We start from the raw sequence: 72089 nt of genomic DNA, 5'->3' as shown, positions 1-72089 counted from the left end.
TCCCCCACTTACCCGATCCGCACACTTTAGTTTTCCGGATTTAATTTTTCTAAACCATTTACTATTTTAAGGATCTCTAAACACTTCCTTTCCCAGCGAGAAAGCCCAGGTTTCTGCTGTGTTTGCTCATAATTCAGTCCCTTTCCCCAGGGATCAGTCTCGTGCAGTGCATCATGGTACTGAAAATCTCCCTTGTTGTCTTGGTGACCAGAACAGGGCCCAGTGCTCAAGGTATGACGTGGCCCCAGCACGGAAACAGTGTAGCACCACATCCTCCGATTTACTGTATTGTTTTGGCCAAATATTCAGCATTCTATATAAGAACATAAGAACATCAGAAATAGGAGCAGGAGTAGACCACCTGGCCCCTCGAGACTGCTCCACCATTTAATAAGATCATGGCTGATCTGATCATGGACTCAGCTCCACTTCCCTGCCCGCTTCCCATCACCCTTTATTCCCTTATTGCCCAAAAATCTGACTATCTCCACCTTAAATATATTCAATGACCCAACCTCCACAGCTCTCTGGGGCAGAGAATTCCACAGATTTACAACCCTCTGAGAGAAGAAATTCCTCCTCATCTCAGTTTTAAATGGGTGGCTCCTTATTGTGAGACTATATTCCCTAGTTTTAGTTTCCCCTATGAGTGGAAATATCCTCTCTGCGTCCACCTTGTCGAGCCCCCTTATTATCTTATACGTTTCGATAAGATCACCTCTCATTCTTCTGAAGTCCAATGTGTATAGGCCCAAACTACTCAACCTATCTTCATAAGTCAACCCCCTCATCTCCAGAATCAACCGAGTGAACCTTTTATGAAGCTATGTGTGAGCTGACCCATTGACAATGACATTTAGCATCGATCCTGTCATGTGGGAATGTTTGAGAATGTAATGTCACCGGGGCTTGCAGGCCCCAATGACAACACGCACTTTTTAACAATATTTTATTGTTATTATTACTGTTGGTATTGATTGGGTGAAACGCACCATCAAACTTCTCAGGCTTGTGCTCTTAACTTATTCATGGTTAACACACGAATAGACTTGCTGTATATCGGGGTTTCTGGTTTCTGAGTATGATTATCATCATCATCATCTTCATAGGCGGTCCCTCAAAACGAGGATGACTTGCTTCCACGCCAAAAAGGGATGAGTTCCCAGGAGTTTCAATGAAGAACCTAATATTCCAGGTACCGAACTACATCTTGAAGGGTGGAAGATGCCTGTGCGTGGATTTTTTTAACGTGTGGTGGCCATTGCACACCAGCCACCACACGGGCTTGACAGAGCTAGGTCTTGGTCCAGTGGCAAGGATTAACCAAGACGACTGGAGACCAGTTCTGCTGCATGGACCTAGTGTGCACACATATCGCAGTGTGGGCTGGTCCGTGCTGCCCCTGGGCCCTTGCTTCTTCTGGACCCCGAACTCTCGCCTCTCCTGGGCCACGATCATGTCCCTCTACGATCTCTTATCGCTCCTTCCCCCCGACCTCACCCCGACCTCGCCGCTCCTTCGCCCCGACCTCGCCGCTCCTTCGCCCCGACCTCGCCCGACCTCGCCGCTCCTTCGCCCCGACCTCGCCGCTCCTTCGCCCCGACCTCGCCCCGACCTCGCCGCTCCTTCGCCCCGACCGCTCCTTCGCCCCGACCTTGCCGTTCCTTCGCCCCGACCTCGCCGCTCCTTCGCCCCGACCTTCGCCCCGACCTTGCCGTTCCTTCGCCCCGACCTCGCTCCTCTTCTGCTGTCATCTGAAAGATGCTTAGTTTTCCTCCAGCAGATGGGATATAATCAGTATATAAGCAGACAGCTCTTTGCATATTATATTGCTAGTAAATGGATTTGTATGTGGTCAGGGACTACCTCCAAGTGTGAACAGATTATGAGAATTACCATACCTGTCAGATCAGAAGTAGGGACAAATTATTGGAAACCTAATGAACGGCTCTTGTACCCATTCTAATGGTTGGCTGCCCAGTAGTTTTGGTAGCATCTGCCACAAATCCATTCAGACATTTTTCATTTTCCAGATTGAGTAACGGGAGAATGTTATAATTGTCTCCAAATATGACTTTCATCACTATTTGAAGAAAGTTTCATTTTATGATTGTACATTCATTAATGCTTTTCTTCTTTCTTTAAATGGTCCCTCTCTCAATTATATCGCCACCTTCTCCATTTACAGAAAGGGATTTATTTCAATGGGGCATTCATTCACATGCCTTTTACACAGAAAAAACTGGGTAATGTTTCAACTTTTTTCCATGTGTGGCTTGCAAGTACATCAAAAGAATGATGTAACAATTGAAGATTCATTTATAGTTTGTTTGCCTTTATAGAATCAAAGAAATTGCAGCACAGGTAGAAGCCTTTCATTCCACCGTATTTAGCGATTAAACTGGAGTAATCTACTCTAATCCCAATTCCATGTCCTGTCTCTATATATAACTTTTTACATTCTTTTTCTGTGTAAAAAATTCTATCCTGTATATAAGCATAATACCTATATTTAAGGGGATAGAACATGTCCAGGGAACTTTAGACCAGTCACTTAACATCGGTGGTCGGAAAAGTAATGGAACCCCTATTAAAGGAGAAAATAGAAGAACATCTAGAAACCAAAAATATAATAATGAATAGTCAGCATGGATTTCAAAAGGGAAAGTCTTACTTGACCAACCTCATTGAATTTTTTGAAGAGGTAACAGAGAGAGTAGACAATGGTAATGAAATAGATGTAATTTATCTAGATTTTCAAAAGGCCTTCGATAAGGTATCTCATAATAGACTGATGAACAAGGCCAGAGAATGTGGAGTCAGGGCACAAGTAGCAGAATGATTAATACAAGCTGTGGTTAATGTCTGGTTATTGGATTGATTTTTATATTCAACAGTCCAACACTAGAGGGTGCCATTGCCTTGGGAACTATGGGAGTGCGGGTTCGATCCTCAGAGTGAGTATTTGCACTCGGTTTTTCAGTGTCCTTCTGAGCATGCGCATTGGACTCCGCCCGCTTTTTGAGCATGGGCCCTTGACTCGGTCGTGCATATGCACTGCGACATACAAGGAAGTCGGAAGTGGGGCACGAGACAAAGAGACAGCCGCTGGAGCTGCTTCTAGCTTTTGGATTATTTGGAACGTTTTCATGACCTTCTGTGGGAGAGAAAACGTCGGAGTTAGTGGGAGAGAGAGAGAGAGGGACTGGGGAGGGAGAGAAAGAGACTGGGGAGGGAGGGAGAGAGAGAGAGACTGGGGAGGGAGCGAGAGAGAGAGACTGGGGAGGGAGAGAGAGAGACTGAGAAGATAGAGACTGGGGAGGGAGAGAGAGAGAGAGAGACTGGGGAGGGAGAGAGAGAGAGACTGGGGAGGGAGCGAGAGAGAGAGACTGGGGAGGGAGTGAGAGAGAGAGACTGGGGAGGGAGCGAGAGAGAGAGACTGGGGAGGGAGAGAGAGAGAGAGAGACTGGGGAGGGAGGGAGAGAGAGAGAGAGACTGGGGAGGGAGGGAGAGAGAGAGAGAGACTGGGGAGGGAGCGAGAGAGAGAGAGAGACTGGGGAGGGAGAGAGAGAGACTGAGAAGATAGAGACTGGGGAGGGAGAGAGAGACTGGGGAGGGAGAGAGAGACTGGGGAGGGAGAGAGAGCGAGAGACTGGGGAGGGAGATGGGGAGAGAGAGAGAGAGAGACTGGGGAGGGAGAGGGAGAGAGAGAGAGATTGGGGAGGGAGAGGGAGAGAGAGAGAGACTGGAGAGGGAGAGGGAGAGAGAGAGAGAGACTGGAGAGGGAGAGAGAGAGAGACTGGGGAGGGAGAGGGAGAGAGAGAGAGAGAGACTGGGGAGGGAGAGGGAGAGAGAGAGAGACTGGGGAGGGAGAGGGAAAGGGAGAGACTGAGAAGATAGAGACTGGGGAGGGAGAGAGAGAGAGAGAGACTGGGGAGGGAGAGAGAGAGAGACTGGGGAGGGAGCGAGAGAGAGAGACTGGGGAGGGAGCGAGAGAGAGAGACTGGGGAGGGAGAGAGAGAGAGAGAGACTGGGGAGGGAGGGAGAGAGAGAGAGAGACTGGGGAGGGAGGGAGAGAGAGAGAGAGACTGGGGAGGGAGGGAGAGAGAGAGAGAGACTGGGGAGGGAGCGAGAGAGAGAGAGACTGGGGAGGGAGAGAGAGAGACTGAGAAGATAGAGACTGGGGAGGGAGAGAGAGACTGGGGAGGGAGAGAGAGACTGGGGAGGGAGAGAGAGCGAGAGACTGGGGAGGGAGATGGGGAGAGAGAGAGAGAGAGACTGGGGAGGGAGAGGGAGAGAGAGAGAGACTGGGGAGGGAGAGGGAGAGAGAGAGAGACTGGAGAGGGAGAGGGAGAGAGAGAGAGACTGGGGAGGGAGAGGGAAAGGGAGAGAGAGAGAGAGAGAGAGAGAGAGACTGGGGAGGGAGAGGGAGAGAGAGAGAGACTGGGGAGGGAGAGGGAAAGGGAGAGAGAGAGAGAGAGAGACTGGGGAGGGAGAGAGAGAGAGAGACGAGGGAGGGAGACTGGGGTGACCCACACACAATGCCCCATCTATGGTGGGGATGGGGCAGGAACTTGGGTTGGGATGGGGCAGGAACTTGGGCTGCGATGGGGAGATTTATCCTGTCTGGGCTCTGCAGTCAGAATGGTTCGAATTATATTTTTCAAAGTCACTCAGAACTTGGGCTGGGCAGTTCCAATTACACATTCCAGAGAAACGTCTGGGTGTGTCTTACCCTCCAAGGGGACCAATCAGCAATCAGATCATGTGATCAAGGAGAGCCAATCAGAGCATTTTGTAGTGCAAATAGCTGCGTCGCGGCTTAATTATACCCCTGAGGTAATAATTATACAGAGCTGTGAGATCCGATATATCAATGTGTTTACTCTGAGGTGGGGAGGGGGAGTGATATATCAATGTTTTTGCTATTCTATTCTAACAGTGAGCCGCTTGATATTAATTCGCGAGGCTGATTGACAGATTACTGGCCGCAAATGTGTCCTTGGTATCCTGGCCTGCACTGGGGTTAATCACATCGATTGATCACCAGAAATATCAGGCAGAAGGAGAAGGCCAGAAGGAAGCAGTAATAAGGGGTTGGATTTCTGTACAGTTGAATATTCTCTCAGATGTTCCCATTCACACACTGAGCTGTGTTTGAGGATCGGAGATATGGGCGAGTGTTGCATTAAATCCCATGGACTGTGGGACCCGGGTTAACATAATGAAACATTAATTAAAGCGATGAACAGATCACTATTAGTCAAATGTGGCCCAGAATCAGAACTGAGCATCAAAGCGAGAGAGCGGAGCCCCCGGATTATGGGCTGTTTGGGAGGTCAGCTTTCATTCGCTGCCAAAGGCAGAAATCTTTGTGAAAGATCGCACTTAAAGACAATGTTAAGATGTTCAGTGTTGTTGCGTTTAACCAGAATCTTTAAACAGATTATTGAGGCTCAGCGGGTCTCAGATGAAACAATCTAATAACATTGAAGTGTGTGGGAGCTGTGATATATCAGCTGGAGGGGCGGATACAGCGGGAGCAGTCGATCCCATCGTGAGCAGAAATGGTGGTGAATGGATTTAACTCCCGAACTCCCTGCATCCAGCTCCTCACTGCTGCTCTTCTCTACCTTAGTGTCTGCAGCAACTCGCCAAGGCTTCTTCAACAGCACCTCCCAACCCACCAACTCCACCATCTAGAAGGACAAGGGCAGCAGGCGCATGGGAACATCACCACCTGCAAGTTCTCCTTTGAGTCACATACACTATCCTGACTTGGAAATAGATCGGCCATTCCTTCATCGCCGCTGGTTCAAAATCCTGCAACACCATCCCTAACAGCTCCCTCAGTACTGCTCCTCCGACAGTGCAGCACTCCCTCAGTTCTGCCCCTCTGACAGTGCAGCACTCCCTCAATATTGCCCCTGTGACAGTGCAGCGCTCCCTCAATATTGCCCCTGTGACAGTGCAGCGCTCCCTCAGTACTGCCCATCCGATTGTATAGTGCTCCTTCAGTACTGCCCCTCTGACAGTGCAGCTCTCCCTCAGTACTGCTCCTCTGACAGTGCAGCACTCCCTCAGTACTGCCCCTCCGATTGTATAGCGCTCCTTCAGTACTGCCCCTCTGACAGTGCAGCACTCCCTCAGTACTGCTCCTCCGCCAGTGCAGCACTCCCTCAGTTCTGCTCCTCTGACAGTGTAGCGCTCCCTCAGTACTGCCACTCTGACAGTGCAGAGCTCCCTCAGTACTGCCCCTCCAATTGTGTGGCGCTCCCTCAGTACTGCTCCTCTGTCAGTGCAGCACTCCCTCAGTACTGCCCCTCTGACAGAACAGCACTCCCTCAGTACTGCCCCTCCGATTGTATAGCGCTCCCTCAGTACTGCTTCTCCGACAGTGCAGCGCTCCCTCAAATGTGCCGCTGTGACAGTGCAGCACTCCCTCAGTACTGCCCCTCCGACAGTGCAGCGCTCCCTCAAAAGTGCCGCTGTGACAGTGCAGCACTCCCTCAGTACTGCTCCTCCGACAGTGCAGCGCTCCCTCAAAAGTGCCGCTGTGACAGTGCAGCACTCCATCAGTACTGCCCCTCTGACAGTGCAGCACTCCCTTAGTACTGATCCTCTGACAGTGCAGCACTCCCTTAGTACTGCCCCTCTAATAGTACAGCGGTCCCTGATGACTGTTGATACGTCCTTACTACACAGTGTAAATGCACACGAGGCCCATGCTTGAGAGAAGGTCAGTCTGTGACCTGTCCTTTATTCCTAAGCACTCAAGTGATGAAGGTGGGTGGAGCTTCCCCTTTTATACCTGAAGGTCCAGGTTAGGAGTGTCTCCCACCTCGTGGTCAGTGTTCTCACGGTGTACAACTTCGGTCAGTTTATACATGGGTTACAACGCTGGTTGAATACATGACATCACCTCCCCCCCCCCAAAGTCTTATTGGGATCACAGGTTGAGTCTCTCTGGTGGTTTATGCTCCCTTGTAGAGCGCCTGAGTTGGGGCTCCGGTTGTTGGGCTCTGGCCTGAGTGTCTGCTGTTTGCGGTGCTTCAGGCCTGTCCGGACTGCCCACAGTGACTGGGCTCTCCTCCCTTTGGTTCCAGTGTTCGGTCACCTGTGGTGGAGTGAACTCTATATCGTGTTGTTCCTCTACTTCTTCTATGGTGTTGCTGAACCTCCTTTTTGTTTGATCCACATGTTTGCGGCAGATTTGTCCATTAGTAAGTTTAACTACCAGAATCCTATTTCCCTCTTTGGCAACCACAGTGCCTGCAAGCCATTTGGGCCCTGCAGCGTAGTTGAGGACAAAAACAGGATCATTTACATCAATACATCATGCCCTCGCATTCCTGTCATGGTCGTGATATTGTGACTGGCGCCTGCTCTCGACAATTTCTTTCATGGTGGGGTGTATAAGGGATAATCGGGTTTTGAGCGTCCTTTTCATTAGTAGCTCTGCGGGTGGAACCCCTGTGAGCGAGTGTGGTCGGGATCTATAGGCCAACAGGAGGCGTGATAAGCGGGTTTGTAGGGAACCCCCTTCGCTGACCAAGATGTCCGGTAGACCGTGGGCGGCGAACATTGCCCGTAGACTTTCTACCGTGGCAGAGGATGTGCTTGAATTTAAAATGTCACACTCGATCCATTTGGAGTAGGCGTCTACTGCAACCAAAAACATTTTTCCCATGAAAGGACATGCGTAGTCCACATGGATGCGTGACCAAGGCTTGGCGGGCCATGGCCAGGGGCTAAGGGGGGCTTCCCTGGGCGCATGGCCCAGCTGGGCACACGTGTTGCACCTGCGAACACAAAGTTCCAGATCTGCGTCTATCCCTGGCCACCAAACGTGTAACCTGGCAATTGCCTTCATCGTGACAATGCCTGGGTGCCCATTGTGGAGTTCTCTGATGAACACCTCTCTGCCCATCTGGGGCATGACTACGCAGTTTCCCCACAGTAGGCAATCGGCCTGAATCAAGAGTTCATCCTTGCGCCTGTGAAATGGTTTAAATTTCTCAGGACATGCCCTGTACGTGGCTGCCCAGTCCCCATTCAGGACACATTTCTTGACTAGAGACAATAGCGGGTCTCTATTTGTCCAGACTTTAATCTGACGGGCTGTCACGGGTGAGCCTTCGCTTCCGAAAGCTTCAACAGCCATGACCATCTCAGCACCATGCTCGGTAGCCCCCTCAGTGGTGGCTCGTGGGAGCCTGCTGAGTGCATCGGCGCAGTTTTCGGTTCCCGGTCTGTGCCAAATTGTGTAGTCATAGGCAGCTAACGTGAATGCCCACCTCTGTATGCGGGCCGATGCGTTTGCATTTATGGCCTTGTTGTCGGCCAAAAGGGACGTTAGGGGTTTGTGATCTGTCTCCAGCTCAAATTTCCTGCCAAACAGGTACTGGTGCATTTTCTTTACCGCATATATACATGCGAGTGCCTCCTTTTCTACCATCCCATAGCCCCTTTCTGCCTGGGACAGACTCCTGGAGGCATAAGCTATCGGCTGTAACTGACCCTTGGCACTGACATGCTGCAACACACACCCGACACCATAGGATGACGCATCGCACGTTAACACAAGTTTCGTACATGAGTCATATAGCGTTAACAGATTGTTGGAACATAACAAATTGCATGCTCTATTAAAAGCCCTTTCCTGGCTGTCCCCCCAGACCCATTCGCGACCTTTGTGTAGGAGCACGTGTAGCAGCTCTAGCAGTGTGCTCAATTTGGGAAGAAAGTTACCAAAATAGTTCAGGAGCCCCAGGAACGAACGCAGCTCCGTCGTGTTACGGGGTCTGGGTGCTCTCTGGATCGCTTCCGTCTTGGATGCAGTAGGGCTGATCCGGTCTGCTGCTACCCTCATCCCCAGGAATTCTACCTCTGGAGCTAGGAAGACGCACTTCGCCTTTTTCAGTCGCAGACCTACCCGGTCCAGTCTGCGTAGCACCTCCTCCAGGTTGTGGAGGCGTTCTTCAGTATCGTAACCCGTAATGAGGATGTCGTCCTGAAAAACCACCGTCTCTGGAATCGACTTGAGGAGGCTTTCCGTATTTCGTTGGAAGATCGCGGCGGCCGAGCGAATCCCGAACGGACATCTGTTGTACTCAAACAACCCCTTGTGTGTCGTGATGGTGGTCAGCTTCTTCGACTCACTCGCCAGCTCCTGGGTCATGTAAGCCGAGGTCAGGTCCAATTTTGAAAAAAGTTTGCCACCGGATAGCGTCGCAAAGAGGTCCTCTGCTCTCAGTAGCGGGTACTGGTCTTAGAGTGACACCCGATTGATGGTGGCCTTGTAATCGCCACATATCCTGACCGACCCATCCGCCTTGAGCACCGGCACAATCGGGCTCGCCCAGTCACTGAAGTCGACTGGCGAGATGATGCCTTCCCTCAACAGACGGTCCAATTCGCCTTCTATCTTTTCCCGCATCACGTACGGCACCGCTCTGGCCTTGTGGTGTACTGGTCTGGCGTCCGGGTTTATGTGAATCACTACCTTGGCCCCCATGAAAGTACCAATGCCGGGTTGAAATAATGAGTCAAATTTGTTCAGGACCTGTGAGCATGATACTCGCTCCACAGAGGAAATGGCATTGACATCGCCCCATTTCCAGTTCATGACAGCAAGCCAACTCCTCCCCAGTTGTGCGGGACGATCTCCTGGGACAATCCAGAGTGGCAACCTGTTCTCCAAATCTTTGTGGGTCACGACTACCGTGGCGCTGCCCAGCACCGGAATGATCTGCTTTGTGTAAGTCCGTAGCTGTGCGTCAATCGGCGATAATTTTGGCCTCCTGGCCTTGGATGCCCACAACTTTTCGAACTGTTTGATACCCATCAGGGACTGGCTGGCACCCGTGTCTAACTCCATTGATACTGGGATGCCATTGAGGAGCACTTTCATCATTATTGGTGGCGTCCTGGAGTATGAACTGTATACGTGCTCCACATGAACTCGCTGGACTTCAGCTTCCAGCGATTTCCCCCAGTGTCCATTTCTGCAATTTCTGCAGGTATTTTGCTCATCTCTGCAAACTCCGGCTCAATGTATGCCTCCACGCCTCCAGCATGAGTTGCGGTTGGAAACAAAAGGTCCCTTGCCAGTCGATCGTCCCTGACTGCCCCTGTTATTGTCCTTGAGTGCACCATTAACAGGTGTTGATGGCCCCATTACTGGCTGCATTGTCCCTTGCAATGGCGTGAATCGCTGTTCAGCTTGCCATTGTCTCTGTCGAACTCCCCCTCTCGGTTCGACTACATGTTGGGGCATGCCTGACTGCCCTTGTCTGCCTGGAGAACTGTGTGCTGCTTTAACAATGTTGAATTTCTGTCCCAACCATTCGTTAACACAGTACCTCTCGTCTGTTCTGCTAGTGGCCATGCTCGCATGGTTTAAATCCCAGTTTCTTGTCGCCATTGATACGTCCTTACTACACAGTATAAATGCACACGAGGCCCATGCTTGAGAGGTCAGTCTGTGACCTGCCCTTTATTCCTTAGCACTCAAGTGATGAAGGTGGGTGGAGCTTCCCCTTTTATACCTGAAGGTCCAGGTTAGGTGTGTCTCCCACCTAGTGGTCAGTGTTCACACTGTGTACAACTTAGGTCAGTTTATACATGGGTTACAATGCTGGTTGAATACATGATAACTGTGACATATCCTCCTGTGAATTTTGCAAATCTCTGTCACGAGTTTTAAGTGCATTTAAAAATGCCATTCTTCTCACCTCTTCCCGTGTCAATGGGATTGGAATCCGAGAGCAGATGGATTCTGGTCGCCAGTAAATCCCAACCCTTTGAACGGAGACAAGGTTCCAGTATTCCCACATTGTGCCTGCACTGGGAGCCTGTCCCTGTGTCCTGTTTTACATCGGCCTTTACTCCCATATTACTCCAGTATTCCCACACTTTGCCTGCACTGGGAGCCTGTTCCTGTGTCCTGTTTTACATCAGCCTTTACTCCCATATTACTCCAGTATTCCCACACTGTGCCTGCACTGGGAGCCTGTCCCTGTGTCCTGTTTTACATCGGCCTTTACTCCCATATTACTCCAATATTCCCACACTGTGCCTGCACTGGGTGCCTGTCCCTGTGTCCTGTTTTACATCGGCCTTTACTCCCATATTACTCCAGGATCTCAGTCAGAGTCTCATTGAACTGAAACTGCTCCTCCGAGGAATCTCTCCCTATTCTGTGCTTTATAACTTCATCTTCAGACTGTCTCTCCCGAGACTCTTTAAAGACGGAGATTCAGTCCTCGATTGGCTCCCATCAGCCCTCCTCCCCAAGCTTTAAACTTCACTGCTCATTCCCAGAGGGAGAGTCACGGCTCAGAGTGTTGGTGCCAGATTCTCCCAAACATTCCTGGGCTGATCCAGTCCCATTTCTAATTGATTCTACCACATCCTCCTTCCAGAAATCTCTCCCCCAGAATCCCAAAGGAAGTGTCTGGGCCCACTGCCCCTCCCTGTGTAACCGTAACCCTGAACAGGACCCAGATTCTGAGAGGGGACAACCAGCCTGGGAGACATTCCAACCATTCCCATTATCAATGACCAGCTTTATTCGGTCGCCTGAGGAAAAGTGTTTGAAGACCAGGCCCTCCAAACTGCTACCAAGCTCATGGTCACAGGGCTGTAGTAATACCTGCCCTCCTGTATGGCTCAGACATGGACCATGTACAGTAGACACTTCAAGTTGCTGGAGAAATATCACCAATGATGACTCCGCAAGATCCTACAAATCCCCTGGGAGGACAGGCGCACCAACATCAGCGTCTTCACTCAGGCTAACATCCCCAGCATTGAAGCACTGACCACACTCGATCAGCTCCGCTGGACGGGCCACAGTCTGCATGCCAGACACGAGACTCCCAAAGCAAGTGCTCTACTTGGAGCTCCTTCATGGCATACGAGTCAAAGGTGAGCAGCGGAAATGCTACAAGGATACTCTCAAAGCCTCCCTGATAAAGTGCAACATCCCCAATGACACCTGGGAGTCCCTGGCCCAAGACCTCCGTAAGTGGAGGAAGTGCATCCGGGAGGATGCTGAGCACCTCGAGTCTCAACGCCGAGAGCAAGCAGAAATCAAGTGCAGACAGCAGAAAGAGCGTGCGGCAAACCAATCCCACTCACCCTTTCCCTCAACGACTATCTGTCCCACCTGTGACAGAGTCTGTGACTCTCGTATTGGACTGTGCAGCCACCAAAGAACTCACTTCAAGAGTGGAAGCAAGTCTTCCTCGATTCCGAGGGACTGCCTATGATCATGATGATTATTATTTGAAATAAGATTGCTTTATCTCCTGATGATCCTTTTGTTTTTTGTGCTTTACACATTTGTTCATTTCAGAAACAAGGTTGGGATTTATACGGATCATTATTGCGAACAATGTGATAATTTGCTGGAACAGACTCACAGCCCAGGGACCGTCTGTCTCGGGATCCCCACTGTGAACAGGGAACGAGTTAAAGATTTGGCTCAGAAACTGGCAGAGTGCCGGCAAATGTTCACAAGTTTTGTGAAGGGTAATTTCTGTTGAATATCCATTGGGATTCTTCCGATTGTTATTCTGTCTGAATGGTGAATATCCCAGCACCAGGTCCCTTGTTGGAGAACAGAATTTACACTGAAACAAGACCTTTACATATTGACATATTGGAAAGCCCAGAGCCATTGTCTTCAGTCCGCGCCACAAACTCTGTTCCCTGACCCCCGACCCCATCGCTGACTACTGTCTGAGGCTGAACCAGACCGTCCACACCCTTGGAATCCTATTTAACCCCGAGCTGAGCTTCCCACCCCAAATCCTCCCCATCACCAAGACCATCTATTTCCACCCCCGTAACATCACCCCGACTCCGCACCTGCCTCAGCTCATCTGCTGCTGAAACCCTCATCCATGCCTTTGTTAACTCTGGACTCCACTATTCCCAAGCTCTCCTGGCCGGCCTCCCATCTTTCACCCTCCGTAAACGACAGCTCATCAAAAACTCTGCTGCCCGAGTCCTAACTCGCACCAAGTCCCACTCACCCATCACCCTTGTGCTCGCTGACTTACATTGGCAACACCTCGATGTTAACTTCTCATCCTTGTTTTCACATCCCTCCATGGCACTGCCCCTCCCTATCTCTGTAACCTCCTCCCACCCTCCAACGCTCTGAGCTCTCTGTGCTCCTCAAATTCTGGCCTCTTGCGAATCTCTAACGAACAGTGTTAACTAACGATGGCCTGAATTGAGCCCAAACTCTCCAGGAATCAACGAGTGCTGAACCAGACTCCGTGGATTGAGGCAGTGTGTTGAGGGCAGGCTCTCTGTTACTCTTCCTGTGATTATATTGATGCTCAGATCTCCTGGTATTACTGGGAGCACTAACAGTATCAATAACCTGACCCATAACCCTGACAGATTGTGTTAACACAATATCAATACCTAGAACATCTGTACATTTAACAGGCAGTAAAATTACACAAAATTACTGGAATAAGATAAGGTTAAGTCTTGCTCAAAGCTCTCACTGAGTGGTCTAGTCCCATCTCTTGCAGTAATGGCCTGGTGCAGATCGAGAATTTCCAGCGGTAACGTTCAGTTATAGTGTGTGTTGGCCTCGATTTATTACGATCATCCTCGCTGTTTCCCATAATTCCATGACAAGTCTTTCATTCACATTATCCCAAATACCTTACAATTATTCCCAACCACAGCATATTCCACACACTGCTGTATAATGAGCGATATAAACCATGCAAAACTCCCTCAATACTGTGCCTCCGACACTGCAGTGCTCCTTCAGTACTGCACCTCCAACAGTGCAGCACTCCCTCAGTACTGCGCCCCGATAATGCAGCACTCCCTCATTACTGCGCCTCCGACAGTGCAGTGGTCCCTTAGTACTGCACCTCCAACAGTGCAGCACTCCCTCAGTACTGCACCTCCAACAATGCAGTGCTCCCTCAGTACTGCACTGGGAGTGTCAGCCTGGATTCTGTGCTTGAGTCTCTGGAGTGAGATTTGAACCCATGACCTTCTGACCCAGAGGTGAGAGTGCTGCCCACTGAGCCACGCCTGACACTGAGCTGTGGGTTGCAATTGTTTTTTCGCTGATGCATCGAATGAGAAAACGAGGTCAGTGTGGAGATTGAAGAATGAAACGTGGCCGGACTGGGACAATGTCAGTCTCATTCCTCTAAACCCTGGGATTATTCTATAAAGAGCTTCCTACACACAAAGGATCAGAGATTTCAGTGTTTGCAAACTGATGGGTTATTGAGATTCTCATCCTGCTTCTCGTCTCTGGATTTCAATTTTATTTCACTCCCGTTATTAAACTGTGATATAACAGCAACTTTCCTTTCAACAATTCCCCGTCCAATCAACTTGATTGACCCTGGGGTCCATCAGACTGACCCTTGACCCCTGGACTGAGTGGTGTCCATCAGACTGACCCTTGACCCCTGGACTGAGTGGTGTCCATCAGACTGACCCTTGACCCCTGGACTGAGTGGTGTCCATCAGACTGACCCTTGACCCCTGGACTGAGTGGTGTCCATCAGACTGACCCTTGGACCGAGTGGTGAGCTCAGACTGACCCTTGGACCGAGTGGTTGGGGTTGGGATTGGGATGATTGCTGCTTATTATCCTGTGCCAGCAATGTCCTGATTTATACTTTGCTCACACTGACCCTGGATACTGAACCCACAATTAGAATCTGATTTCTTTTCACATTTAGAGAGGGGCGGAATCCTGAGCTCTGCTCCCTGCAGTTACAGAAATCAATGTGACCATTTTCTAATGACGGGAGATTGGTGGAAGGAGGTCACAAGCTGCAAAACTCAAGGAGTAAAGTAAGAAAGTGTGGGAGCCGCTGTGATGTGAGGTGGATATGGGGGAAAGGTCACTGGGTTTGAATGCTGGAGCTGTCTGATCTCAGGCACATCATTAGTTTAGTGAGGGGAGAAATCTTTCTTTGACAAATACCAGGAGAAATGAAACAGAAACCACATTGCAGCATCTGAGCCCAGACAGGAGACAGAAGGAGCAAAGATTGGGGCCTTCGAGACTGAACCTATTACTAAGATTTCATATTTGTGGAAAGAGGATCAGGTTTTTATAATGGTGATATCAGAAAGGATTAGATATTGGAGGGGGATTGGATCAGTCATTTTCATAAGGAATTAGGTTAATAAATATTTATCATTTCTTGCAAATTAAGAGTGAACAAGATTTAATTATTTGAGGATTAATATTCTCAGCCTATGTCCCTTGTATTGTACAGACAGACAGATTGCCCTTTCATAAATCCATGTTGACTCTGCCCAATCTTATTATTATTTTCTATGTGCCCTTAATAATAGATTCGAGAATTCTCTCTGCAACTGATGCCAGGCTAACTGGACTGTAGTTCCCAGTTTTCTCTCTCCCTCCTTTCTTAAATAGTGGGGTTACATTTGCTATCTTCCAATCCACAGGAACCATCCTATAATCTATAGAATTTTGGAAGATGACAACCAATGCATCCACTATTTCTATAGCCACCTCTTTCAAAACCCTAGGATGTAGGCCAACAGGTCCAGGGGATTTATAGGCTTTCAGTGCCATAAATTTCTCCAGTACCATTTTTTAACTAATATTAATTTCTTTCAGTTCCTCATTCTCTCCAAACACTTGGTTCTCCACTATTTCCACTAAGTTGTTTGCGTCTTCTTCGGTGAATACAGATGCAAAATATTTGTTTCATTTCTCTGCTATTTCGTTATTCCTCATTATAATTTCTCCTGTCTCAGCCTGAAAGGGACCCACATTTGCTTTCGCTAATCTTTTCCTTTTTTATATATCTATACCTTTTTACATACCTATAGAAGCTTTTAGTCTGTTTGTATGTCTCTCGCTAGTTTACTCTCATATGCTATTTTCCCTTTCTTTATCAATTTCTTGGTCCTCCTTTGCTGAATTCTAAAATCCTCCCAATCCTCTGGCTTGCTACTTATTATGGCAACATTATAAGCCTCTTCCTTTGATCTAATACTATTTTTAACTTCCCTTGTTAGCCATGGTTGAACCACTTTTCCTGTGGGGTTTTGGTACCTTAAAGGAATTTTTGTTATAAATTATGTATTCTTTAAATGCCATCCATTGCCTGTCCACCATCATATCTTTTAATGTAGTTTCCAGTCTACCTTAGCCAACTCACCCCACATACCTACATAGTTTGCTTTGTTTTGATTTAAGACCCGGATTTAACTAAATCACTTTCAAACTTATGTAAAATTCTATCATATTATGGTCACTCTTCCCTAAAGGCCCCTTTACTACAGCTTATTAATTAACCGTTCCTCATTGCACAATCATAGATCTAAAATAGTCTGTTCCCCAGTTGGTTCCTCAACATTTTGATCTAGAAAACTATCTTGCATACATTTCATGAATTCAACCTCTGCAGTATTACTGACAATTTGGTTTGCCCAGTCTATATGTAGATTAAAGTTCCCCATGATTATGCGTTTCCAAATTCTCATGATTTATACTCTGCCCTACATTACAACTTCTTTTCGGGGGCCTATAAACAACTTCCACCAAAGTTTTCAGCTCCTTGCTATTTCTTAGCTCCAACCAAACTGATTCTATTTCTGGATTTTCGGAGCTAAGGTCCTTTCTCTCTACTGTCTTTATCCCATCCTTTATTACCAGAGCTACCGCTCCTCCTTTTCCATGTTGCCTATCTCTTCTAAAAGGTAAGTATCCTGTAATATTTAGTTCCCAACCTTAGCCACTTTGCAACCACGTCTCCGTAATGGCTATTAAATCAAAACTATTCATTTCTATCAGCGCTATTAATTCATCTATTTTGTTGTGAATACTTTGTGCATTCAGATATAGTGCTTTTACCTGTGACTTATTTATCTTCTTCCCTGATGTCACCTTAGTCACTGATGCCTTATTAACTTTGTTACTTTCTCCATCTCTTCCTGACCCAATCTGCTTATTTTTACCCAAAACTTTACTCTGCTCCAGTGTCTTGACATTTCTCTTGCTGCTTTTAAATTTAATCTTTCCTGAAATCTCCCATCCACCCTCCATTAGTTTAAATCCCAGTTCAAAAAATAATGGAAGTTCGAGAAATATTCCTATATTCAAGGACTTTCTATCTCCTGAGCACCATTTATATCAAGGCAAGGTCTTTCTTTAAAGGATGTTGTTGTTTGAGTCTAAGGTCCTTCCCCAGATGTTGCAGCAGCTGTGTCAGAGGCTTGGGAGGGAGTTACAAGCCCACCCTCCCATTCAGTCAATGTTGGGCAGTGAGAGGGAGGGAAAGGGAAGATGGAATGGTTGTAACAACGAAGGAGGAAGAAGGGAGAAGTTTACAAATAAACATCGACACTGATAAAAACTCACTGGAAAGTGAACACACAGAAACCCAAATACTTTCCACAGACTCTCCCTGTCCCATGTATCCGGGCCTGAGATTTATATTTCAGCTGACTTCAGTCAGAAATAAGAAACACATCTTTGAATTATTGATCTTTCCGACCTGTTTATTTCAACTTCTTTTAACTCTCATTCGACATCCTGTCAACAGAGGCAATAAATATTTCATTGAGGAAGTCTGTTGAGATCATTGTTTGCTCAGATTTTGGTCTGATAGTCGATGACAAACAGGTTTGGAGAAATTTCAAAGAGTTTTTTTTAAAGGAAAGTTGATCTTTAGACATGAGCTGTGGTTCAGTGGGCAGCATTTTGGCTCTGAGTCAGAAGGTCATGGGTTCAAGTTGCCCCCTAGAGATTTGAGCCCATAATCCAGGCAGATACTCCCAGTGCAGTACCGAGAGAGTGATGTCAGCTCATCTATGCACTGTCAGAGGGGGCAGTATTGAGGGAGTGCTGCACGGTCAGAAAGGCAGTACTGAGGGAGTGCTGCAATGTCAGAGGGGCAGTAATGAGGGAGCGTTGCACTGTCAGATGGGGCAGTACTGAGGGAATGATGTCATCTCATCTATGCACTGTCAGAGGGGCAGTACTGAGGGAGTGCTGCAATGTCAGAGGGGCAGTACTGAGGGAGTGCTGCAATGTCAGAGGGGCAGTACTGAGGGAGCGCTGCACAGTCAGAGGGGCAGTACTGAGGGAGCGCTGCACAGTCAGAGGGGCAGTACTGAGGGAGCGCTGCACTGTCAGAGGGGCAGTACTGAAGGAGCGCTGCACTGTCAGAGGGGCAGTACTGAGGGAGCGCTGCACTATTAGAGTGGCAGTACGTCAGTTGTGACTTTGATGAGAGTTATTTCGATACTGTGGCAGGGGAGGAAACCTGGTGCTTCACAGGAGCGTAAATTATTTGACACCGATCCGTGTAAGGACATATTCGGACAGGTGAGGTTTTAAGGAGCATCTTCGAGGAGGGAGAGGCAGAGAGGTTTAGGGAGGGAATTCCAGAGTTTGGGGCCCAGTCGGCTGAATGCATGGCCGTCAATGTTGGGGTGATTAAAATCGGTGATGTACAAAAGTGCAGGGATCTCGGAGGGTGGTAGGGCTGGAGGAGGTTATAAAGATAGGGAGTGGTGTAGGGCTGGAGGAGGTTACAGAGATAGGGAGGGGTGCAGGGCTGGAGGAAGTTATAGGGATAGGGAGGGGGTGTATGGCTGTAGTGGGGTTACAGAGATAGGGAGGGGTGTAGGGCTGGAGGGGGGTTACAGAGATAGGGAGGGGGTGTATGGCTGGAGGAGGTTACAGAGATAGGGAGGGGTGCAGGGCTGGAGGAGGTTACAGAGATAGGGAGGGGTGTAGGGCTGGAGAGGGGTTACAGAGATAGGGAGGGGTGTAGGGCTGGAGGGGGGTTACAGAGATAGGGAGGGGGTGTATGGCTGGAGAGGGGTTACAGAGATAGGGAGGGGGTGTATGGCTGGAGGGGGGTTACAGAGATAGGGAGGGGGTGTATGGCTGGAGAGGGGTTACAGAGATAGGGAGGGGTGTATGGCTGTAGTGGGGTTACAGAGATAGGGAGGGGTGTAGGGCTGGAGGGGGGTTACAGAGATAGGGAGGGGGTGTATGGCTGGAGAGGGGTTACAGAGATAGGGAGGGGCGAGGCCATGGATGAAGTTGAACACAAGGGTGAGAATTTAAAATCGAGGTGTGGCCGGACTGGGAACAATGTCGGTCAGTGAACGGCGGGGTGGTGGGTGAACGGGACTTGGTGCGAGTTAGAACACAAAGGGGCCGAAATTGCCCTCCAACCAAAACGGGACACACTCACCGTTTCCTTTGCTGATTTACCGCCCCAATCGTTGTGTCTGGATCGATTTTGGACCTTTGTTAAATGTTTCTCTGGCGGGACGGTGAAGCCGGGCTGCGGCGGGGCGGAAGTCGGTGGGGAGCGGGGCGGAAGGTGGGCGGATTCAGGGGCGTCGCTCTGACGTGTCACAACGTCCCTCTCCTTCAGTTAAAGGGGAGGGCCGCTGCCAGCTCTGCATCAACTTTAGTGGTGCCCACTGGGCCACCAGGGAGGGTTTCGGCCGGGCCAGCGACCGACAATTAAAATAAAATGGCCTTTAATGGCGGACGCCTCACCCAGCCACAAGCAGCTTCCCGCCGGGGAAAGCTGTCAGTGGCACCGACTGCCGGCCGATCTGCTCTTACGGGGTAATTTCCTATGGAGAAATTTCCCTCGCGGGGCGGAAAGGGGGTCAACGCCGGTCGGTAAGGGGTCGGCGTGCGCCCGATGGGGTGGGAACACAGGCGGGGTGGTAGCTTACACCGACACAAAAATGCACCAGGGCAATTTCTAAAATGGCGGCACCTCCGCCCCGACTGAGCGGTAGCTGCTTACCGACCATTGGTAATGGCTCTTAAATAAAGGGTCAATTTCAGCCCCAAAACCATTTGATGCAAAGCCACACAACAGAGACAGCTCTTCAAAGCCATAAACTAAAGGAAAATAATTTGCCCAAACACTGGGCTCCAGTTCCAGTCCGTGTGCAATGGCTCGAATCTAAAGAGCAAATCATTGTTTGTCATCAGCAACAAGCAAATTTTAAATCTGCCGATAAATCTTCACACAACCTGTTGAGCAAGTGCGGAGCGTTAAACTGAGATGAAAGGGCCCAGTGGAGCCATTCTGACCCAGGCGAGTGAATTTTCAACATTTAATATCTGAAACGTCAGATAAATGGGCTTTGACGATAATTCCTGAAAACCAGGAAATATTCTAAAGAGTTCCCGAGACAGGTCAGGAAAAGATTCTGTGGAACCAGAAGTAAATGATGATTAATGTCCTTGTCTAGAGCTCCAGCGATTGAAATATTTTCTTGACACAATCTCTCGTCTATTTTATTGTAAAAGCTTTGAATTCTCTGTGTAAAATAAACTCAAAGCAAAGTGGACCATTTCTCAGCCGTGGTCAGTCAAGGTCTCAGGTCAGAGTTCATCTGCACTGTCGGAGGGGCAGTACTGAGGGAGTGCTGCACTGACGGAGGCACAATACTGAGGGAGCACTGCACTGTCGGTGGGGCAGTACTGAGGGAGTGCTGCACTGTCAAATGGAGTGAGAGAGGGAGGGAGAGAGGGAGGGAGTGGATGGACTCAGAGTGATGGAGTGTAACTGTTATATATGCAGACTATAGATATACTCTCTGTGTAGTCACTGTATAGTTACAGAAGATGGATACTTGTTACCTGCTGTACGATCAATAAGGTTTACACTGCATATATATTATGCTGGCACCACTAGAGGGTGCAACTGTTGGAGACCAGGGTTTCCTGCCCCTGTGGCAGAGGCTTTCAACCAGAGGGCACTGTGGTGGGAGACCTGAGGGTCACCTGCATAGGTGTGCAGGGCCCAGTATAAAAGGCTGCCCACCAAGCTTGTGCCTGACTCTGGAATTACGAATAAAGGACCAAGGTCACTACAGTTTGACTACAGCACATTGCCCCGTGGAGTCATTCATAAGTGCATTACAGACATAACAGTAACAAGTGTGAATGAATGAGTGCTGCACTATCGGAGGTACCATCTTTCAGATGCGACATTAAACCGAGTCTGCCCTCTCAGGTGGCTGTAAAAGATCCCATTTCACTATTTGGAAGAAGAGCGGGGGAGTTATCCCCAGTGTCCTGGCCAATATTTATCCCTTGACCAACATCACTAAAACAGGTTGTCTGGTCATTATCACATTGCTGTTTGTTGAGAAAGTCCTTCATTGTCTGTGAGGCGCTTTGGGCCATCCTGAGGGGCGAAAGGCGATGGAGAACTGCAAGTCCTTTCTTTCTTTGTCCCAAAGCTGGACATGGGCCGAGCGGCTGGCAATTACAGAATGAATATTAGCAGCTGCCTGGGCCCCGCGGGGAGTCCGAGAGTCCAGTCCCCACTGACTGCCCATTCCTTCCGGCCTCTCACATCCAGTCGGGCTGGGTGGGCTCCGGCCTCGGTTCCACTTTGCCTTTCCCAGGGGTGGGAGCGGGGGAGGGGAGCGTGTTTTACCGGCGACGCAGTAAACGCTGGATCCTCCTGCGCTCTTCGCACCTTCCCGTGAGCGGCCATGGCGCTGGAAGCCGGTCAGAGCGGCGGGCGGCCGTTAGCGGTGGTTAGCAGCGCAGTCAGCGACAGCAGCACCCGGTGTAAGGTGGGGTCCCGCGGGGATTGGGAGACACACCCTCCCACTTCCTCCCCACACTGGCCTTTCTCACACAGGAGCCCGGTGTAGGGAGCGGGGCACACACACCTCCCATTGTCCTCACACACTCCTCCGTTCTCACACCACGTCAGAAAGTTATCGCACACGCCCGCTGCAAGGGGTCAGAGAAAAGAAAGGTCAGGTCATAGAAACTCTCCCACGTTACAGATTGTTCCAACTCTCTCTCACTTTTACAACAACTTGCATTTATATAGTGTCTTAATCGTAATAAAACGTCCCAAGGTGCTTCACAGGTTATCAGACAAAATTTAACACCGAGACACAAAAGGAGATATTAGGACAGGGGACCAAAAGCTTGGCCCAAGAAGTCGGGTTTAAGGATTGTCTTATAGGAGGAGCGAGAGGTGGAGAGGTTTATGGAGTGAACTCCAGAGCTTCGGTCCCAGGCAGCTGAAGGCACGGCCCCCAATGGTTGAGCGATTAGAGTTGGGGATATGCAAGAGGACAGAACTGGAGGAGCACAGAGATCGTGGAGGGTTATGCAGCTGGAGGGGTTATAGAGATAGGGAGGGGTGTAGGGCTGGAGGGGGTTACAGAGATAAGGAGGGGCGTAGGGCTGGAGGTGGTTACAGAGATAGGGAGGGATGTAGGGCTGGAGGGGGTTACAGAGATAGGGAGGGGTATAGGGCTGGAGGGGATTACAGAGATAGGGAGGGGCGTAGGGCTGGAGGTGGTTACAGAGATAGGGAGGGGTGTAGGTCTGCAGGAGGTTACCGAGATAGGGAGGGGTGTAGGGCTGGAGGAGATTACAGAGATAGGGAGGGGTGTAAGGTTAGAGGAGGTTACTGAGATTGGGAGGGGGATAGGGCTGGAGGGGGTTACAGAGATAGGGAGGGGTGTAGGGCTGGAGGAGATTACAGAGATAGGGAGGGGTGTGGGGCGGGAGGAGGTTACAGAGATAGGGAGGGGTGTAGGGCTGGAGGGGGTTACAGAGTTAGGGAGGAGTGTAGGGCTGGAGGCGGTTACAGAGATAGGGAGGAGTGTAGGGCAGGAGGGGGTTACCGAGATAGGGAGGGGTGTTGGGCTGGAGGAGGTTACAGAAATAGGGAGGGCTGGTGGAGGTTACAGAGATAGGGAGGGGTGTAGGGCTGGAGGGGTTTACAGATATAGGGACGGGTGTAGGGCTGGAGAAGGTTACAGAGATAGGGAGGGGTGTAAGGCTGGTGGAGGTTACAGAGATAGGGAGGGGTGTAGGGCTGGAGGGGGTTACAGATATAGGGAGGGGTGTAGGGCTGGAGAAGGTTACAGAGATAGGGAGGGTTGTAGGATGGAGGAGGTTACAGAGATAGGGAGGGTTGTAGGATGGAGGAAGTTACAGAGATAGGGAGGGTTGTAGGTTGGAGGGGGTTACAGAGATAGGGAGAGGTGTCGGGCTGGAGGGGGTCACAGAGATAGGGAGGGTTGTAGGATGGAGGAGGTTACAGAGATATTGGGGTATGTGGCCATGGAGGGATTTGAACACAAACATGAGAATTTTAAATTCGAGGCATTGCCAGACTGGGAGCCAATGAGGATCAGCGAGCACAGGTGAGATAGGTGAACGGGACTTGGTGCAAATTAGGATGGGATTAAATATTGAGGCTGAGACTGAGGATTAAATTCTGTGTCCAATTATTCTGTCTAATTCTGGGCGCATTAGGAAGGATGTCAAGGCCTTGGAGAGGGAGCAGAGAAGATTTACAGGAATGATACTGGGGATGTGGGACTTCAGTTATGTGGGGAGACTGGAAAAGCTGGGATTCTTCTCCTTCGAGCAGAGAAGGTTAAAGGGAGATTTAATCGTGGTGTTCACAATTATGAAAGGTTTTTGATCGAGTAAATAAGTAGAAGATGTTTCCAGGGGCAGGAGGGTCAGGGACCAGAGGTCACAGGTTGAAGGTAATTGGCAAAGGACCAGAGGGGAGATGGGGCGAGTTTATTTACGCAGCGAGTTGTTGTGATCTGGAATGCGCTGCCTGAAAGGGCGGTGAGAGCAGATTCAATCGTAACTTTCAAAAGGGAATTGGATAAATATTTGAAAAGGAAAGATGTGCAGGTCTATTGGGAAAGAGCAGGGAGTGGAACTAAATGGATTGCTCTTTCAAAGAGCCAGCACAGGCCCGATGGGCCGAATGGCCTCCTTCTGTGCTGTCTGATTCTATGACCCACCCTCACTGAACTCCAGGCCTCCCTTTGTGAGGAGCTGTGCCACTAATTGTGTGGCAGGTGATGGGAGAGTCCAGGGGGATTCACTCACTAAAAGCCTCTGTGTTTCCCCCCACGGTATCTCTGCTATCGGATACTCTGCTGACCCTGACACCCAGAAGCCGGGGCGGAGTGAGGGGAGGGGCTGGTGCTGGAACGGTTACTTACCTCGACAGCCCCTGTGCCAGTTATATCCGGGCAGGCACCTGTCACACTTGGGCCCTGTCGCCCCCTCCTTACAGTCACAATATCCCGTGTCATTACAGCGATGGTGGAGCGAGCCATCAGGGTGACACTCACAGTCTGCAGAAACAAGACAACACACAAACTGCACACGGCTGTTCCCAATAAATACAGCGACACAATCTCAGCGACAGGAATGAGTGCGAGCCGGGACAAGGGAGGCTCAGACTGTGGGGGTGAAACAAGTCTCCAACACTTTACAAACAGCTTCAATCCTCCACACACTGACTGCACACGGCCCGTGTTCCACTCCCTGGGGCGACTGCACAGAATTAACGCAGGTTAACAAGGCCAGAAAAAACAAACCAGGTTCATCAATAGAGGATAGAATGCACAAGCACAGAAGTGATGTTAAACTTGTATCGAACTTGGAGCACTGGGCGCAGTTCTGGTCTCCGTATTATAAAAAGGACATAGAGGCACTGGAGAAGGTACAAAGTAGATTTACAAGGATGATACCAGAACTGAGACGTTGTACCTATCAGGAAAGGCTGACCAGGCTGGGGCTCTTTGCTGGTAAAGAGAAGACTGAGGGGTGACCTGATCGAGGTCTTTAAAATTGTGAAGCGGTTTGATAGGGTGGACGTAGAGAAGATGATTCCACTTGTGGGGAGTCAAAAACTAGGGTCATAAATATAAGATAGTCACTAATAAATCCAATAGGGAATGGAGGAGAAACTTCTTTATCCAGAGAATGGAACTTGCTCCCACAGGGAGTGATTGAGGCGAATAGTATCGATGCATTTAAGGGGAAGCGAGATAAACACATGAGGGCGAAAGGAATAGAAGGATATGCTGATTGGGTGAGATGAAGAGGGGTGGGAGGAGGCTCGTGTGGAGCATAAACACCGGCATGGAGCGGTTGAGCCGAATGGCATGTTTCAGTGCTGCACATTCTGTGTAATTGTGTGTGTGGAGAATGGGAGGAGATGAGGAAATGGAGAGAGAGGATTGTTGGTGGACACTGGGGGGGAGGGGTAACATTGAGCAGAGGGAAGCGATGCTGCTACGATGCAGGATGGTCGTTTACCGAGAGTATAAACAACAGAGCCATGACCCACAAAGATTCGGAGAACAGGTTGCCACTCTGGATTTTCCCGGGGGACGGTCCCGCACTACTGGGGAGGAGTTGGCTTGCTGTCATGAACTGGAAATGGGCGATGTCAATGCAATTTGTTCTGTGGAGCGAGTATCATTCTCACAGGTCCTGCACATATTTGACTCATTATTTCAACCCGGCATCGGCACTTTCATGGGGACCAAGGTAGTGATTCACATAAACCCGGATGCCAGCCCAGTATACCACAAGGCCAGTGCGGTGCCGTACGTGATGCGGGAAAAGATAGAATGCAAATTGGACTGCCTGCTGAGGGAAGGCATCATCTCGCCAGTTGAATTCAGTGACTGGGCGAGCCCGCTCATGCCGGTGCTCACGGCGGATGGGTCGGTCAGGATATGTGGCGATTACAAGGCCACCATCAATCGGGTATCACTCCAAGATCAGTACCCGCTACCGAGAGTGGAGGACCTCTTTGCGACGCTATCCGGTGGCAAACCTTTTTCAAAATTGGACCTGACCTCAGCTTACATGACCCCGGAGCTGGCAAGTGAGTCAAAGAAGCTGACCACCATCACGACACACAATGGGTTGTTTGAGTATAACAGATGTCCGTTCGGGATTCATTCGGCCGCGGCGATCTTTCAGCGAAATATGGAAAGCCTTCTCAAGTCGATTCCAAGGACAGTGGTCTTTCAAGACGACATCCGCATCACGGGTCGCGATATTGAACAACACCTCCATAACCTGGAGGAGGTGCTACGCAGACTGGACCGGGTAGGGCTGCGACTGAAAAAGGCGAAGTGCGTCTTCTTTGCTCCAGAGGTAGAATTCCTGGGGAGGAAGGTAGCAGCAGACGGGATCAGACCTACTGCGTCCAAAACGGAATCGATCCAGAGAGCCGTAACACAACGGAGCTGCGTTCGTTCCTGGGGCTCCTGAACTATTTTGGTAACTTTCTTCCCAAATTGAGCACGCTGTTAGAGCCGCTACATGTGCTCCTATGCAAAGGTCGTGATTGGGTCTGGGGGGACAGCCAGGAAAGGGCTTTTGATAGAGCACGCAATTTTTGTGCTCTAACAAACTGTTAACGTTATATGACCCGTGTAAGAAACTAGTTTTAACGTGTGATGCGTCGTCCTATGGGGTCGGGTATGTGTTGCAGCATGTGAATGCCAATGGTCAGTTACAGCCTGTAGCTTATGCCTCCAGAAGTCTGTCCCAGGTAGAAAGGGGCTACGGGATGGTAGAAAAGGAAGTGCTAGCATGTGTATATGCAGTAAAAAAAAATGCATCAGTACCTGTTTGGCAGGAAATTTGAGCTGGAGACAGATCACAAGCCCCTAATGTCCCTTTTGGCCGACAAAAAGGCCATAAATGCGAATGCATTGGCCCGCATACAGAGGTGGGCACTCACGTTAGCCGCCCATGACTACACAATTCGACACTGAAAACTGCGCCGATGAACTCAGCAGGCTCCCACTAGCCACCACTGAGGGGGCAGCTGAGCATGATTCTGAGATGGTCATGGCTGTTGAAGCTTTCGAAAGCAAAGGCTCACCTGTGATAGCCCGTCAGATTAATGTCTGGACAAATAATGACCCGCTACTGTCTTTAGTTAAGAAATGTGTCCTGAATGGGGACTGGGCAGCCACGTACGGGGCAGGCCCTGAGGAGTTTAAACCTTTTCATAGGCGCAAGGATGAACTCTCGATTCAGGCCGATTGCCTACTGTGGGGAAACCGAGTAGTCATGCCCCAGAAGGGCAGAGAGGTGTTTATCAGAGAACTTCACAATGAGCACCCGGGCATTGTCATGATGAAGGCAATTGCCAGGTCATACGTTTGGTGGCCAGGGATAGACCTGGAACTTTGTGTTGGCAGATGCAACACGTGTGCTCAGCTGGGCAACGCAGCCAGGGAAGCCCCCCATAGCCCTGGTCCTGGCCCGCCAAGCTATGGTCACCCATCCATGTGGACTACGCAGGTCTTTTCATGGGAAAAATGCTTTTGGTTGTAGTAGACGCTTACTACAACCATTATTAGTGTGCCATTTTAAATTGAAGCACATCCTCTGCCACGGTAGAAAGTCTACGGGCAATATTTGCCGCCCATGATCTACCAAACGTCTTGGTCAGTGACAATGGCCCGTGCTTCACAAGCACTGAATTCCAGGACTTCATGGCAGGCAATGGAATCAACCATGTCAGCCAGCCTCAAACGGCCAGGTGGAACGAGCAGTGCAGATAATCAAACAGGGGATGCTCAGAATCCAAGGGGGTTCCCTACAAAGCTGCTTATCACGTCTCCTGTTGGCCAATAGATCCTGACCATACTCGCTCACAGAGGTTCCACCCGCAGAGCTGCTATTGAAAAGGATGCTCAAAACCAGGTTATCCTTATACACCCTACAATGAAAGAAATTGTTGAGAGCAGGCGTCAGTCGCAATGTGACTACCATGACAGGAATGCGAGGGCACGATGTATTGATATCAATGACCCTGTTTCTGTCCTTAATTACGCTGCAGGGCCCAAATGGCTTGCAGGCACTGTGATTGCCAAAGAGGGGAATCGGGTTTTGGTAGTTAAACTTACCAATGGACAAATCTGCCGCAAACACGTGGATCAAACTAAAAGGAGGTTCAGCAACCTCATAGAAGAAGCAGAGGAAGAACACGGCGTAGAGTTTATTCCACCACAGGTGACCGAACACCGGAACTAAGTGGAGGAGAGCCCAGTCACTGTGGGCAGTCCGGACAGTCCTGACGCACCGCAAACAGCAAACACTCAGGCCAGCCCCAACCGGAGCCCCAACCGGAGCCCCAACTCAGGCGCTCTACAAGGGAGTGTAAACCACCAGAGAGACTTAACCTGTGATCCCAATAAGACTTTGGGGGGGAGGTGATGTCATGTATTCAACTGTCATTGTGACCCATGAATAAGCTGACCTAAGTTGTACACCTTGAGAACACTGACCACAGGGCGCGAACTTGTGGGAGACACTCCTAACCTGGACTTTCTGGTAGAAAAGGGGAAGCTCCACCCACCGTCTGTCTCTTGAGGTCTTGGTAATAAAGGTAACTGGTCACAGAGTGACCTTCTCTCAAGTATGGGCCTCGTGTGCATTTATACTGTACAGTAAGGACATATTACAAACAACATACAAATTCCTGAAAAACAATGCAGACAGGGAGGCAATGATGATATCGTCAAAGCACAGAGCTTTTAATTTACCTCAACACAGCCTGGGCCAGGCCTCATCGCGAGGGAAAGCCTGGGCCAGGCCTCATCGCTAGGGAAAGTTTGAGTCGGTGCCTAGTCGCTGGGGAAAGGTTGGGTCGGGGGTCTAGTCACTGGGGAAAGGTTGGGTCGGGGTCTAGTCACTGGGGAAAGGTTGGGTCGGTGTCTAGTCACAGGAGAAAGGTTGGGTCGGGGTCTAGTCACTGGGGAAAGGTTGAGTCGGGGTCTAGTCACTGGGGAAAGGTTGGGTCGGTGTCTAGTCACTGGGGAAAGGTTGGGTCGGTGTCTAGTCACTGGGGAAAGGTTGGGTCGGTGTCTAGTCACTGGGGAAAGGTTGGGTCGGGGCCTAGTCACTGGGGAAATGTTGGGTCGGGGTCTAGTCACAGGGGAAAGGTTGGGTCGGGGTCTAGTCACTGGGGAAAGGTTGGGTCGGGGTCTAGTCACTGGGGAAAGGTTGGGTCGGGGTCTCGTCACTGGGGAAAGGTTGGGTTGGGGTCTAGTCACTGGGGAAAGGTTGGGTCGGGGTCTAGTCACTGGGGAAAGGTTGGGTCGGGGTCGAGTCACTGGGGAAAGGTTGGGTCGGGGTCTAGTCACTGGGGGAAGGTTGGGTCGGGGCCTAGTCACTGGGGAAAGGTTGGATTGAGGCTGGTCACTGGGGAAAGAGGGGCTGATTTCCGATGTGCTTTGCTCAGCCCTATTGAAGGTATTTTCTTTGTTTCTTTATCTTGTTTTGGGCTGAAAGCAGAAGGGTGAAAGAAGGTGAGAGCAGAGATTGTAACAGGAACTGACCTCGGCAAACGTTGTGGTGGTCCAGCTGTGCTGAAGGGTTTCGGTGGTAGCCCAGCCGACATAACTGGCAGTGTCGGCCTCTAGTGTTGTGCTTACAGCTCACGCAAATGGCGGTGGTGAGCAGCTCGAGGTAACTGCACCGGTTCGAATGGCCGAAGCATTCGCAGGCTTGCAGGGAAAAGACAGAGAGTGTAGACGGGACACAGGCAGTTTGCAGACTGTGAGAGGGTCACATGCTGCAGGAATGAGAGGTGGGGAGGAAATGGCAGGAATGGGAGGGAGGGAGGGAACACTGAGGCTTTTAGCAGTGAGGGGAAAACATCAGACTCCTGGCTAGTTACGGTTTGCATTGAATCAGGCAGATGGCAATGGATGGTCCCAATCCCAGGTTTATAGATTCTGTGCCGGGTTTTACACAGCACTGCCAAGTTAGGGGCCTTTCAACTGTGGCTCAGTGGGCAGCACGTTCGCCTCGGAGTCAGAAGGTCATCGGTTCAAGTCCCATTCCAGAGACTTGAGCCCATAATCCAGACTGACGCTCCCAGTGCAGTACTGAGGGAGCGCTGCAGTTTCAGCGGGCAGTACTGAGGGAGTGCTGCACTGTGTGAGGGGGAGTACTGAGGGAGTGCTGCACTGTGTGAGGGGGAGTACTAAGGGAGTGCTGCATTGTGTGAGGGGGAGTACTGAGGGAGTGCTGCACTGTGTGAGGGGGAGTACTGAGGGAGTGCTGCACTGTAAGACGGGGAGTACTGAGGGAGTGCTGCACTGTGTGAGGGGGAGTGCTGCACTGTGTGAGGTGGAGTACTGAGGGAGTGCTTCACTGACAGAGGGGCAGTACTGAGGGAGTGCTGCACTGTGTGAGGGGCATTACTGAGGGATTGCTGCACTGCTGGAGTGGTAGTACTGAAAGACTGCTGCACTGCCAGAGGGACAGTACTAAGGGAGTGCTGCACTGTCGGAGGGAAAGTACTGAGGAAACACTGCACTGTTTGAGGGGCAGTACTGAGGGATTGCTGCCCTGCCGGTGGGGCAGTCCTGAAGGAACACTATATAAATGCAAATCCTTGCTTTCTCCTGTGCTCTGAGCCAGTCGCGGTGTTTGAGAGCTCCTACCTTGCTCTGGGATCGTGACCTCTAGTGATGAGATTCTTGGCCATTTGCGACCGAGCTTTGGGTCAGCTGCATGTGTCAGGAGAAATCAGCAATTATTAATCCCAGCTGGAGAACAACGCGCGTTCTGAACAGAACATCTGTACTGTGCGCACACACATCGAGTGGAGACTGTCCGGGATTGCAGGAGTATCCGAGAGACAAGCAAACAGACATTTCCATCTCCGCTACACCGCCAATCAGACAGAAACTCACACCGAGACTCGGGAGGAGATATTAGGACAGGTGACCAAAAGCTCGGTCAAAGTGGAAGGTTTTAAGGAGATTCTTAAAGGAGAAGAGAGAGGTGGTGTGGAGAGGTTTAGGGAGGGAATTCCAAAGCTTCGGACCCAGGCAGCTGGAGGCTTGGGAAGGCGTTAGGGATGGAGGAGGTTACAGAGATAGGGAGGGTTGTAGGGTGGGAGGGGGATATAGAGATAGGGAGGGGTGTAGAGCTGGAGGAGGTTACAGCGATAGGGAGGGGTGTAGGGTTGGAGGAGGTTGATGGAGATAGGGAGGGGTGTAGGGTGGGAGGGTTTATTGAGATAGGGAGGGGTGTAAGTTGGGAGGATTTACTGAGATAGGGAGGGCGTAGGTAGGAGGGTTTACTGAGATAGGGAGGGTGTAGGGTGGGAGAGTTTACTGAGATCGGGAGAGTGTAGGTAGGAGGGTTTACTAAGATAGGGAGAGTGTAGGGTGGGAGGAGGTTGATGGAGATTGGAAGGAGGTTTACTGAGATCGGGAGGAGAGTCGGGTGGGAGGACTTACTGAGATAGAGAGTGGTGGGGCCATGGAGGGATTTGAATGCGAGGATGAGAATTATAAATTGGAGGCGATGTTGGACTGGGAGCCAATGTCGGCTCAATCAATCACTTCCCCGGGGCTACTCACTGCCCGGGCTGTCGCTCGAAGCGGATCGATGGATAATTAGTGGAATCTGGTCCGCGGAGCGATGATTAAATGGGGTGAGGCCGTGACAGGCTGTTATTGTGGGATTTCGGTACATTCGAGTGGGTTGAGGGTTTGAAAGGCAAACTGTGTAATGCTGGATGTGACAGAGTCTCCCTGTTATGATTCAGTGTGACTGAATACAGCAACATCTCACTCAGTAATTCAGCACAAAATGGAGATTCATCGCCAGACATTAGAACTAGTTTGTCTTTAGTTCAGTTTGTGTCGGTGATGAAGGTTTTGAGTGTCGGTTCTAGCTGTACCTGGGCAGGAAAGGGGCAGGTTTGGGGTCAAAGTGTAACATTTCATCGAAGCTCCAGGTGCCTCAGACCCCCAGACCCAGTCAGTGTGGTGGGTTATGGTCACTCTCGGTCAGTTTGGAGAGTTATGGTCATTCCAATCAGTGTGGGGAGTTATGGTCACTCCTGGTCAGTGTGGAGAGTTATGGTCACTCCTGATCAGTGTGGGGAGTTATGGTCACTCCCGGTCAGTGTGCAGAGTTATGGTCACTCCCGATCAGTGTGGGGAGTTATGGTCACTCCCAGTCAGTGTGGTGAGTTATGGTCACTCCCAATCAGTATGGGGAGTTATGGTCACTCCTGGTCAGTGTGGAGAGTTATGGTCACTCCCGATCAGTGTGGGGAGTTATGGTCACTCCTGGTCAGTGTTGAGAGTTATGGTCACTCCCGATCAGTGTGGGGAGTTATGGTCACTCCCGGTCAGTGTGGGGAGTTATGGTCACTCCTGGTCAGTGTGGGGAGTTATGGTCACTCCCGGTCAATGTGGGGAGTTATGGTCACTCCCGGTCAGTGTGGGGAGTTATGGTCACTCCCAGTCTGTGTGGGGGGTTATGTTCACTCCCAGTCAGTATGGGGAGTTATGGTCACTCTGCTCCCGGTCAGTCTGGGTGTTGGTTCAGGGTTGCGATATGGCGGATGGTTTGGAATGACATTGACAGCATGCGAAGGGTTAAATAAATGGGAACAAGTTGACAGGAACAAAGGGGAACAGATTGAGGCCGAGACACTCACCCAGTTCCTATTCCTGCATCTGGGATTACGGGATTACAACAGGTCACCATTGATCTCGGCCTCAGCCACCACGTGGCTTTCTACAAATCTTCCCTCCACTTCTCACTGAACATTCTCACTGAGACAGTGTTAAGAAGCATTTTCGTCTCAGCTAAGATGTGGGTCATATATATTACATCTTCCCTGCTTCATATCTGCTGCACCACTCGAGAAGATTATACTTTACTCCATAGATACACGGACAAGCAGACTCCTGATCCCAGCCCTGCTCACACCTACACTGCCTCACACCTTCACCTGTTCACACCTTCACCCGCTCACACTCTACCCCTGCTCACACTCGGCCCCCGCTCACACCTACACCTGTTCCTCGCTCACTGAGAGATGAGGGAGGTTTGAGGGAAGCGGATTATTCCCGATGCAGAAATGGGCTCTGGGTCAGCAGGTCACAGGTCACAGGTCAGAGAGTATAGGTCCAACTCACGGCCATTCGCCACGGGGTCAGGGAAGCCTGGAGAGGGAAAGAGAAACAAACAGAGTTAGAGAGACATCTGATTAACAATCTTTATCGATAAACACATTAACACAACCCATTACACGGAGTGTTCATCAGATCGACGTCACTCAAACTCAGAACAAGGAACTGATGGGGGATTGGCATGCTGCATCCTCTGAGCGATCACACCAGCCCTGTGTGAGACCAGGTAGAGTTGCTAAAGTGCTCCCGTAAGGTGAGTGTGAGAGTAGTATGTGGGGACGCTCCCACTACGTGCGATTAGTGTGTAAGTACGCAGAGTTAATACGTAAGGGCATCAGTGGTCACACACACCCCTCCCCCACTGCCCAGTCAGCTCACTATCCGGATATTGATCTCGGGACATTCCACACACAGCAATGGCCACAGATGTCCCTCACAACCTTCACTTCCTGATCTGCTTCAGATATTGATTACATAGAGGTTTATTCTCCTCTCACCCTCCCCAGCTGTTCCCCAGATGTTCATCCAGCTGTGAACATTCCATTCTCACATTAGTCTGCACCTCACTGCTGGCTCTGTATCTGTGGGTGTCCGGAGTAAGGTTTCAGCAAATTCAACACCTGCGGCTATTACAACCTCACCCTCTACATAATGCCAGCGATCCCCCTCGCTCACTGACCCCGACATTACATTGATAGAGGGCTTCAAAATGAGGAAGGGTTTTGATGGAGTGAATAAGGAGAAACTGTTTGCAAGGGCAGGAGGGTGGGTAACCCAAGGACACAGATTGAAGGTGATTGGCCAAAGACCCAGAGGGAGATGAGGATTATTTTTACGCAGCAAGTTGTTGTGATCTGGAATGCGCTGCCTGAAAGGGCGATGGGAGCAGATTCAATCATAACTTTCAAAAGGGAGTTGGATAAATACTTGAAAAGGCAACATTTGCAGGTCCATGGGGAAAGAGCGGGGAGTGGGACTAATTGGATAATTTTCCTTTCATTCTTTTTTTTCTTCGCTATATCTCTAATTCTTTCTCTCACTTTCCTTTTGTCTCTCTTACTTTCTGTCTCTCATTCTAACTTAATTTCTCTGCTTCTCTCTCTCCCTCTTTATCACTTTCTCTATTTCTCTGTTTCCCACTTTCTCTTTCTTTTTGTTTGTTCTCTCTTTCATTTTTTGCTTCTCTCTTTCTCTCTTTCTCCATCTCTGTCTCTTTCTCTCTCCGCCCCCCCCCCCCCCCACCCTTTCCCTCAGTGTGGAGCTGTGGGCACGGACCCTATCTCTGTCCCTGGCTCTGTCCAATCTCCCGCTGTGAGTCTCTGTTCCCACATGAACACAATGACAAAGATGGGTGGGTTGTATTTTGGAGTCGGTACATTGCCGAGAGTTGGGCTGAGAATGAAATGTGAAGGGAATCTGGTGCCGGCACTGGGCCGGGCCGGAGCAGCTCTGATTACTCACAGACATTGGCCGTCCCTTTGGGGATTGGGAGGTACGAGCCCGCTCTCCACGCTCGGCCTTGAAAGCCTTTCTTGCATCTCTCGCAGTCCGGCCCCGTCGTGTTGTGCTCGCACTCGCAACTCAGCTTCCCCTTCTCCCAGATACAGTTGTTGGCGTGAAGATTGCACTTACACCTGGCAAAAAACAACAGCAAGCTGGTTTCAAATAAGCTGAGCAGCCGGGTTAGACTGGGGACTGGCCGCTCCGCGAGTCCGCTCTCCCTTTCCCAGCTTCGCTCTGCAAACAGCAACATTTTTCTCCCACTTACTGCCTTTCAACCCAGGCGGCGGGTCAGTTTCTGGGTGTGTTTCCGCTGATTGACGATCAGATTCTGGGCAGCAATAACAACACGTTAGGAGAGAGTTTCTGATCAGCTCCGGCCTTCCAGGCCCCTCAAAGGAAGAGCTTGCATTTATAGAGCGCCTCGCACAAGTTATTGCTTTTCAACAACAATAACACCTGCAACAACAACTTGCATTTATATAATGCATTTCGTCCCAAGGTGCTTTACAGGAGCGTAAATCAGATAAACTGACACCGAGCCACTTAAGGTGATATTAGGACAGGTGACCAAAAGCTTAGTCGAAGAGGTCAGTTTTAAGGAGCGTCTTAAGAGAGAGAGAGGTAGAGAGGGAGATGTTTAGGGAGGGAATTCCAGAGCTCAGGGCCCAGGCAGATGAAGGCACGGCCACCAATGGTGGAGCGAAGGGAGTGGGGGATGGGCAAGAGGCCTGTGGTGGAGGAGAGCAGAGATCTCGGAGGGCTGTAGGGTGAGAGGAGGTTACACAGATAGGGAGGAGGAGAGGCCAAGGAGCTGTTTAACTCACTGCGAGGGTGAAGCTTCATAATCCGCAGATTGTACGTTGCACATTCAGCAAATTGTCAGTTCTGGGCACTGTTTGCTGAACTAAGCAGATACCCAGGCAGTTCCTTGGAGTCACATTAACGGCAGCGTAAACATTTTACTGCTCCTGTTCTCTAATTAGTATCTGAAGATTGTCCTCGGCTAAAAGTTGGAGCGAGCCTCCCAGAAGCTGAGTGTGGAATAATGAGGGAATGGCTCCAAGCCCTGGAGATTGTGTGATGGGAGAATGGGAACTCACTGACCCAGACTGAATATAGATCCAACACGAAGGAAGCCTTCAGTCACAATCATTCCTCAAATCAGGAAGGGCTTGGATCGAGTAAATGGGAGCAACTGTTTCCAGTGGCAGGAGGGTCGGGGAACAGAGGTCACAGGTTGAAGGTAATTGGTAAAAGACGCAGAGGGGAGATGAGGAGAGTTTATTTATGCAGCGAGTTGTGATCTGGAATGCGCTGCCTGAAAGGGCGGTGGGAGCAGATTCAATTGTAACTTTCAGAAGGGAATTGGATAAAATACTTCAAGGGAAAGATTTGCAGGGCTATGGGGAAAGAGCGGGGAGTGGGACTAATTGGATATCTCTTTCAAAGACCGGCACAGGCCCGATGGTCTGAATGGCCTCCCCCTGTGTTGTGTGATCCTCTCACTCTCTGAATCCTGATCAGACTGGAGCTCGGCAGTGCTGAGAGTAAAGGGACAGACTCTGCTCGCTCCGTGCTACTCGATTGGCTGAACACTGAGCAGGAACTCGCTGACTCATCGCCAGCCAGCCAGCAGGACTGTGAAAGCTCGCTAACGGGCCCATCACCAGCGGCAGGGAGAGCTTGCACAGTGCTGGTCTGTGCCCACTGTCGCAGGGCCATTCAGGGAAGCTCAAACACCCGACACAGGGGCAGCTGACGGTGCCCAGTGGGCCGGGGGAGGGATCCCCATCTATCGCTGACAAACCTCCCCAGTTACCCAGCGTTCACATCGGAACAGGAGGAGGCCATTCAGCCCCTCGAGCCTGCTCCGCCATTCAATGGGATGATAGCTGATCTGTGACCTAACTCCATTCACCCGCCTTTGCCCCATATCCCTGAATACCATTGGCTGATAAAATCTATTAATCTCAGATTTAAAATTAACAATTGATCTTGCATCAACTGCTATTTGTGGAAGAGAGTTCCAAACTTCTACCACCCTTTGTGTGTAGAAGTGTTTCCTAATTTGACTCCTGAAAGGTCTGGCTCTAACTTTTAGATTTTCTCCCTACTCCTAGAATCCCGAACCAGGGGAATAGTTTCTCTCTATCTACCCTTTCAGTTTCCCTTCATAACTTGAAAACTTCATTCAATTCACCTTCTAAATTCTAGGAACACAACCCTAGTTTGTGTAATCTCTCCTCGTAATTAGATGTTGGCCCTGATAGACTGCCCTTCAGATGTTCATTGAGATTGTGTGCCAGATGTTAACTCCGATATAGTGCCCTCCAGATGATAACTGCTAGAGTGCCATGCCAGATGTTATCCCTGATAAAGTATCCCAGATGTTAGCTCTGATAGAGAACACCAGCTATTTGCTCTGATGGAGTATCACCAAGTTCATAGACTGAGAGTATCCCCCAGATGTTGGCCCTGATAGAGTTCCCCAGATGTTGCCTTGATAGAGTGCCCCAGATGTTCTCCTTGATAGTTCCCCCAGATGTTGGCCTTGTGAGTGCTCCCAGATGCTGGTCCTGATAGAGTGCCCTGAAATGTTGAAACTGAGTGCCCCCAGATGTTGACCCTGAGCTCCCCCAGATATTGACCCTGTGAGTGCCCTCTCAGATGTTGGCCACGTGAGTTACCCCAGATGGTGACCCTATGAGTGCCCCAGATGTTGGCCCTGTGAGTGCTCCCCAGATCTTTCCCTGTGAGTTAACCCCAGATGGTGTCCCTGTGAGTTAACCCCAGATGTTGACCCTGTGAGTGCCCCCAGATGTTGACCCTGAGCGCCCCCCCCCCCGATGTTGGTCCTGTGAGTGCCCCCAGATGTTGTTCCTGTGAGTGCCCCAGATGTTGGCCTGACAGGGCACCCCCCGGGTGTGAAGTGTGGGATCTGCGACTCTGGCCAGAAGGAGCGAGGAGCTCTCACCGGCCATGAATGTCCAGGTTGGAGATGGCGTAAAAGTATTTGGAGAGGTTGTGCTGGTCAACACTGGTGGCCCCAGTGGCCGGCCGGAGCAGCCTGACCCGCAGGTCGGTCAGGGTGAAGAAGTCCCTCAGGTCCTTGGTGGTGTCCAGCTGGCCGTACAGCGAGGCCATGTCCTGGAGACGGGGCCCCCCGAACAGGGCAAAACGCTCCTGGATCTCGAAGCGGACCATCTTGTCCACCTTCCACACGTAGCCCCTGGAGTACTCCTCCGTGCAGATGATATCCAGCACCGAGGCCGGGCTCAGATCCCGGGCACTTCTCGGCTCCATCCCGAAGGAGGTGAGGCAGTCGGCCGCGTAGAACTGGTAGGGTTGCCACGTCCGGCCGTGGTCCAGAGACTTCTCCAGGACCATCTGCTCCGGCCGGCCTGACTCGAAGGTGATGACTATGTCCTCGGTCAGCTCGATGGTCTTGCCCCAGGACAGAGTGATGTTGATCAGGAGGGGCTCGGGGAAACTCCTCCAGGAGACACTTTGCCAAAAGGTGTTGGGAATCCGCCCCTCATCATCCAGCATCAGCTCAAGCGGGTGTGCGAGCTCGGGCGTGTGAGCATCACACTCGTTGTTGCACATGTACGGGTTCTCCTGGAAACAGAGACGGAACAACACGGGTTAGATACAGAGTGAAGCTCCCTCTACACTGTCCCATCAAACACTCCCAGGGCAGGTACAGCACGGGTTAGATACAGAGTAAAGCTCCCTCTACACTGTCCCATCAAACACTCCCAGGGCAGATACAGCACGGGTTAGATACAGAGTAAAGCTCCCTCTACGCTGTCCCATCAAACACTCCCAGGGCAGGTACAACACGGGTTAGAGACAGAGTAAAGCTCTGCACTGTCCCATCAAACACTCCCAGGGCAGGTACAGCATGGGTTAGATACAGAGTAAAGCTCCCTCTACACTGTCCCATCAAACACTCCCAGGACAGGTACAGCACGGGTTAAATAAAACCCCAGGTCTGGACGGAACACTTCTGTGCTTTTTAAATGAATCTGGGGAAGAAATAGCAGGGGCACATATTTATTAATTAGTTTGAAAAAGGTGTCATACCCGAGGACTGGAAGATAGCTAACATAATACTTATATTTAAGAAGGGAGATAGAACATGTTCAGGGAACTGTAAACCCGTCAACTTAATATCGGTGGTTGGAGAAATAATGGAATCCTTACTAAAGGAGAATATAGAATAACATTTAGAGAGCAAAAGTATAATAATGAATAGTCAGCATGGAGTTCAAAAGGGAAAGTCTTGCTTGACCAACCTCATTGCATTCTCTGAAGAGGTAACAGAGAGAGCAGACAAGGGTAATGTAGTAGATATAATTTATCCAGATTTCCAAAAGAACTTCGATAAGGGACCACATAATAGACTAATGAATAAGGTCAGAGAATGCAGTCAGGGAGCCAGTAGCAGAATGGATAGCTCGCTGGCTTCAGGACATAAAGCAGAGAGTAGGGGTAAAGGGCAGCTATTCAGAATGTCAGAAGGTAGAAAGTGGGATCTCCTCATCTCCCCTCTGGTACTTTCACCAATCACCTTCAATCTGTGTCCTCTGGTTACCGACCCTCCTGCCACTGGAAACAGTGTCTCCTTATTTACTCAATCAAAATCCCTTCATGATTTTGAACACCTGTATTAAATCTCCCCTTAACCTTCTCTGCTCTGAGGAGAAAATCCCAGCTTCTCCAGAATCTCCACATAACTGAAGTCCCTCATCCCTGGGACCATTCCAGTAAATCTCGTCTGCACCCTCTCCAAGGCCCTATCATCCTTCCTAAAGTGTGGTGCCCAGAATTTGGACACAATTCTCCCGCTGGGCTCTGCCTCCACCACCCTTTCAGGCAGTGCATTCCAGATCCTAACCACTCACTGCGCAAAAACAATTTTCCTCAAGTCGCCTTTGGTTCTTTGTCAATCACCTTAAATATGTGTCCTCTGGTTCTCGAGCCTTCCGTCAATGGGAACAGTTTCTCTCTATCTACTCTGTCTAAACCCCTCATGACCATGAACACCTGTATTAAATCTCCCCTTAACCTTCTCTGCTGTAAGGAAAACAATCCCAGCTTCTCCAGTCTCTCCCTGTAACTGAAGTCCTCCATCCCTGGGACCAGGAACGAGCCCCAGCCTATTCAGCCTTTCCCCATAGTTAGATCCTCTCAGTTCCCCAATCATCCTTGGGAATCGTTTTGAGCAAAATAAAATGGACTGTAAAGAGACCAGGGATCTGACATTTGGATAGATTTCTGACATGACGACATTTTGGAAGTTTTCTTTGTTTAGATTTTCCAAAGTTCATGTTCAGTGAAAGAATCTCCGACCTCCGACCTTCAGAGATGGGAAAATGAGTCTCACTGCAGCTGTCTGTTTGGGTTAGAGAGAGAGAGAAAGGGCGAGAGTTTTGTGGGCAGAATGATTAATGGGAACTTGTCTTTTTATCGTCTATTGTTAAAACAATCCCTTATTTGTGCTCAGGCCATACCCCTGGGCTCTGTGTGTCGGACCCTCACCCAGCCTGTGGGCCTAATGATGCTTTACCTCAGGCTGGTTTGTGAGGGAGCAGTTGGAGGTGGCAGGGCTCCCTCGGGGTCACTTCAGGTCATTGACCTTCCGCGGTGAAGCAGCGATGGACACAGCGGCAGCTCCACATGTTGTGATCTGGAATGCGCTGCCTGAAAGGGCGATGGCAGCAGATTCAATCGGGAATTGGAGAAATACTTGAAGGGGAAAGATTTACAGGGCTGTGGTGAAAGAGCAGGGAGTGGGGTGAATTGGGTAACACTTTCAAAGAGCCAGCACAGGCATGATGGGCCGAATGGACTCCTTCTGTGCTGCATCATTCTATGATGCTGTGATTTTAAGTCGGGACACTGTGTGACTCGAGGGGAACTTGGAGGTGATGGTGTTCCCAGGCACCTGCTGCCCTCGTCCTTCTAGGTGGTAGAGGTGGCGGGTTTGGGAGGTGCTGCTTAAGAAGCCTTGGCGAGTTGCTGCAGTGCATCCTGTGGATCGGACACACTGGGACTCTGCCTGACATCGGCAACACAGAATCAGCCCGACATCCTTTTCCAAATGATCAGACAGCTCACCTGTAACATCCTCATCCCCAGCAAGTGGCTGTTGCAGCAATCAATAAAACTAATGTGTGTGATAAAGATGGAGAGCGCGGCAATATACAGAGATCATAGAGATTAATGAATCTACAATTGTCACAGCATCGACTAAAGGCAGTGACTAAAGCCGCATATTGGATTGGTTATTTTTAATACTCGATGCAGAAGGAATGGAGTGAACATTAGTACCAGAATCCTAAAGCTGTGTAAAGTATGAATGAATAATGGAACGGTGCAGATGTGACGTGCTCCTGAATTGCCGTGTCCTCGGGACATAATTAACAGCACCATGCCCCAGCGCTACAACTGACCTCCGACTGCTCCATCACTGTGTGTCCCAGGCCGTGGTCTTTGTTGGTGAAGGCACCATAAAGGTTCAGGCTCAGGTCACCAGCCATGCCCGGCCCATCCAAACCTCGCTCACCTTCTTGTTCCCTACTCAGCCTCACCCCTCCTCACACTACCCTTTCACAAGACTTCAGCCTCATCCCTAATCTGAGGCCCTTCTCACCTCATCCCACCGTTCACACATGCACTGTGAGCAGCCACGCAGATTCAAATGCACGTTTACACACATCCACACAGCAGCAACTATTCAACTATGGAAGGCACATGTGGCACACGATGAGCTGCACACTCACTCACACCTTCTTGTGCTTCTTACTGCAGGTGAAACTAGCTCACAACAGGAGAGAGCAGCAGTGCACCGGTGGAGGGGAGCCTGACATACAAGCCCTCAGTGACGTGGAGGAGCGAGTGTCCATCCCCATGGGCACACCAGTTGGTGCGGTAGTGGCCGGAGAAGCAGCGCCCCCTGTGGACCGTGACGGTATGTGAATGCCCTTTGGCATTTCTGTGAGATCCTTGAACCTTGACAGCAAACGCCGTCCACTTCAACTGACGGGGAAGATGAAGAGGAAGGTGAGGAAAGTGTGGTGCCTGTGTGGGACCCTCCATCAGTTGCTCCGTGTGGGGACACCACCTTGGTGGAAGAGCCAACATTCCTGGGCTTTGAAGAGCCTGAGGCTCCTGACTCCAGTGGCATACAGCAGCGCCCAGAGCGAGGGGAAGTTCGGGGGCCATCTCCCCGGACAGTGAGACGGCCTATCAGTCCTGCTCAGAGACAGTCAGACGTGGACCTGGACTTGGAGGCTATGTCCAGAGAGTCCATGCAAATGCACCGCGAGCCAATGGGTGCATTGGAGAAGGTCCCGCAGAGCATGGATACACTTGCACTGAGGTTGGGGGAGACCGCCTCAAGCATTGTCCCTGCCTCTCAGCAGTTCAATGAACCCATCCTTGCCCATTTACAGAGGGAGATGGACTCAACCAGCGACAGTGGAGTCGCAGAGGGGAGAGCGCGTGCCATGGTTGACGTGGCAGCAGCTATCGCATCACAGACCCAAGCCACGCAAGGCCTTTGTGATGTGATACTGTCAATGATTGTGGCAACAACTCTCAGAACGCTGCGTTTGAGACTCAGGCTGTCCTGAGTCAGTCACAGAATGATGCCATGCAAACACTGACTGCTGCCATCCTCTCTGTTCCCCACAGTCCAACGGGGAGGTAACGGTGCCGAAGCAGGCCAGTAATCCGCGCTCCCACATATTGCTCCAGATGTTGAGGCTCCGCCCTGGGGGAGGTGGCAGTGGGCCGTGGGAAATGGAACTTGTTGTCTTTGCTCAAGATGACAGCATTCTGGCTCCCACCACTGCCACTCTGCCTTTGCACCTGCTGCGGTCTACACACCAGCCAACCTAGACTGCTGCCGCCGATGCTGAGGTGGTGCAGTCTGCAGCCGGGCCTTCTAGGCCCAGAGCTGGTCCAATGTATCCTACTAGGCCATCTGTAGTGTCTGTGTTAAACACACAGCAGCCCTCAAGCAGCCTTGCTGCAGGCACTGAGGCAACATTGAGGAGGAGCAGGAGATGTGGGAGGGGGTTAAGGTAAGGGGTAGCAAATGCCAGAGCTAGTCTCAATAAAAACTTTGGCCACAATGGAGAGATGGCCTCATCCTGTAAATATGTTTGTCATGATCTGGTTGCAGTTTTTGAGGCCTGCTATTGTTGTAAGTGTATGTGCCTAATACGGCACATGGATACTGTTGAGGAATGACAAATGGCAGGGGCCTGTGTACAGATATTGTTGAGGTTAATTGTGTGTTATGGTGTTTCAAGGGGCCGTTGTTAAATGTTTATTAGTTGCTGGTCAGGGGTTGTGATGTGTTGTTGGAGAACCGATGTATGATGAGCCGCTGACATGTGGCCCTTGTATCGGGAGCAGTGCCACGGTGTCTCCTCCGTGGCTGCTGCACCTCCTCCTCTGGCTGGCCAGTCGGGGCCTCTCCAGGCTCCTGTTCCTCTTTCTCCTCCTCCTGAGTTGGGGCTGCACTTCCCGCTGGTAAGGTCTGGGCCCTCATGATGGCCAAGTTGTGCAACATGCAGCACACCACAATGAATAGCGACACCTGTTGAGGGAAGTATTGAAGGCTGCCTCCAGAGCGGTCCAGGCTTCGGAAACGCTGCTTGAGCACCCCTATTGTCTGCTCGATGATGTTGTGAGTGGCCGCATCTTGGATCTTTGGATCCAGACCGCTCAAAATGGAGGAGAAGCATCCGAGAAGGCGACGAACACATCGAGTCTCTTTGCCGGGAGGATGTGGAAGCCAAGTACAAACAGCAGAAGGTGCGTACGACAACCCAAGCACCCCACCCACCCGTCCCTCTAACCACCATCTACCCCACCTGTGACAGAGACTGTGGATCCCACATTGGTCTCATCAGTCACCTGACAACTCATTTCAATGTGGAAGCAAGTCATCCTCGACTCCGGGGGACTGCCGAAGAAGAAGAGAAGAATTAAACATCACCATACAGCCCAGGGAGAGAGAGACACAACAGGCTCCTGCTGTGTGTGGCTGCATCAACGCGGGAAGGGAAGATATTTCAATACAAGGATCATGTATTACAGAAACTGCTCCTGCAACACTGGAGCATAAACGGAGCATCTTATAAATCATTGTTCTTTCTACAAATCCACTCATCCCTTGACATTTATTTCGGGGGTTTAAGTGTTGCTGTCTCGGATTTACACTGTGTGGTGTGACGAAGAGCCTGTCGTTATCACTAACTAAACCACTCGCTATCAGCACGGTTCACTCCCCTGGTTAATGATATTAATTAGTGTATTATTGAGTACAGAAGTTAGTGGCTCCATAAAGTACAATCCCACAGATTGATGTCACTTCCCATCACCCAGTAATCAGGCCCTTTGTTGGAGTTAATGTTCGAGCAGAGTTGCTCAGTTAGCAGCATTTAGTGGGCCAGTACTGAGCTGAAAGATTACATAGGATTACTTATAGGATTACATATAGGATTACATAAGATACACGGCACAGAAACAGGCCATTCGGCCCCACCAGTCCATGCCGGTGTTTATGCTCCACTCGAGCCTCCTCCAGTCTTTCCTCATCTAAATCTATCCACAACCCTCTATTCCCGTCTCCCTCATACGCTTGTCTAGCCCCCCCTTAATGCATCTACACTATTCGTTTTAACCACTCCCTGTGGTAGCAAGTTGCACATTCTCACCACTCTTTGGGTACAGACGTTTCTTCTGATTGGATTTCTTGGTTCTGTCTGTATCCACTCTATCAAACCCTTTCAAAATTTCAAAGACCTCTATTAGATCATCCCTCAGCATTCTCTTTTCAAGAGAAAAGTGACCCAGCCTGTTCATCCTTTCCTGATATGTATACCCTCTCATTTCTGGTATTATCCATCTCCCCACGGCCCACAGTGGGTCAGGGAGAGGGTCCTCTCCCCACGGCCCACAGTGGGTCAGGGAGAGGATCCATCTCCCCACGGCCCACAGCTCAGGGAGAGGGTCCTCTCCCCACGGCCCACAATGGGTCAGGGAGAGGCTCCATCTCCCCACGGCCCACAGTGAGTCAGGGAGAGGGTCCTCTCCCCACGGCCCGCAGTGGGTCACGGAGAGGATCCATCTCCCCACGGCCCACAGTGGGTCAGGGAGAGGGTCCTCTCCCCACGGTCCACAGTGGGTCAGGGAGAGGCTCCATCTCCCCACGGCCCACAACTCAGGGAGAGAGTCCTCTCCCCACGGCCCACAGTGGGTCAGGGAGAGGGTCCTCTCCCCACGGCCCACAGTGGGTCAGGGAGAGAGTCCATCTCCCCACGGCCCACAGTGGGTCAGGGAGAGGGTCCTCTCCCCACGGCCCACAGTGGGTCAGGGAGAGGGTCCATCTCCCCACGGCCCACAGTGGGTCAGGGAGAGGGTCCTCTCCCCACGGCCCACAGTGGGTCAGGGAGAGAGTCCTCTCCCCACGGCCCACAGTGGGTCAGGGAGAGAGTCCATCTCCCCACGGCCTACAGTTGGTCAGGGAGAGAGTCCTCTCCCCACGGCCCACAGTGGGTCAGGGAGAGAGTCCATCTCCCCACGGCCCACAGTGGGTCAGGGAGAGGCTCCATCTCCCCATGGCCCACAGTGGGTCAGGGAGAGGGTCCATCTCCCCACGGCCCACAGCTCAGGGAGATTGCCGTGAAGCCCAACTGGTTCAGTAATGTCCTTTAGGGAAGGAAACCTGCCTCTGTAACCTGCCCGGGCCTATATGTGACTCCAGGCCCACACCAACGTGGTTGACTAGTAATGACCCTCTGAAGTGGCCGAGCGAGACACTCAGTTTGTATCAAACTCGCTCCCAGCGGATCAAGAAGGCGGCCCACCCCCACCTTCTCAGGACACCTGGGGATGGGCAATAAATGCCGGCCATGTCAGCATCCCAAGAATTAATTTAATAAAGGAACGGCGGTTTTAAGTCAACATCTTGCCAGGGAGCTCGATGGGATTCTACACTTTGGAATTTAATTATAAAGAACGTGAGCCGGCAGAAATGAATGTTTGTTCAAGTTAATGAAACCCAGAACTCTGCACCTGGTGTTTGTATCTAAACATTTCAGCAATGAGAAGACCAGAGGGAGGTTTCAGAGAAAGAAACCAGACTGGGGAAAGATTGAGAATCTGCAGCAAATCTTCAACCAGCTGTGGTGTAATCCCACATTATTGACCGGCCTGTGTCGATCGGTCCTTATAGACCACAGCCATCGTTCATTAAATACCCAGCTTCCAATTTTAAACCATCCATCCCCAATGGGTGACCTCCTTCTAATGAAAGGTCCCCAATAAAGGGCCTTCTCCCCAAACTAATGTCCCCAGTGCCCGAGCCTCACGGAGACTCAGGGCTGTGAGCAGGTGTTCAGGGAACCCACCGACTGTCTGTCAAACCAGATTTAAACAAACACTTTAATCCCAGGCTCATTTCAGCTCCGTCAGTCAGCAGGTTCCTGGGGGTGGGAAATAAAACAGGAGCTCGTAGACATATACCGCCGTCCGCCCCGCTCCCCACGCACTTCCACCCCGCCGCAAACTGACTGCACCGCCCGCAACAAAAACAATCTACAAAGAGCTGAATTTTGCTCAACTCTCCACTCCATGGATTGGGGCGGGGAAAATCGGTTCGCTCAGTGAGTGCGCCCCCTTTCGTCGGAGGGCAAATTCGGCAACAGGGTGTTTCTGGTGAATGAGCCCGTGTAATGTGGGAGGGGAGGAGGGAGTAAGAGAGAGAAAGAGAGTGGAGAGAAAGAGAGAGCAAAGACTGAATTCTAAAGCGCCATTCACTAACTCAGGATGAGAGCAGTGCAGCGCTCCCTCAGTACTGCCCCTCCGACACTGCAGCACTCCCTCAGTACTGCCCCTCCGACAGTGCAGCGCTCCCTCAGCACTGCCCCTCTAACAGTGTAGCACTCCCTCAGTACTGCACCTCCGACAGTGCAGCGCTCCTTCAGTACTGCCCCTCCGACAGTGCAGTGCTCCCTCAGTACTGCCCCTCCGACAGTGCAGTGCTCCTTCAGTACTGCCCCTCCGACAGTCCAGTGCTCACTTAGTACTGATGCTCCGACAGTGCAGCGCACCCTCAGAACTGCCCCTCCGACAGTGCAGCACTCCCTCCGTACTGCCCCTCCGACAGTGCAGTGCTCACTCAGTACTGATGCTCCGACAGTGTAGCGCTCCCTCAGTGCTGCCCCTCCGACAGTGCAGCACTCCCTCAGTATTGCCTCTCCGACAGTGGAGCATTCCCTCAGTATTGCCCCTCCGACAGTGCAGCACTCCCTCAGTACTGCTCCTCCGACAGTGGAGCTTTCCGTCAGCACTGCCCCTATGACAGTGCAGCACTCCCTCAGTACTGCCCCTCCGACAGTGGAGCACTCCCTCAGTACTGCCCCTACGACAGTGCAGTACTCCCTCAGTACTGCCCCTCCGACAGTGCAGTGCTCACTCAGTACTGATGCTCTGACAGTGTAGCGCTCCCTCAGTACTGCCCCTCCGACAGTGCAGCACTCCCTCAGTATTGCCTCTCCGACAGTGGAGCATTCCCTCAGTATTGCCCCTCCGACAGTGCAGCACTCCCTCAGTACTGCTCCTCCGACAGTGGAGCTCTCCGTCAGCACTGCCCCTACGACAGTGCAGCACTCCCTCAGTACTGCCCCTACGACAGTGCAGTACTCCCTCAGTACTGCACTGGGAGTCTCGACCTCGGTTTTGTGCTCAAGTCTCTGGAGTGGGACTTGAACCCTCGACTTTGCCTGTCTGCCTCTATCTGTGTTTATAATGAAATTTGCGTGAGGCCAATACAGAGAATGGGAAACAGAGAATAACAGGAGATGGAACCGAGACTCCTCATCATTCAAACTGCTCGATAGAAAAATCCATCCACTGGTGACAGGGTCAGGGGTCAGTCAGTCAGTGCCACAACAACAGTAAATCGTTCTTCAAACATTCTCCTGTCTGAGCTGCTAAAGTGAGCGAAACATTGTCAGAGAGCAGCACAGTGAGGGAGCTCTGATCCAGGAATCAAGAGACTGGGAAAGTTTAATGTGCAGCCGGTTTACTGGGGACAGTGGGCAGTGAGTGAGATATTGGGCAGGGGGAGGATTCATGGGGATAAAGTCTATGGTCTCAGGTTTAATCCACTTACTGTAGGCCTCTCCCAAACCCTCGATTTCCCATCTGAGTATTAAAGGTTTAGTCCCAGACCCAATAGAACGGACTGCAATATTACAAAGAGAATGTTTGGCTCGTTCAGACTGAAATCCCATCTGCTGCTCGCATCTGCTGAAAATAAACTCCCTTAAAACAGGGGAAATATCACAGAATCTCACAGCACAGAAGGCCATTCGGCCCATCGTGCCTGTGTTCGCTCTTTGAAGAGCTGTTTGAACCTGCTTCAACTAAACTCCCTTAAAACAGGGAAAAATATACTTGATAAATTTGGGAAAAAGGATAAATTTGCAAGGCTATGGGGAAAGAGCAGGGAGTGGGACTAATTGGATCGCTCTCTCAAAGAGCCGGCACAGGCACGATGGGCCGAATGGCCTCCTGCTGTGCTGTGAGATTGTGTGAACAGCTGGCGGGGGAATGGATACAGATGTTAACAATCCCGAGAGGATCAAACACAATCTCCAGGCACCAGTTTACAATCAGTTCAAACTCAGCTTACAGAAATTACCCAGAAACTCCACGTTAACATTCACCAGCTGTCACCACTCGCTGGGATTTCCAGAATTGGTGATCGGATTCAGAAATAATTGGCTGTCAGACTTTTACCCGAGCAAGGCACAGACTGTGTTTCTACAGAAGTGGTGACAATTCTCCCTTTAATTCGACTGTTCGAGCTAACCTCATAACACAGTCCCTCACCCCCTCACCCCTGGTCACACTGTGTCACTGTGTCCCGTGTCCCATCTCTTTCTCCCCTCACCCCCTTACCTCCGGTCACACTGTGTCCCTGTGCCCCATGTCCCATCTCGCCCCTACAATGAGGAGCCCACTCTGCCCGCAGTATTCCAGATGTGCCTCTCCCTCGGTGTGTGCTCAGATACTGTGAGTTTTGCTTTGCAGCACGCGAAACACTCAAATCAATGAACAAATCGGCACTGAAGTGGAATTGGAGGCGAATACTTTGAGCTGGTGCCAGAGATTAATCAAATTGGGGATTACAGACCAGCGGGAGATTCTATTTCCAACACTGAGATCGATGAGCATTAACTGGTGCCTTTTGGTCGAGAAGAACTAAAACAAACAATCATATCCGCTCGATCACCAAGGCCACCTATTTCCACCTCGGTAACATCGCCCGTCTCCGCCCCTGCCTCAGCACATCTGCTGCTGAAACCCTCATCAATACTTTGTTCCCTCCAGGCTCGACCATTCCAATGTTCTCCTGGCCGGACTCCCATCTTCCAATCTCCGTAAATTTCAGCTCATCCAAACCTGTGCTGCCCGTGTCCTAACACACACAAGTCCTGTTCCCCCATCGCCCCTGTGCTCACTCACCGACGTTGTTTCCCAGTCTGGCAACACCGAAGTGGCAAGTAACATTTGTGGTCCACACCTGGAAGGCAATGATCATCTCCAACAAGCCAGAGTCCAACTACCTCTCCATGACATTCAACGGCGTTACCATTGTCGGATCCCCCACTATCAGCATCCTGGGGATCACCATTGACCAGAAACTTAACTGGACCAGCCACATAAATACTGTGGTACAAGAGCAGGTCAGAGGTGAGTATTCTGCGGCGACTGTCTCACCTCCTGACTCCCCAAAGCCTTTCCACCACCTACAAGACACAAGTCAGGCGGGTGATGGAATACTCTCCACTTGCCTGGATGACTGCAGCTCCAACAATACGCAAGAAGCTTCACACCATCCCGGACAAAGCAGCCCATTCACCACCTTAAACATTCTCTCCCTCCACCACCGGTGTACCATGGCTGCAGTGTTTACCATCTACAAGATGCACTGCAGCAACTCACCAAGACTTCTTCGGCAGCCCCTCACAAACCCATGGCCTCCATGGGAACACCACCATCTCCACGTTCCCCTCCAAGTTACACTGCATCCTGATTGGGAAATATATTCAATGTTCCTTCATTGTCACTGGGTCAAAATCCTGAACTCCCTTCCTAACAGCACTGTGGGAGTAACTTCACCACACGGATTGCAGCGGTTCAAGAAGGTGGCTCATCACCACCTTCACAAGGGCAATTAGGGATGGGCAATAAATGCCGGCCTTGCCAGCGACGCCCACATCCCAGGAACAAATAAAAAACTGAAGGATGTGCCTGGGACTGAGTCTCCCAGCAGGACCGGCAGTATCTCCCTCTGCCCAGTCTCAAAGCCCATGGAGGGATTGGAAGTGCAGTTCTGTGGATTACTGGTCCAATCACAGAAGCCCTGCACCACCGTGCCCCGGTGCATTCGATCACAGCAGTTTGTGACCAGGAATTCGTGTCTTTGCACCAAGGTTACAGCCACAGTCTGAATACATTCTCACCCTGGAGTCTTTCCGTCTCACTCACCCACTCACAGTCAACACACAATCAGGGAACACAAGTTCAGGAGTCGGGACACATCGGGAAAGAAGGAGCGAGTACACCTGTCAAAAACTGTTACATATTAAAAAATGCAAACTATGAGATAACGGCCGATAAATTCAGCCGCGTTTTTATCGGTGAAAGAAAAATGATTGCGATTTCAAAAAGTCCTTCATTGTCTGTGAAGCACTTTGGGACGTCCTGAGGTGTGAAACTGAGACAGTAACATCTATTGTGGTCTCACTGAGTCCGGGCCCTGTTTCACACACAGCTCCCACAGTGGGATATGGGACAGATGGAAGATTTACCTCAAAGACTCGTAGTATTTTTACAACAGATTACTAATTGAGCTGGAGAATAATTCCCTCTGAGGAACTGCATGTTCTGCAATAAATTATACATTTTCAATTATTGCTGAAACATACGGCTGATTATTAAACCAGGCGTTTCCCCTCGAACAATGATGTAGGAACCAATTATCCTGAGGAGATGATTCACTCAACAAGAGCATCATTAATATTTAGAAACAGGCTTGAATTTACATCTCAAGGACATATTCCCCATTGGGGATATTGGGCAGGGCTCAGGCACAATGGAATATATTCCACACTGGAGATATTGGGCAGGGCTCAGACACAATGGGACATATTCCTCACTGGGGATATTGGGCAGGGCTCAGACACAATGGGACATATTCCTCACTGGGGATATTGGGCAGGGCTCAGGCACAATGGGACATATTCCACACTGGAGATATTGGGCAGGGCTCAGACACAATGGGACATATTCCACACTGGGGATATTGGGCAGGGCTCAGACACAATGGGACATATTCCCCACTGAAGATAATGGGCAGGGCTCAGACACAATGGGACATATTCCACACTGGGGATATTGGGCAGGGCTCAGACACAATGGGACATATTCCACACTGGAGATATTGGGCAGGGCTCAGACACAATGGGACATATTCCCCACTGGGGATATTGGGCAGGGCTCAGACACAATGGGACATATTCCCCACTGGGGATATTGGGAAGGGGTCAGACACAGGGATCAGGAGCTCCAGGGAGTGTTTATAAACATTCGAACTCCCTCCTCACATCTATTACCATGTCTAATTTTACAAACACTGCCACCCCTTATGGTGAGTCACTGGGAAGCAGCGAGTTTTGTGGTTTTCGTGTCCTGACCTTTCCTGTTCAGCCCAGCAGTTTTACATCTCCTCACAGTTCCACGAAATGCAACTTATCAGACTGTTATTCCATCCCCATATCTCCTCCTTCACCAAGCCCGCCTCCTTTCACCTCCATGATATCGTCTGTCTCTGCCACTGGCTCAGAGCTGTCTAGTTAGTCCCACTCTCCTACTCCTTCCCCATAGCCCTGTACATTTCTCCTTTCCCAGTATTTATCCAATTCCCTTTTGAATGTTATTCTTGAATCTCCTTCCACCTCCTTTTCAGGCAGCACATTCCAGATCATAAAAACTCGCTGCATTAAAACATTCTCCTCATCTCCCCCCTTGGCTTTTTTGCCAATTATCTGAAATCTGTGTCCTCTGGTTACTGGCCCTCCTGCCACATGAAACAGTGTCTCCTTATTTACTCTTTCAAAACCCTTCATGATTTTAAACACCTCATCAAATCTCCCCTTAACCTTCTCTGCTCTGAGGAGAACCATCCCAGCTTCTCCAGTCTCTTCACATAACTGAAGTCCCTCATCCCTGGAAACATTCCAGTAAATCTCCTCTGCACCCTCTCCAAGGCCTTGTCATCCTTCCTAAAGTGTGGTGCCCAGAATTGGACACAATACTCCAGTTGGGGCCGAACCAATGATGTATGAAGGTTCACCATGACTCCCTTGCTTTTGCACTCAATGCCTCTGTTAATGAAGCAAATGTAGGAGTTTGGATGGAATTCACTTTGATAAAGGCCGTTCAGTGAGCGTCCATTCACAGTGTGACACACAACAGAGGCTGTCTCAGAAAGGCTTATACTCACCAGCGTGCAGTACATCTCGGGGGTCTCTCCACACGTACTGTCGGAGGGATCTAAGCTGACCTTCAGTGACCTGGTGAGCAGGGTGGCCTCGGGCTGGCAAGCCATGTAATCCCAACTCATGGCCTGGTCCCAGTGAAGCTGGGCCTTACACAGGTCGTAGTGACCCCAGGACGGGAAGTGCTGCGCGGCGAGAGACAGGGCCACCCAAAGGGCCTGAAGGGGCAACAAACCGTACAGACGCATCGCTCCAACTGGACCCGCTCAGAGAGGGGCCATCTCGGTCCATCTGGGGGTGATTCAGGGGGTCACTGCTCCGACTGGACCCTCTCAGAGAGGGGCGATCTCGGTCCGTCTGGGGATGATTCAGGGGGTCCCTGATCTGACTGGACCTGCTCACAGAGGGGCGATCTCGGTGCTTGCAAATGTTCCAGGTGTTGGGATTGCAGATGCTTTCCCAGTGTTGGTGCAAATGTTCCAGGTGTTGGGATTGCAGCTGTTTTCCCAGTGTTGGTGCACGTGTTCCAGGTGTCGGGATTCCAGCTGTTTTCCCAGTGTTGGTGCACGTGTTCCAGGTGTCGGGATTCCAGCTGTTTTCCCAGTGTTGGTGAAGATCTTTTAGGTGTTGAGCTTTCAGCTATTTTCCCAGTGTTTATGCAGATGTTCCGGGTGTCAGGATTCCAGCTGTTTCCCAGTGTTGGTACAGATGTTCCAGATGTTAGGATCCCAGCTGTTTCCCAGTGTTGGTACAGATGTTCTGGGTGTTGGGATTCCAGCTGTTTTCCCAGTGTTTGTACAGATGTTCCAGGTGTTGGGATCCCAACTGTTTTCCCCCCAGCTGCCCGCTGTATCAAACAGATGCTCTGATAGGCTGATCAGTCAGTATTGGGACCCAATGTGATGATTGTCTCCTGACCAGAGTCTGTTTCCCATCGATCATCTCTTCCTTCTGCCATCAGTTCCCTGTGAGGAGAGAAATAAAATCAATGCATTTTGGAACAGGTGCTGCTCCTGACCTTCGACCCCCACCCTCCAACTCCACCTTCCATTAGCTGCAGCGTTACACAGAAATAATCACCAGTTGGGAATCACCGCAGCCAATAGGAGGTGGCTAAATCACTTTTGTTAATATACCAAATGAGACAAATGAACAATTATCCTATTTTAGTGATGTTGGTTGAGGGACAAATATTGCTCAGGATACTGGGGAGAACTCCCCTGTTCTTCTTTGAAATAAAGCCAGGGGATCTTTGATGTGAAGCTGAGAGGGCAGACGGGGCCTCGATTTACCGCCTTGTTCGACAGTGCAGTGCTCCCTCAAGACTGCCCTCAGGAAGTGCAGCATTCCCTCAGTACTGCCCCTCCAAAAGTGCAACACTCCCTCAGTACTGCCCCTCCAAAGGTTCAGCACTCCCTCAGTACTACCTCTGTGACATTGCTGCAGTCCTTCAGTACTGCCCCTCCGACACTGCAGCACTCCCTCGGTACTGCCCCTCCAACAGTGGTGCACTCCCTCAGTACTGCCCCTCCGACAGTGCAGCACTCCCTCAGTACTGCCCCTCCGACAGTGCAGCGCGCTCTCAGTACTGCACTGGGAGTGTCAACCTAGATGCTGGGCTCGAGTCTCTGGAGTGGGATTGAGTCAGCTCCTTCAGCAAAATCTATTCTCCTTCCTCCATTATCGCACCTCAATCTCAGAGCTCTCACTGGAAAAGCAAAATTATTCTACTTCTTAGTGCAATCAAGCAGACGCAGCATGGATTCATGAAGGGGAAATCATGTTTAACTAATTTACCAGAATTCTTTGAGGATATAACGAGCATGGTGGATAGAGGTGCACCAATGGATGTGGTGTATTTAGATTTTCAAAAGGCATTCGATAAGGTGCCACACAAAAGATTACTGCAGAAGATAAAGGTACGCGGAGTCAGAGGAAATGTATCAGCATGGATAGAGAATTGGCTGGCTAACAGAAAGCAGAGAGTCGGGATAAATGGGTCCTTTTCGGGTTGGAAATCAGTGGTTAGTGGTGTGCCACAGGGATCAGTGCTGGGACCACAACTGTTTAAAATATACATAGATGACCTGGAAGAGGGGACAGAGTGTAGTGTAACAAAATTTGCAGATGACACAAAGATTAGTGGGAAAGTGGGTTGTGTAGAGGACACAGAGAGGCTGCAAAGAGATTTAGATAGGTTAAGCAAATAGGCTAAGGTTTGGCAGATGGAATACAATGTCGGAAAGTGTGAGGTCATCCACCTTGGGAAAAAAAACAGTATAAGGGAATATTATTTGAATGGGGAGAAATTACAACATGCTGCGGTGCAGAGGGACCTGGGGGTCCTTGTGCATGAATCCCAAAAAGTTAGTTTGCCGGTGCAGCAGGTAATCAGGAAGGCAAATGGAATGTTGGCCTTCATTGCGAGAAGGATGGAGTACAAAAGCAGGGAGGTCCTTCTGCAACTGTATAGGGTATTGGTGAGGCCGCACCTGGAGTACTGCATGCAGTTTTGGTCACCTTAATTAAGGAAGGATATACTAGCTTTGGAGGGGGTACAGAGACAATTCACTAGGCTGATTCCGGAGATGAGGTTACCTTATGATGATAGATTGAGTAGACTGGGTCTTTACTTGTTGGAATTCAGAAGGATGAGGGGTGATCTTATAGAAACATTTAAAATAATGAAAGGGATAGACAAGCTAGAGGCAGAGAGGTTGTGTCCACTGTTCGGGGAGACTAGAACTAGGGGGCACAGCCTCAAAATACGGGGGAGCCAATTGAAAACCGAGTTGAGAAGGAATTTCTTCTCCCAGAGGGTTGTGAATCTGAGGAATTCTCTGCCCAAGGAAGCAGTTGAGGCTAGCTCATTGAATGTATTCAAGTCACAGATAGATAGATTTTTAACCAATAAGGGAATTAAGGGTTACGGGGAGCGGGCGGGTAAGTGGAGCTGAGTCCATGGCCAGATCAGCCATGATCTTGTTGAATGGCGGAGCAGGCTCGAGGGGCTAGATGGCCTACTCCTGTTCCTAATTCTTATGTAATGTTCTTACACTTTAAAAAGTTGCCCCTTTCAACACTGACAGATTCTGTGTTTGGTGACCCTCCCACTGCCTGTTTTATGACACAAGGTGTTACTCTGGGCTGTGACTGATATACAGACTAGTAACGGGGATATTTATAATCTTTTTTCTATAATGAATTCAATGAGCTTTTACAAACTGCTGCACCGCGAGCAGGAATAGTCTCTGAATGTCTCACTTCCTCGCCCGTAATGCTGTTCCACTTCAGCTCGAGCATCACAATCCACAGTCACCTTCTGGGCCTGACGTCACTCCTCCTGCTCAAACCCCAACACACGCTCACCATCTCCAGTCATACCCCAACACACACTCACCATCTCCAGTCACACCCCCAACACACACTCACCATCTCCAGTCTCACCCCCAACACACACTCACCGTCTCCAGTCACACCCCCAACACACACTCACTGTCTCCAGTCACACCCCCAACACACACTCACCGTCTCCAGTCACACCCCCAACACACACTCACCATCTCTAGTCACACCCCACAACACACACTCACCATCTCCAGTCACACCCCCAACACACACTCACCGTCTCCAGTCACACCCCCAACACACACTCACCATCTCCAGTCACACCCCACAACACACACTCACCATCTCCAGTCACATCCCCAACACACACTCACCATCTCCAGTCACACCCCCAACACACACTCACCATTTCCAGTCACACCCCCAACACACACTCACCATCTCCAGTCACACCCCCAACACACACTCACCATCTCCAGTCACACCCCCAACACACACTTACCGTCTCCAGTCACACCCCCAACACACACTCACCGTCTCCAGTCACACTGATTTACGCTCCTGTGAAGCATCTTGGGATATTTTACTGGGTTGAGGCGCTATATAAATGCAAGTTGTTATACAATGCGTTCCTTCATTGTACAGATTGCTGCAGTGCTCCGATACAATGCACAGCTCTCCTGTACAATGCCTGCAATCCTCAGATACAATGCACTCTTATCCAATGGAAGATTGCTGCTCTAGAATGCACACAGAATCGTCCTCTCCAATTCTCCAGCCCTCCGATACAATCCACACAGGAACCAGTCTGATCCCCGCGCCAAGCCGTCAATCGCTGTTGGAAACAGCAAGGCGATCCCGGGAGATCCCGGGACAGAGTCTGACTCACTCTGGGGGAGATCAGCGAGCTCCGGGCGCGGCGAGGTCCCGGAGCCAGCTCCGCATTGCTCAGCAACAAGTCCAGGAGCCTCCTCAATGGACCGGAGGAGTTTAGCACAGAATCTGCCCTCAAGGGGAGGGAAAGAGAGAGAAGGGGAGAGGGAGAGGGAGGGGGAAACAGAGGGAGAGAGGGAGAGAGAGGGAGGGAAAGAGAGACGAGAGAGATTGATGGAGAGGGAGCGAGGAGGAAAGAGAGGGAGGTAGAGAGAGGGAGAGAGGGGGAAAGAGGGAGGGAGAGGGAGGGGGGAAAGAGGGAGGGAGAGGTAGAGTTCGGGAGAGGGAGAGAAAGGGAGAGGGATGGAAAGAGAGGGAGGGAGAGAGAGGGTGGGAGAGAAAGAGAGAGGAGAGATTGAGCGAGAGGGAGGGAGGGAGAGGGAGGGAGAGGGAGCGAGAGAGGGAAGGAAAGAGAGAGGAGAGATTGAGGGAGAGGGAGAGATTGAGAGAGAGAGAGGGAGGGAAAGAGAGAGAGAGGAGAGATTGAGCGAGAGGGAGGGAGGGAGAGGGAGAGAGCGGGAGGGAAAGGGAGCGAGAGAGGGAGGGAAAGAGAGAGGAGAGATTGAGGGAGAGGGAGAGATTGAGAGAGAGAGAGGGAGGGAAAGAGAGAGAGAGGAGAGATTGAGCGAGAGGGAGGGAGAGGGAGAGAGCGGAAGGAAGAGGGAGCGAGAGAGGGAGGGAAAGAGAGAGGAGAGATTGAGGGAGAGGGAGAGACTGAGGGAGAGAGAAAGGGAGAGAGGGAGGGAAAGAGAGACGAGAGAGATTGATGGAGAGGGAGCGAGAGGTTGAGGGAGAGGGGAGAGGGAGAGAGAGGGAAAGGGAGAGGGGAGGAAAAGAGGATGAGGGAGAAAGAGAGTGAGAAAGGGAGAGAGAGTAGAGAGATTGAGGGAGAGGGATATTGAAGGAGCGAGAGATGGAGAAAGAGAGGGAGGGGGGAGAGAGGGATGGGAACAAAAGAGAAAGACACAGAAGTGAGGAAAGGGAGTGAGAAATCAAAAGAGAAAATTTGACTGAGAGAGAGAGAAACAGAGAAAGAGAAAAGGGGAAGAAAACGAGAGAGAGAGAGAAATCGCGATCCCGAGACTCACAGAGAGAGAAAACTGAAATCTCAATCCAGGGGCTCGGACTGGGAACGTCGCCCCAGCTCAGCATTCCGCGCGGTCCTAAAGCCAGCCAAGTTCCACTGTCCAATTACTTGGCTGCCCCAATCAAAACGAATCGGATATTCAGCTCGGTTGTGAGCTGGGAAAAGTGTTCTGCTGTTATTTAAATATAAAAATCCACATGAAATGTGGTAATGAGAGATTTAATAATATGGGGGAGGGGAGCTGACAGTCAGGGTGGAGGTCAGATGTCTGCACTGCTTCAGAGATCTGTCCTGTTGCTGTTTACAATCTTCCCGGGAGAGCTGACTAATATCCCATCTATACAGGGCTCTGGGGAAAGAGCAGGGAGTGGGACTGATTGGATCGCTCTTTCAAAGAGCCGGTACAGACCCGATGGGCCGAATGGCCCCCTCCTGTGCTGTCTGATTGTATGGAAGGATTAAACACATAAACCTTGGGGTGGGGGGTTTATGGACCCATCGGCCTGCAGCATTTAACTCGAGAAATGAAGGCAAGTCCGGCAGCTTTAAGAGAGATGCAGAGGGAGGCCGTTCAGCCCAACCAGCCTCACATTTTTTTAAAAACTGCAAATCCCCCGCCCCGCCTGTCACAGCCTCCCACTGACCCTTGGGAATGGCCCCAGAGGTTTCAATCCCACTCCCTGCCCTGGGCCCATTTCACGTATTGGTCACTCTGGGTGTGAAGTGTCTCCTTATACCAGGCCCGAACCTGCCTTTTTCCAGTCTGTACCTGTGTCTCCTTGTCCTGCAGTCACCGCTTAACTTCAAATAGTGACTGGGGACTAACCCTTTCCAATCCACTTAGTATCATCTACAATTTTGTAAAATCCCATCTCATTCAACCCAGAGAGAGAGTGAGAAGGAAGGAAAGAGAAAGGGAGAGATGTAGACAGACAGCGACAGTCAGAGACAGATACAGAGAGACTGAGAAACAGAGACAGAGACAGACAAGGAGAGAGCGAGAAAAGAGACAGAGATACAGAGAGACCGAAGAGACATAGGGAGAGAGAAACAGAGATCCATTTTCCAAGTCTCTCTCCATATTTGGATTCCCTCACACCAGGCAGCACCCGAGTGAATCTGTGCTGTTCCCCCTCAACAGCCTCACTCTCCTCTCTATAGTGTGGAGCCCAATACTGCACACAATGCTTGAACTGCCCCTATCCAGCCCATTCCTCATCCCATAATATCCCCCTGTCCCTGTCCAGCCCATTCCCCATCCCATATCTCTCTGCCCCTGTCCAGCCCATTCCCCATCCCATAATATACCCTGTCCAGCCCATTCCCCATCCCATAATATCCCCTGCCGCTGTTCAGCCCATTCCCCATCCCATAATATCTCACTGCTCCTGTTCGGCCCATTCCCCATCCCATAATATCCCTCTGTCCCTGTCCAGACCATTCCCCATCCCATAATATATCTCTGCCCCTGTCCAACCCATTCCCCATCCCATAATATCCCCCTGCCCCTGTCCGGCTCATTCCCCATCCCATAATATCCCTCTGTCCCTGTCCTGTCCATTCCCCATCCCATAATATACCTCTGCCCCTGTCCAGCCCACTCCCCATCCCATAATATCCCCCTGCCCCTGTCCGGCCCATTCCCCATCCCATAATATCCCTGTGCCGGGCCCTTGGACCTTCTGAACCATTACCCACCCCTCCTGATCTGGGACATCCGCAGATTTCCCGCTCCGAAGCCTCAGTGACCAACACGCCCAGTGCCCCGATCGCAGAGACTCGCCGAATAAACTTCTGTCCTTCAGGCATCTCAATTGTTGCAGCAGCAACTCCTCAGCCCGTCAATCCGGATCAGAGCGTCGCCACACACCCAGGTCGAGCTGCTTCGGATCGCTGGCTGGACCATCGACTCGATCAAACCCTCGGCCGTGCGGTTAGATACGGTGAAAGGAATTCTCTCCCAAACTCTGCTCCACACTGTTCCCCCAAGGAACAATGTACAACAATCAACGTGTCCGTTTGATAAACCCCAGAACAACACAAGCAATAACTCGCGATTTATTGGTATTTAGAGACTTCTGTAAACTGATCCTTAGATTAGATTTAAAAGATATTTGAGGACAAAGAAATCGATCCAAATATAAACAGAGCTTCAAAATTCCACACTCTGCTGTCACTGAAATAAAACTGGGATCTCTGCAACGCCTCGATTTTAAAATTCTCATCCTTCCAGGGCCACGCCCCTCCCAATCTCTGTAACCCTCTCCAGCCCTACACCCCTCCCTATCTCGGTAACCACTCCCATCATACACCACTCCCTATCTCTGGAACCCCATCCAGCCCTACACCCCTCCCTATCTCTGTAACCTCCTCCATGTTACCTGTGAAAAAAATTCCGGGCCGCGCGACCTTTTCAAAATACCGTGCATGTGCAGCCGTGCACCTTCCAGGGGAATGTGGGACTGTGCTGGGATACTGGGCTGTGTCCCACAGGGGAATGGGGGACTGTGCTGAGATACTGGGCTGTGACCCACAGAGGAATGGTGGACTTGCTGGGATACTGGGCTGTGACCCACAGGGGAATGGGAGGCTGTGCTGGGATACTGGGCTGCGTCCCACAGAGAAATGGGGGACTGTGCTAGGATACTGCGCTGTGTCACACAGAGGAATGGAAGGCTGTGCTGAGATACTGGGCTGTGTCCCACAGGGGAATGGGGGACTGTGCTGGGATACTGGGCTGTATCCCACAGGGAAATGGGGGACTGTGCTGGGATACTGGGCTGTGTCCCACAGGGGAATGGGGAATATGCTGCGATACTGGGCTGTGTCCCACAGGGGATGAGGAGACTGTGCTGGGATACTGGGCTGTGTCCCACAGGGGAATGGGGGACTGTGCTGGGATACTGGGCTGTGTCCCACAGAGGAATGGGAGACTGTGCTGGGATACTGGGCTGTGTCCCACAGGGGAATGGGGGACTGTGCTGGGATACTGGGCTGTGTCCCACAGGAGAATGCAGTGTGAGAGGATTAAACACTTACAGTGACAGTTCCATTCTCCATCTGCAGTCAGTGATCGAGAGTAACCAGGTTACCATCAATCTGCAGTCAGCGATCGAGAGTAACCAGGTTACCATCAATCTGCGGAGCTCCAGTCACAAGCCAAGCTCTCAAGCAATGAATATTTGCTGATAAAGGAATGAATTATTTATGGTCTGGGACTGAATAAAGTCACATTGCATTTTTATCACATGAGAATCTGGAGTTTTTTTCATTCATTTTATGTTCCTGAAGGTTGAAGGATGTTGGTGCTGGGACAGAAACATATCCCCATTTCATTACCCAGTGTCGGCATCAAACATTCCCAGGGCAGGTACAGCACGGGTTAGATACAGAGTAAAGTTCCCTCCACACTGTCCCATTAATTACTCCCAGGGCAGGTACAGCACGGGTTAGATACAGAGTAAAGTTCCCTCTACACTGTCCCATTAAACACTCACAGGGCAGGTACAGCACGGGTTAGATACAGAATAAAGCTCATTCAACACTGTCCCATCAAACACTCCCAGGAAAGTACAGTACGAATAGATACAGAGTAAAACTCTCTCTACACTGTCCCATCAAACATTCCCAGGGAAAGTACAGTACAGATAGATACAGAGTAAAACTTCCTCTACACTGTCCCATCAAACACTCCCAGGGCAGGTACAGCACGGGTTACATGGAGAGTATGGTGAACAGGCTCGAGGGGCTGAGTGGCCTCCTCCTGTTGCTATGTAACTAGGGATGGGCAGTAATGCCAGCCTGGCCAGCGACATCCAAATTCTGAGAATGAATTAACGATGATTGTCTGTTGATTTCCCACTACACACACCGTGATTTCCCTGAATCACACCATGTGATATTAGTCCCAATCCCCCAACTCCCAGCTCTGCTCATTTCACATGATTTACAGCACTACACTAAGAACATAAGAACAAAAGAAATAGGAGCAGGAATAGGCCATTTGGCCCCTCGATCCTGCTCCGCCATTTAATAAGATCATGACTGAATTGATCATGGACTCAGCTCACTTCCCTGCCCACTCCCCATAACCCTTTATTCCCTTATCGTCAAAAGTCTGTCTATCTCCACCTTAAATATATTCAATGATTCAGCCTCTACTGCTCTCTGGGGCAGAGAATTCCATAGATTTACAACCCTCTGAGAGAAGAAATTTCTCTTCATCTCAGTTTTAAATGGGCGGCCCCTTATTCTGAAAATATGTCTCCTAGTTTTAGTTTCCCTATGAGTGGAAACATCCTCTCTGCATCCACCTTGTCGAGCCCCCTCATTATCTTATATGTTTCGCTAAGATCACCTCTCATTCTTCTGAACTCCAATGAGCATAGCCCTGACCTACTCAACCTATCTTCATAAATGAACCCCCTCATCTCTGGAATCAACCTAGTGAACCTTCTCTGAACTGCCTCCAATGCAAGTATATCCTTCCTTAAATACGGAGACCAAAACTGTACGCAGTACTCCAGGTGTGACCTCACCAATACCCTGTATAGTTGTAGCAGGATATCTCTGCTTTTATACTCCATCCCCCTTGCAATAAAGGCCAATCTGTAAACAGGGCGAGATAAATGAGCAAAGCTCGATGGAATTCAATCCTCGATGGACAGCCCGAACTATCAAAATAAAAAGTAGGAGAATTGAGAAACGCGACGGGAAACATCAGCTGAGGCCGAGACTCGGGGGCAGAGCGTAATCTGAAATCTGCCGTCATTTATTGTCTGTCCCCAGGGAACAAAGGCAGTCGTTTCACTCTGAACGAGAACCAGGTCTGAAACCCCCCAGCTCTGGGCCGCAGACAGTAAAGAAAGAAAGGACTTGCATTTCTATAGCGCCTTTCACCACCTCAGGACGTCCAAAAGTGCCTCACAGACAATGAAGTATTTTTGAAGTGTAGTCACTGTTGTAATGTAGGAAACGTGGCAGCCAATCTGCACACGTTAAGATCTTCATCAAGAATGCAGTGGGATCTTATACATTTAACTGAAAAGACAGATGGGACCTCGGTTTAACATCTCATCTCAATGATGGCACCTCTCAGTATTCTCTCAAAACTGCCCCTCCAACAGTGCAGCGTTCCCTCAGTACTGCCCCTCCAACAGTACAATGCTCCCTAAGTACTGCCCCTCCAACAGTGCAGCTCTCCCTCAGTACTGCTTCTCTGACAGTGCAGCTCTCCCTCAGTACTGCCCCTCTGACAGTGCAGTGCTCCCGCAGTGCTGCCCTGCTGAATCTAGCACTCCCTCAGTACTGCCCCTCCGACAGTGCAGCGCTCCCTTAATACTGCCCTTCTGAATCCAGCACTCCCTCAGTACTGACCCTCCTATAGTGCAGCTGGGAGTATTGCACTGGGAGTGTCAGCATTAATTATGGGATCTGGAGTGGGACTTTAACCCACGACCTTCTGACTCAGAGGCGAGGGTGCAGCCCACTGAGCCATGGCTGATATCTAATTAGTGCCAAACTCACTATTTCCACCACCGGCGTACCATGGTTCCAGAGTGTACCATCTACAAACGCACTGCAGCAACTCGCCAAGACTTTTTCCCTTCAAACACTCCCTCCCTCACAGAGCTGTGAGAGAACCTTCACCACACGGACCGCAGTGGTTTAAGAAGGTTCACCACCACCTTCTCAAGGGCGACTTGGGATGGGCAATAAATGCCGGCCTTGCCAGCGACGCCCACATGCAGAGAATGAATTAAATGATTCTCCCTCCTGCCTGCCCTCTGTCTGTCCTGCTTTGGGTGTCAGGAGCAAACCATCGATTTTCTCCACAATTGCAGAGAATGTCAAAGAATGAAATGACTGCCCTGATCTCAGCATCCCAGCAACATCAGTCACTGCTCCTACAGTGCAGTTTACATTGAATTAAAAGGCTGGTGTTTAATTATAATTTTTATTTTTTTTATTTTATTTATTTATTTATTTATATAGAAATTTTTTTTATTTTTTTTAATTAAATTTTTCGTAGCCAATCTTTCCAATTCTTTGTCAGATCACAAACGCCAGAGGTCACCTTGCACACATCAAGGATCACCCTGCGCTAATGCTCTTAGCCAAAAGGCCTAGAGCCCAAGCACCGTTCCTGGAAGTACTGCAACACCAGGTTCGTGCCATGGAGGTGGATGGGTCAGCAAACCCACACACCTCCGTGGAGGTGGATGGGTCAATCCACCCCACCCACCTCCTATTTCCAAAAAGCATAGGAGAACCACTTTCCTGATCCAGGGAGAACCACGTTGGGGTCATGGTTAACCCCCTGTCAGGTCAGTTACGCATGATCTTAGCCAATATAAATATGTCAGTAACACATGAGTAGAGAAATAGCAGGATAGAGCAGATGAATGCATGGCTTGGTGCAGGAGGGAGGGCTTCAGACCCCTGGGACACTGGGATCGGTTCTGGGGGAGGTGGGATCTGGACGGGTTACATCTCACACCTCAACAGAGCTGGGACTAATTTCCTTGTTGGGGCCGGCGGACGGCAGGGGGCAGGTTGCTAGCACTGTTGGGGAGGGTTTCAACTAATTAGGCTGGGGATGGGCAACAGGATGTATCATTAGTCATGGAGGCCGGGTCATTGAATATATTAAAGGTGGAGAGAGACAGATTTTGAGCGACAAGGGAGTGAAGGGTTATGGGGAGTGGGCAGGGAAGTGGAGCTAAGTCCAAGATCAGATCAGCCATGATCTTATTAAATGGCGGAGCAGGCAAGAGGGGCCAGAGGCCTACTCCTGCTCCTATTTCTTATATTAGAAAGGAGAAACAAGGTGCACGAAGGATTGGGGCGACAGATAGCACTAGAGTAAGAAATAGTACGATATTCGGTAGGGTCAGACTAAGAAAGAACACAAGAAGGTGTAAGACTGGTTTACAGTGCATGTGTGTGAATGCATGAAGTTTGGTAAATGAGGTTGGTAAGCTCCAAGCACAAATAGACAGATGGGATTATGATGTTGTGGCGATAACAGAGACCTGGCTCAATAAAGGGCTGGATTGGGTATTAAATATTCCTGGATATAAGGTGTTCAGGAAAGATAGGGAAGGAAAGAAAGGAGGTGGGGTGGCAGTATTGATTAAGGAGATTATTACAGTGCTGGAAAGAGAGGATATCCTGAAGGGGTCAAGGACTGAATCTATTTGGTTAGAGTTGAGAAACAATCGAGGTGCCATTAAACTACTAGGTGTATTCTATAGGTCACCAACTAGTGGGAAGGATATAGAGCAGCAAATCTGCAGGGAAATTACAGAGAGGTGGAAGAACTATAAAGTACTGATAGTAGGGGACTTCAACTATCCTAATATAGGTGGGATAGTAATAGTGTAAAGGGCAGAGAGGGCGAAGAATTTCTGAAGTGTGTTCAGGAGAACTTTCTTGAACAGTACGTTTCTGGCCCAATGAGGAAGGAGACATTGCTGGATCTGGTTCTTGGAATTAGGTGGGTCAAGTAGAGCAAGTGGCAGTCGGGGAGGATATAGGGAACAGTGATCATAGTATCATAAGGTTTTGACAGGGAGCAATCTAGAGTAATGTGATTGAGAATGGATCTTGTTATGTCCAGAATAGAGTAATGTGATTGAGTACTGTAGACGTGAGTAAGTGTGACCATAGTCTCTTTATTCTAGCTTCAGAGTGTTGGAACAGCATGGGAGGCCTGCTTATATACAGTGCTCCCAAGGGATGCTGGGATCCCTTGGGACTCCAACAGACATGCCCTCTGGTGGCAGTAGAATGCTGGTTACATAGGGTTGCATATATAACATCACTCCCTTCCAAAGTCAATAGTATACTTATTTACAGGGTGAGACGATCTGGGGCTTTTCGTTCCCTCGTTAATCACCTCGGTACAAATGCAGGTGCAGGTGAGTTGGTTGGTTCTTCACTGGGCTGCTGCGCAGCTGGTCTTGCTGGGCTGCAGAGGGTGATGAGTTCAGCTTCATGGTCAACCGTGATGTCGGTTGCCACTTGTGTGTGCGTCGGAGGGTCGAAATTGGTGGTGTCCTCTTCAGGATGCTCATGGCTTTCTGTGAATCGCAGTTTGGTTTAGTCCAAGTGCTTTCTGTAAGTTAGTCCATTTGCGACTTTGACCTGAAACACCCGACTCCTTCTTTGGCCACAAGAGTGCCAGCAAGCGATTTTGGACCATGTCCATAGTTGAGCACAAATACAGGGTCATTGACTTCAATATGACATGACAAACTTGCACGATCATGGTACATGCTTCGTTGATGCCGCCTGCCCTCGACATGATCATGGAGATCAGGGTGGACTAGAGAGAGCCTTGTGTTGAGTGCCCTTTTCATGAGCAGTTCGGCAGGGGGAACCCCGGTGAGAGAGTGGCGTCTGGTAGCTGAGCAGGACTCGGGACAGGCGGGTCTGCAGGAAGCCTTCCGACACGTGTTTCAAGCTTTGCTTGATGGTTTGGACTGCCTGTTCTGGCTGGTGATTGGATGCGGGCTTGAACGGGGCAGATGTGACAAGCTTGATCCCATTGCAGGTCATGAAATCCTTGAATTCAGCGCTGGTGAAGCACGGCCCATTGTTGCTGACAAGGACATCAGGCAGGCTGTGTGTGGAAAACATGGCTCGTAGGTTTTCGATGGTGGCAGTGGACGTGCTTTCAGATATTATTGCACACTCAATCCACTTTGAATAAGGATCCACAACAACCAGGAACATTTTGCCTAGAAACGGGCCAGCGAAGTCAACGTGGATCCTAGACCACGGTTTGGAGGGCCGTGATCACAAACTTAGCGTTGCCTCCCTGGGTGCATTGCTCAATTGAGAGCAAGTGTTGCATTGGCGCACGCAACACTCCAAATCTGAGTCAATGCCAGGCCACCACACATGGGATCTGGCTATTGTTTTCATCATTACTATGGGTACTGTGTAGGTCGCGTATAAATGTTTCCCTGCCTTTCTTGGGCTAAACCACGCGATTACCCCACAAAAGACAGTCCGCCTGTCTGGACATTTCGTCTTTACTCCGCTGGAACGGCTTGAGCTCTTCATGCATCTCCACTGGGACGCTGGACTAGCTCCCATGGACAAGGGACAGGAAAGGATCCTGGCTGGTCCAGGTCCTGATCTGGTGGGCCGTAATGGGTGACTTTTCATTTTCAAATGCATCGATCACCAAGAGCAAGTCTGCAGGCTGTGCCATTTCCACACCGGTGATGGGCAATGGTAGCCGACTGAGGGCGTCAGCGCAGTTCTCTGTGCCTGGCCTGTGGCGAATTATATAGCTATATGCAGACAGCTTGAGTGCCCATCTTTGGATGCTAGCAGAGGCATTGGCATTGATACCTTTGCTCTCTGAGAATAGCGATATGAGCAGCTTAGGGTCAGTTTTTAACTCAAATTTATGCCCAGATACTGATGCATTTTTTTTTCCCCATAAACGCATGCTAGAGCTTCTTTTTCAATCATGCTACAGGCCGTTTCGGCCTTGGACAAGCTCCTGGATGCATAAGCGACCGATTGCAATGTTCCCAATTCGTTTGCTTGTAACACACACCCGACCCTGTACGAAGACACATCTCAAGCTAGCATTAACGTTTACAAGGATCATGCAGGACAAGCAGTTTGTTCGAACATAACAGATTTCAGGCTTTCTCAAAGGCTGTCTCTTGTGATTTTCCCCATACCCAGCCATGTCCCTTGCGTAGCAACATGTGTCGAGGTTCGAGCAAGATGCTTAACCTGGTTAGGAAATTACCCAAATAATTGAGGAGTCCCAGGAACGACTGCAACTCCGTCACATTCTTTGTTCTCGGCGTGTTCTTGATGGCCTCCATCTTGGCGTTAGTGGGTATGATGCCATCTACCGCAATTCTTCTCCCTAAGAACTCGACCTCTGTCGCCAGGAAAACATACTTCGAGCGTTTAAACCTGAGTCGCACACGATCTAGCCAAATTAGAACCTCTTCCAGGTTCTGCAAGTGCTCGATGGTGTCCCAACCTGTGATCAGTATGTTGTCCTGAAAAACCACGGTGAGCGGAACTGACTTTAGCAGATTCTCCATGTTCCTTTGAAAAATAGCCGCTGCCAATCGAATTTCAAACAGGCATCTATTGCCGATGAACAGACCTTTGTGCGTGTTGATGCAGGTGAGGCCTTTCAAAGATTCCGCCAGTTCCTGCGTCATGTAGGCCGAGGTCAGGTCCAACTTGGTGAACACCTTTCCTCCTGCCAGCGTCGCAAATAGGTCATCTGCCTTGGGTAGTGGGTACTGGTCCTGCGGCGAAAAACAGTTAATCGTTTATTTATAGTCCCCGCAAATTCTGACCGTGCCATCGCCCTTGAGAACCGGAACAATCGGACTGACCAACTCGTTGAACTCCACCGGCGCGATGATGCTCTCTCGTTGCAGCCTGTCTTGCTCGATCTCCACTTTCTCTCGCATCACAGATGGCACTGCCCGTGCCTTGTGGTGGATGGGTCATGTACCGGGAATCAAGTGGATCTGCACCTGTGACCCGAGAAACTTCCGATTCCTGGCTCAAACAATGACAGAAACTTGCTCAGAACCTGGGCACATGAGGCGTCGTCGATGGACGAAAGCGCTCGGATGTCGTTCCAGTTCCAGCGGATTTTTCCCAGCCAGCTTCTGCCGAATAGTGTGGGGCCAGCTCCTGGTACTATCCAGAGTGGTAGTTCGTGCACTGCTCCATCATAGGAGACTTTTACTGCTGTACTGCCAATTACAGGGATCAGCTCTTTCGTGTAAGTTCTCAGCTTGGTGTGAATGGGACTCAGCTTGGGCCTGTGTGCCTTGTTGCACCACAGCCTGTCGAAGGCCTTTTTGCTCATTGTGGACTGACGAGCACCCATGTCCATTTCCACGGATACTGGAATTCCATTTAGTTCAACTTTTAACATGATCGGTGGACATTTCGTGGTGAAGGTATGTACCCCATACACTTCTGCCTCCTCGGTTTGAGTCTCTAGTTCAGTTTGATCTGCCATGGATCGGTCTTCCTCTGCAACGTGGTGGCTTGCAGAGTTTGCAGCTCGTCTGCACATTCGCTGTTCCACAGCCTTTGCACGCATCGTGTTTGAAGCAGCATTGATGGGTTCGATGATCACCTCCGCAGCGCCAACAAGGTGTTAACTGACGCGCATTAACGCTTGATAGTTGTGTCTGAGACATCTGAGGTCGTGCAGCTGCAGGCGTGTACATTCTGCCATATGCATTCCTGCCTGAAAACGACGTTACTTTGTGTACAGTACTTGCCGAAACATCTTTATGTTGCAAAATTTGTTTGGTGTTCTGTCTGGTGGACATAAATGCCTGGGCTATTGTTATGGCTTTGCTCAGGTTCGGTGTTTGAACAGTCAATAGTTTGCGAAGGATAACCACATGGCCAATGCCAAGCACAAAAAAGTCTCTTAGCATTTGCTCCAAGAATCCATCAAATTTGCAATGTCCCACAAGGCGCCTTAGTTCGGCAACGTAGCTCACCACTTCCTGGCCTTCAGACAGTTGACAAATCGATACCTTGCCATCAGAATGCTCTCCTTCGGATTTACATACTCCCGGACCAGCGTGCACAGTTCTTCATACAATTTGGTTGTTGGTTTCACCACAGCAAGAAGATTCTTCATGAGGCCATAGATTGTTGCCCCGCAGACGGTGAGGAGTATCGCCCTTCGTTTGGCAGCATTCTCATTCCCTTCCAGCTCATTGGCCACGAAGTATTGGTCGAATCACTCCACGAAGGTCTCCCAATCGTCCTCTTCTGAGAATTTCTCCAGTATACCAAAAGTTCTCCGCATTTTCGCATGATGGTGCGTTATCTCGTCGCCAGTTGTTATGTCCAGAATAGAGTAATGTGATTGAGTACTGTAGACATGAGTAAGTGTGACCTTAATCTCTTTATTCTAATTCCAGAATGTTGGTACAGCATGGGAGGCCTGCTTGTATACAGTGCTCCCAAGGGATGCTGGGATCCCTTAGGACTCCAACAGATATGCCCTCTGGTGGCGGTAGAATGCTGGTTACATAGGGTTGCATTCATAATAGATATGGTCCGTGTAAATTGCAATGTGTGGACACATGGCTGATGACATTTAATGCATAAAAGTGTGGAGTGATACATTTTGGCAGGAAGAACGATGAGAGGCAATATAAACTATAGGGTACAATTTTAAATGGGAGAGACCTGGGGGTATATGTCGACAAACCATTGAAAGTGGCAGGGCAGGTTGAGAAAGCCGTTGAAAAAGCATAAGAGATCCTGGGCTTCATCAATAGATGCATAGAATACAAAACCAAGGAAGTGATGATGGATGTTCCAGATACTTAAATTGGGAACTAAATATTCCAGGATACTTAAATTAGGAATTAAATATTCCAGGATACTTAATTTTTAGAAGAGATAGGGAAAATGGAAAAGAAGGATGGAGAGCCCTGATAATAAATGGAAAAATACATTGAATCATACATAGAAAATAGGTGCAGAAGTAGGCCATTCAGTCCTTCGAGCCTGCACCACCATTCAATAAGATCATGGCTGATCATTCCCTCAGTACTCCTTTCCTGCTTTCTCTCCATACCCCTTGATCCCTTTAGCCATAAGTGCCATATCTAACTCCCTCTTGAATATATACAATGAACTGGCATCAGCAACTCTCTGCGGCAGGGAATTCCACAGGTTAACAACTCTCTGAGTGAAGACTTTTATCCTCATCTCAGTCCTAAATGGCCTACCCCTTATCCTCAGACTATGTCCCCTGGTTCTGGACATCCCCAACATCGGGAACATTCTTCCTGCATCTAGCCTGTCCAGTCCCATCAGAACTTTATATGTTTCTGTGAGATCCCCGCTCATCCTTCTAAATTCCAGTGAATAAAGACCCAGTCGATCCAGTCTCTCCTCATATGTCAGTCCCGCCATCCTGGGGATCATTCTAGTGAACCTTTGCTGCACTCCCTCAATAGCAAGAACGTCCTTCCTCAGATTAGGAGAACAAAACTGAACACAATATTCCAGGTGAGGCCTCACTAAGTCCCTGTACAACTGCAGTAAGACTTCCCTGTTTCTATACTCAAATCCCCTAGTTATGAAGGCCAACAAACCATTTGCCTTCTTCACCACCTGCTGTACCTGCATGCCAACTTTCAATGATTGATGTACCGTGACACCCAGATCTCGTTGCACCTCCCCTTTTCATAATCTGCCACCATTCAGATAATATTCTGCCTTCGTGTTTTTGCCCCCAAAATGGATAACCTCATATTTATCCATATTATACTGCATCTGCCATGCGTTTGCCCACTCATCTAACTTGTCCAAGTCACCCTGCAGCCTCTGAGCATCCTCCTCAGAGCTTACACTACCACCCAGCTTAGTGTCAGCTGCAAACTTGGAGATATTACACTCAATTCCTTCATCTAAATCATTAATGTAGATTATAAATAGCTGGGGTGCCAGCAGTGAGCCCTGCAGCACCCCACTAGTCACTGCCTGCCATTCTGAAAAGGACCCATTTATCCCGACTCTCTACTTCCTGTCTGCCAACCAGTTCTCTATCCACGTCAGTACATTACCCCCAATACCATGTGCTTTAATTTTGCACCCTAATCTCTTGTGTGGGAACTTGTCAAAAGCCTTTTGAAAGTCCAAATACACCACATGCACTGGTTCTCCTTTGTCCACTCTACTAGTTACATCCTCAAAAAATTCTAAAAGATTTGTCAAGCATGATTTCCCTTTCATAAATCCATGCTGACTTGGACTGATCCTGTCACTGCTTTCCAAATGCGCTACTATTTCATCTCTAATAATTGATTCCAACATTTTCCCCACTACTGATGTCAGGCTAACCGGTCTTTAATGCTGTTTTCTCTCTCCCTCCTTTTTTAAAAAGTGGTGTTACATTAGCTACCCTCCAGTCCATAGGAACTGATCAGAGTTGATAGACTGTTGGAAAATGATCACCAATGCATCCACTATTTCTCGGACCACTTCCTTAAGTACTCTGGGATGCAGACTTTCAGGCCACGGGCATTTATCGGCCTTCAATTTCCCTAATACAATTTCCTGACTGATAAGGATTTCCTTCAGTTCCTCCTTCTCACCAGACACTCGGTCCCCTCGTATTTCCGAAAGGTTATATGTCTCTTACTTCGTGAAAACAGAACCAAAGTATTCGTTCAATTGGTCTGCGGTTTCTTTCTTCCCCATTATAAATTCACCTGATTCTGACTGCAAGGGACCTACATTTGTCTTCATTAATCTTTTTCTCTTCATATAGCTGTAGAAGCTTTTTCAGTCGGTTTTTATGTTCCCAGCAAGCTTCCTCTCATATTCTATTTTCCCCTCCTAATTGAACCCTTTGTCCTCCTCTGCTGAATTCTAAATTTCTCCCAGGCCTCAGGGTTGCTTCTTTCTCTGGCCAATTTACATGCCTCTTCCTTGGATTTTACACTATCCCTAATTTCCCTTGTTAGCCACGGTTGAATCACCTTCCCCGTTTTATTTTTACTCCAGACAGGGATGCACAATCGTTGAATTTCATCCATGTGATCTTGAAATGTTTGCCATTGCCAATTCATCATCAACTCTTTATGTATCATTCACCAGTTTATTCTAGCCAATTCACGTCTCATACCATCGAAGTTACCTTTCCTTAAGTTCAGGACCCTTGTCTCTGAATTAACTGTGTCACTCTCCATCTTAATAAAGAATTCTACCATATTATGGTCACTCTTCCCCAAGCGGCCTCGCACAACAAGATTGCTAATTAG

At 50.0% G+C, this 72089-nt stretch overlaps 1 pseudogene; it reads right to left on the bottom strand.

The window, feature by feature from the left end:
- Window positions 1-21551: 21551 nt before the first annotated feature.
- LOC139266955 (netrin-G1-like) lies at window positions 21552-52159 on the bottom strand (annotated as a pseudogene).
- Between the last annotated feature and the right edge of the window lie 19930 nt (window positions 52160-72089).

The sequence above is a fragment of the Pristiophorus japonicus genome, chromosome 7 (assembly GCF_044704955.1).
Source record: "Pristiophorus japonicus isolate sPriJap1 chromosome 7, sPriJap1.hap1, whole genome shotgun sequence".
NCBI lineage: Eukaryota > Metazoa > Chordata > Chondrichthyes > Pristiophoridae > Pristiophorus > Pristiophorus japonicus.
Note: the sequence above shows the minus strand (reverse complement) of the source record. Positions and strands in the feature narration are given on the sequence as shown.